Below are 72,089 nucleotides of genomic sequence, written 5' to 3' on the forward strand. Positions count from 1 at the left end.
ACCATGATGGTTGTCGAGGAGCCGTTCAAAGTTCCAAAAGACAAAAAAGAGAAGAAACTCTGACCACGGTATTGGACGGAGGAGCAAACCTCACGATAGAAGGCAAATGATAAGGTAATGTCAATCTTAATAGATATGTTGCCTTCTAATATGATGAATTGTGTAGGCGAATACGAGAACACTCATGAATTATGGAGAAAAGTGAAGAAGGTTCTAGGAAAAGAACTCATGCCTACGCAAGAAGAAGAAAAATCTGAAGAAACGGATGAAGAAGATCAAGTAGAGGAGGAGCAATCAAAAGTTGAGCAATGTTCAACATCCGAGGAGGAGAAGGATAAAGAAATGTCATCCACAAGTGTGGATGAGAAAACATCATCAATATCCTCAAAGGTTAAAGAAGAAGCCAAGATGGATGAAGAAGAGGTCTTGAAAGTGGTCGACCTAGTGAGCATGTCCACCGAAGACAAGTTAAAGGACCACATCATTTGCTTCGGGTGCAACGAGAAGGGACACTACAAGAGTAGGTGTCCATTGGGTAAGAAGAAGGTAACTCTTAAACTCAATCAAGTTATTTTAAATACTAACATAGGTTGTAGGAATGAAGAAGCCTAAAGGAGAAAAATGTGTATAGTATATATGCTTCATGTGTGGGGAGAAGGATCACTACCACACCAAATATTCTAAGAAGAGGGAGATTAAGAAGCTGGTACATTTAAAGAAATGGGAGAAAAAGAAGAAAAACTCAAGTCAAGGGGGAGCTTTAAGGGTAAGGGAGGTATACCCCAACTTGAAATGTAATTCAAATTCTTATGAGCCATTGAGAGGGAGAGCAAGAAGAAGTGAGGAGGAAGAAGATGATGCCTTGAATGAAAAATCAATTCATTCCATCACTAAAAGTGGTCGGCCACTTTAATGAGGTTTGTAACCTCCATAGAATCTCAAGAGTCAAGACTCTTGGTTTCCCTCATGAGGTGGCACTTGGTCAAGTCAATCTTGACCAAGTAAAGAAGCCTTGATGATGTGGAACACCATCATTGGCCGGCCCTATGCCAAGTCACAATGACATGGCATTTGGTTAAGTCAAGGTCAAGTCAAACTTGACTCTTCATCTTTCCTCTCAAGTCAAGTCAAACTTAACTAAAAATTCTCCCATGGTTGATCAAATCTAACCATTGATTTAAGCCAATTTGATTTAATGAATCACTATTCATTAAACTAAATTGATTTAATGAGTCATAATCTAAATTAAACTCATTGGACACCTGAATCAAATTGAGTCCAACTCAATTAGTTTAATTTAGATTACTCTCGATCCAATTTGGTTCATCACATGAACCTAATCCTCTTGGTTCATCATATGAACCTAATCTCCATCTAATTGCCCTTTGTGTGTGACCCTATAGGTTCTTGTAACATTGACAATGCTCCTAAACCCATTTAGAAGCATAAGTAATGAGCGGTATCTAGTAACACATCATTACTACCCAAGTTACAAGAATGTTGAGATCCAACATCACCTTGTGACTACTAATTGTGACCCTCACAATATATGATAATGTCCTTTTATCCTTGACATCTAGATTGATTAAATTGAGGCATAGATTGTGTCGTCCTCTAATCAATTTATATCTTGAACTCCAAGTAAACTCACTCTAAACAAATGAGCTCAATATCTCATATTGACTCATTTGGGCATGACCATGCACTTAGTGGTCTCACTCTATCAAGAATGATGATGTCACTCCCGTCATATAGGAGGGATAGATCTCATCTACATCACTCACATCCCTCCGCATAATTTATTACATACCCAGTAATCGCCTTTATAGTCCACCCAGTTATGGGTGACATTTGACGAAGCCAAAGTATGTAACTCCTTATGTAGAGAACCATGGTGACTTCAGGTCCAAGGACTGATAGCCATACTAATAGTCACATGAGAAAGTATATGACACTCATATAACGATCCATGATACTTTCTCATGGCGGGTCATTCAGTATACATTCTCCAATGCATACCTATGTGTCAACTTGATATCTCTATATCCATGACTTGTGAGATCAAGTCATCGAGTTGACCTACATGCTAGTCTCGTCGCATTAACATTGTCCCTGAATGTTAATACTTGACTAGGAATGATTAAGAACAGTGTTCTCTATATCATCTCACTATCGATTTAACCAATCGATTGATATAGATAAGAACCTTCTACTCAAGGACGATATTATACTTAGTTATTTTGCACCAATACAAGTAAGTATAATAACCATAAAGAAATGTCTTTATAAATATATAGAAATATGATACATCGAGTCCATATAGCAATCATCATATGATTGGCTCTAGGGCTCTACCTAACATGTTGGTCATCACTACGATAGTGTGAGCGAGAAAATAAGGACGAAGAAGCCTCCGAGTGGCGAGCACTAATGCAAATGCTAGCTTCTCAAGACCGGTGTAGCAAGATTCAGCATCCTTTAATATATGACTTAAGAAGTACACTGGCTGTTCTTCGCCGTTCTTTCGAACCAACGCAGAGCCGACAGCGTGTTTGGTTGAAGACAAATAAATCTGGAGTGGCTCACCGGCAGTAGGCTTAGATAGTACAAGTAGTGAGTTCAGATATACTTTGAGTTCCTCGAAAGCTCGGTCACACTCCTCGTCCCACTGAAACTTGGTGGCTCGGCGTAGAATTTTGAAGAAGGGAAGGCTCTGGTCGGACGATTTGGAGAAGAATCATGACAATGCTGTTATCTGCCCGGTAAGTCATTGCGCTTCCTTCAAGTTTCTTGGTGGTGGCATATCTTGAAGTGCTTTTACCTTGCTGGGGTTTACCTCAATGCCCTGTTCGGTGACGATATACCCTAGGAAGCGCCCGCTTTTAGCGCCGAACAGACACTTCTGAGGATTTAACTTTATCACGTACGTCCAAAGGGTCTGGCAGGTCTCCTTGATGTCTACACAGAGATCGGCAGCTCGGAGAGATTTAATTAATATGTCGTCGACATATACCTCCATATTGCGGCCGATCTGTCGCTGGAAGACTTTGTTCATTAGCCGCTAGTAGGTGGCTCCCGCATTCTTCAAGCCGAATGGCATTACATTGTAGCAGTACGTGTCGTCAGCAGTGATGAAGCTGACTTTATCTTGGTCTTCACGGGCGAGCGGTACTTGATGATACCCCTGATAGGCACCCAACATGCATATCAGCTCGCACCCGACCGTGGAGTCTACCATCTGATCGATCTTGGGCAAGGGATAGAAGTCCTTCTGGCATGCCTTGTTAAGATCCTGAAAGTCGATGCAGACCCTCCACTTGTTGCCCGGCTTAGAGACCAGCACCACATTGGCGAGCCAGCTCGGAAATTGGACCTCGCATATATGGCCAGCCTCCAACAGTTTCTCAATCTCCGCTCGGATGATCAGGTTTTGCTCGGCGCTGAAGTCCCTCTTCCTTTGCTTCACTGGCCGAGCGTCTGGTCGGATGTGGAGTTCATGTTATGCGACATTCGGGGAAATGTCAGGTAGCTCATGGGTAGACCAGGTGAACACGTCATGATTCTGCTGAAGGCATCTGATCAGCTCGGCCTTCTGTTCGACCTCCAAGTCAGATGCTATGAAAGTCGCCGTCTCCACTCGGCTCGGATGTATCTGTACTTCCTCTTTTTCTTCATAAATTAAAGCGGAGGGCTTCTCGGTTATGGTGTTTACCTCCATCCGGGGTGTCTTCCGAGCGGTCTTTGCCTCAGTCTTGACCATCTCGACATAGCATCTCCGAGCAACCAACTGATACCCCTTTACTTCTCCAACTCGATCTTCTATCGGGAACTTAATCTTTTGGCAGAAGGTTGAAACGACTACTCGGAATTCATTGAGGGTCGGGCGGCCCAAAATAATATTGTAGGCTGAGGGGCATCTACTATGATGAAGTTCGTGGCCCTTGTCCTCCAGAGTGGCTCCTCCCCGAGCGAGATGGCTATCTTGATCTGGCCGATCGGCAAGACTTCATTGCCAGTGAACCCGTATAGAGGGGTCCTCATTGGCAACAGTTCGCCTCTGTCAATTTGGAGCTAGTCAAACGCCTTCTTGAAAATGATGTTAACCGAGTTGCCTGTGTCAACGAATATACGATGAATAGTATAATTAGCGATTACCGCTCGAATAATGAGTGCATCGTCGTGTGGCACTTCGACTCCTTTAAGATCATGGGGACCGAAGCTGATCTCAGGTTCGCTGGTTTGCTCCCAACTGCAGTCCACCACATGGATTTCTAACCGCCGGGCGTGTGACTTCCGGGCCCGGTTGGAATCCTCGTCAGTCGGCCCGGCAGCTATGATGTTGATCTCGCCTCGAGCAGCATTGCTTCGGTTTTCTTCCTCCCGAGCGGACGGCCTGCCTCGCTCGTGCCCGGCTCTTGTCGGCTCCGCGCTTCTTTGATGAGGCCGCTTTGTTGATCACCTTGCTTCTTCACGTCGATCGACCTGAGGATGCTCGTGTCGCCGATCAGGCGAAGGGGATCGGCGCCGATAACTCCTAGGCACCGGTTGGGCGACAGGATCGAACCCACGACGGTCGCGGGTGTTGTGAGATGTGGACTGGTGGAATGAGCAGAACAAAGGGGTTCATACCTTCCCCTTGGGCTTCGGCAGTTCTGCGGTAACATGCTGGACGACATGTGGCCTTGCTTCCTGGTGTGGGCATACTCCCTTAGCTCGGGGCCCTCTTGGAGGTTGATAGTCGGACGGCGGACGTCGCTCGGTCGACGCCGATGGTTCGGATGGAGCCTCCTTCCTCCGAGCCGCCTGGGCTTCTTCCACGTTTATGTACTCATTGGCCTTCTTTAGCATGTGGTCGTAGTCATGGGGTGACTTCCTGACGAGCGATCGGAAGAAGTCCCCATCCACGAGCCCTTGCGTGAACGCGTTCATCATGGTCTCGGACGAGGCCGAGGGGATATCCATCTCCACCTAGTTGAAGGGCTGGATGTAGGCTCGTAGAGTTTCCCTCTGGCCCGACTTCATGGAAAACAGGCTGACACTTGTTTTCTGATAGCGCCTGCTACTCGTGAAGTGGTGAAGGAAGGTCGTTCGGAAGTCTTTGAAGCTTCGGACAGACCCGTCCGACAACCTCCAGAACCACCGTTGAGCCGAGCTAGAGAGAGTGCGAGGAACACTCAACACTTGACTCCATCTGTATATTGATGAAGAGTGACGGCGTTATCAAACTTACCGAGGTGGTCGTTTGGATCAGTCGACCCGTTATACTCCCTGATCGCCAAGGGAGTGTAGTGCCTCGGCAGCGGATCTTGTAAAATGATTTCGAAGAACTGTCGGTTGATCCGCTCGGGCGACAAATCAGCTCGGGGCGCTTTGCCTTTTCTTTCGTCCCGAGCGAGGGCCTCATCTAAGGAACCCTTATCCTGGTTGGCCTGAGCAATCTCTGAGGGCGTCTGAAATAACGCCTAATGAAATGGAATGGGCGCGGGCGGAACTTCTCTAGGAGTGCCGGTCGGCATCTTATTCTGTCCCCATATGGAGAGTTGCTCCGGCCGATCTTCGTGCGCCGCTCGACCTCCCGAGGCCGATGTTGCTTGCTGTGCCAGACGATCGGCCAATGCCTTTTGTTGCTGCTGCTCGACTAATTTCATCGCTCGTATTTGAATGAGCGCGTCAAGCTCTTCCGGGGTAAGCGTTACGGTGTGGAGACGTCCAACTTCCTCCATCTTCTCCGCTCGGATTCAGGTGTGTTCCCACAGATGGTGCAAAATTTGATCCTGTCCGAGAGCGAGTAGATGGACGCTGGGTAGACGACACTCACATTGACTGGCTGTCGATTAAAGATGATGTGATCCTCCGACGAGCTAAGCCTGCAACCACAAGTCGTTAGAACCGAGTCGGAGAGAGGTTCCCCGGCGATGGCCCTCCGACACTCAAGTCAATCACTAGCAGAAGAATGAAGAATGAAGTAGAAAGGAGCAGCGTAACTGTAGCTACAACGATCTAATCATACCTCTGATGAAGCTTTGGGGCTTCTTATATAGAGCTCCCAAGAGGCGCGCACACGCTTCTCGAGACGTGCACGCTTTCCAAAGTATACCTGGAAAGGTCGTGTTAGAAAAGCGTGTCTGATGCCATACCTGAATAGACCGAGCATATCCCTGGCATGACAGTGGAAGCTTCCACCGTATGATCCTCTGCCTGGCCATGCCGTTGATCATGCCAGTTGTCGATGACACTGGTTCCTAGGAAGATATTGTCAACTGCTCCCTTTGTCTGTAATTAGGCCGAGTGGGAGAGCCACTCGGCCAGTCAGCCTTTCAAGTGATGCGACGGCAGGGCTGAGCATCTGCTCGGCCCATGAGCTGCTGTCTGGCTCCACCCAGTCGAGCGAGGGAGCCCTAACTGTCGGGTCGAAGCCATGTCCCTTGCTTAGCCAAGCGGGATGTCTGCTCGGCCTTTGTCTCTTCCCGCTTTGCCTTATGAGCGGGCTACTCTTCATGCTGATCGGGAAGGTAGCTCGACCGATCGGACGCATTGTAACGACCACCCTTCTTACTACTACTACTCTCTAAGGATGACCGTTACTTAACTACTAACTCTACTTAACCGGTATGATTAAAATCCTTGAAGAAATCCTACCGAAAAATTTCGGCAGAATCTCCCCTGTACCGGTGACCATATTTAACAATACATGCAATATATACTCAGCCACAAGCGGCTGGAACACATATCAATCAACCACGCAGTTAAATAAGTATCAAACACACAAATATCTACTTACTAAACTAAACTCATCCTACATGCAATCTCAACAGGATAATCTCAAATGACATGAACTTAAAATACAACTCAAATGTTTATTAATTACTAAAATGCGGAAACTAAAATTAAAACTTCCTTCCTAGTCCCAAGGCTTCCATAGTCCTGCCATCACACATCCTTCGAACACCTCCTTGTCGCCTTCCTTTCTATATCTTTTCCTTTCCTGTATCTGCAGTAAGAGGAAGTGTAGTCTATAAGCAAAATGCTTAGTAAGCGCTATCTAACTCACAAAAACTCGATATGTATGTGAATATACTGAAATAAAAACATGCTAAAACTGAATGCTTACTAAAGACTGCTCATGCTTATCTAATAGTAAAAGAATCAAACAGGCTGAAATGCTAAACATGTAAGCTACTCATGCTCTTCTAACAGCGGGAGGAACAAAGCATACTGAAATGCTAAACATGTAAGCAAGTCTAACATAAACATAAACATAGGCATAAACATGAACATGACTTGAACATACTTGCATGCGTACTTATACACCTACTATTGTGGTGATCTAGTTGCACTTAGCAGTACCGTAACATAAGTTGTTGATCAGACAACTACCCTAGCGCTAGGTTGGTAGGGGTCTGAACATAGGAATGGAGTCCCCCTTTATTTTGGCGCGCTCACCGGGTTTAGGTCCCCAGATCATACCACCATCTCAGAACATATCTTGGTTGATTCTGACGCGCTCACCGGGCTTAGGTCCCGGATCATACCACCATCCTAGAACATATCTTATTTTGATTTTGGCGCGCTCACCGGGCTTAGGTCCCGGATCATACCACCATCCCAGAACATATCTTAGCTGATTCTGGCGCGCTCACCGGGCTTAGGTCCCCGGATCATACCACCATCCCAGAACCTATCTTGGTCTTTTCTTTCTTTTCTTATCTTTCTTATACTTTTCTTAAACCCAAAATACTATTAGGGTATCTTTCGTATGCACCTATGAATGAAACTAACTGCGTAACACATAATCATGCATAGAATACAAAAGAAATCTGCACATACAATACTTATCATGATCTGAACCATATCGGAATTTAATCAAACACCTGTGCAACATGAGTCTACACCATTCTAATCTAATCTATACTGTTACTACAGTTACAAGCATCCTCAATCAAAGCTTAAGAACTTCATAAGCCAGAACGGAACAACACAAATCAAACTCTGCTTAACTGTTCTAAAAAAACAAGTACTGATAGAAAGAACAAGTGCAGTAGCAATCAATCCTAAACCTCCAGATGCACAAAAGCAAGTCTAACAATGTTGTAACTAACCCAAGTTATCAAAGACTGGATCACCAAGAATCAAATCGACAAAACGAATCCAATTAAAACTCATACCAATCAAAACTCATCCCAATCAAACTCATAACAAAAACTTCGTGATAACCAAATTCGTATCAAGACTTCCACAAGATCTTCAAGCCGAAACATGAGTACCATAGGAAACCAATTTGCAACCCAACCCACCATTTGTATTCCTAACAGGCATATAAACAAATAGTTACCATACATCAAGTTCAAACCGCACACTTCACAGAGGTATTCGAATCCAAACTTATTCCCAGGTAAGTGAAATCCACGGGTTCCACACAAAGAGAACACCACCGAAAATCAACTCCTTCGATATCAGAAAACTGCGGCAAAGAAAACCCAGAAAACCTTGCGATACAAACACAGAAAACCTCGGCGAAACATCAATCCGAACGGAACTCTAGATCAAGGATTAAACCTCGGAGCTATCCTACTGCAGGTGAGGAAGCACTTACCTTCGTTTCCTTGATTCACGGCCGAAGGAGGAACCTTCTAGTGCTTCTAAGGTTCGGGTGAACTTGAAATCGGGGCCTCTTCCTCGCTCACGGCTTCCTTCTTGACGAGCGACCTCGGATCGACGAAGAACCCCCGGAGTTCACCCCTCGCCGGCCGCCGGAGGGATGCCCTAGCTGCGGCTTGTTTCCGCCCGGCTGCCCTTGTCGCGCGAGAGAGGGAAGGTCGAAGGAATTAGGTCACGGGAGAGAAAAGAGTATAACTTAACCCTCTCTTTAACTTGTCCTTTTATAACTACAACTTAAGACCAATTCGTTATGAATCTGTTTACGAAATACCCGCTGGCGCGCTTGGTCCGCTGGAAAGAGGATTCCCGAAGGTCTCGGGTTCGAGCCGCCTTCGACTCTTTCCTTTGTTTTTGAAACGGAATTTAAATTTCATTTCTTACAACTACTTAACTATATTTAATTCCCTTATATTATAACAAAACTTGCTTAGCTCAGTTGGTTGTCTGAGTTCGGTTAAGGCTCGGGTCAAGCCCGAGGTCTTGGGTTCAAAACCTAATTTCAACATTTTTCTTTCTTTTTTTTTTTAACTTCTTCCTCTTGGTAAAAATACCAAACGAATCTCAAAAATTACATAAAAATACTCTATAAATTCCTAAAAATCTCTAGAATATTTTAAAGGTATTTCTAAATATTTTTAAGAACTTTTAGAACTCCTAATGAGGAAAATTGGGTCGTTACACGCATACCCCGAATGTTGATCACTTTGACCTCCTGCCGGGCGGGCCCCACCTTACCACCGAATCATCTATAATCAATTCCTAGTCATTTTCTAAGCTTTTCAAAGAGTGTAAAAGACTTCTCCACTACTACAAAGGAGATTCTTTTAGTAATTTCCTTGTCTTGGATTAACAACCAACTATATTATAACTAAGTAAACTTTGTTCTTCTTACTTATTTTTTAAGTTGTTTCTTTTATGTTAATTACTTACTTTAATTAATTGTCTATCCTTGCTAAGCTTGAAAAACAAGAGAAAATTCTAACTTATTTGCAAGACTATTCACCCCCACCCCTCTAGCCAACCTAACGTGAACTAATAATTAAAAGTTTTTTAAAATCCAAGTCCCCTAGGTTCATCAATGGATTTAGATCAAAATTTATTGATGGACTTAGAGAGCTTCAATCAAGATCATTCCAACTCATGTATGTTTCTACAGTGCCCAAGAGTCCAAATGTACCCTCTGTTATCATTGTAAAGGATTCCTAATATTTCTCAAAAGGTTTAGAAAGCTTCAAACTTTGTGCCAATTAACACATGCATATAACTTCATAGGAGATCGGGACTAGGATTTTTCATCATATATCCCTTCTACATACTCCATGCTTCCATCTTATTACAAGTTTTAGAAATCTAAGTTTTCTAGGTCCATCAATGGGTTTTGGTGTCATTGATGGACTTAGAGAACTCCGATCAGGCTCATTCCAATTCATGTAGGTTTCTACCGTACCTAAGAGTCTAAATATGCCCTCTGTTATCATCTTAAATGTTTACCAATATTACTCAAAAGGTTTAAAAAGTTTTAGCACTAGCCTATATAATTTCGTGTAGGAGACTAAGAACTAGGATTTCTCATCATATATCCCTTCTAAATACTCTTTACTTCCATCTCATTGCAAGTTTTTGGAAATCCAAGTTCTCTAGGTTTATCAATGAATTTCAATCAAAATCTATTAGTGGACTTAGAGAGTTCCGATTAGGCTCATTCCAACTTATGTAGGTTTCTAAAGTGCCCAGGAGTCTAAATATACCCTCCATTATTATTTTAAAGGATTTCCAACATTACTCAAAAGGTTTAGAAAGTTTCAGACTTTGTGCTAATTGACACGGACTTATAACTTCTTGTAGGAGACTCAGGACTAGGATTTCTTACCATATATCACTTCTATATACTTCATACTTTCATCTCATTGTAAAATTATAAAAATCTGAGTCTCTTAGGTCCATCAATGGATTTCGGTCGAAACTCATTGATGTACCTTGAGAGCTCCGATCGAAATCATTCTAACTCCTATGAATTTATTACCATATATCACTTCTATATACTCCACACTTCCATCTCATTTTAAAATTACAAAAATCTTAATCTCTTAGATCCACCAATAAATTTCGGTCGAAACTCATTGATGTACTTTGAGAGTTCCGATCAAACTTATTCTTAACTCCTCTGAATTTATTAGATAAACTTGAGTCCAAATAAATCCTCATTTGCTCTTTTAAATTCCTCTGGTCTAAAATGATTTAAAACATCCAGAATATTATAGTGTTAGTTTTAAATATTAGTACTAGTGTAATGGTTGTCTTTAGAAATGATCACTATAGTATGTGATTAGAATAAAAGAGAGGAAAGAAAAGATATTATCAGTAGAGGAGAGAAGAAAGAAAAGAAAATAAATGTTGCGTGCAGGGAAGATTGTTGCATGTAAAGTCAGATGGGTAAAATTGAAATCAGGTGCGTCTTTTGACAATTTTAAAATTTGGATACGTCTTTTATTTTTGATAAAATCAAACTTGTAGTGCACCATTTGAAAAATTGCTTAAGATATTATGATGGGCATTTTTCCAATGAAGCACTTGAATTTATAAATTTCTCAAAAGCAGACTGCACTTTTAACTTTCCCAAATAGTGTTTCCTATCCCAGAATACTTTTTTATTAAAAAAATAATAAAATCTCTGGGATTAATCGGTCACCTTCATTCACGCGGCCAGGCCTAGCCGTGGACCTGTTTTTCCAGACGAAGATGGGATGTTAGTAATGAACGACGTCCATAGATGATATAGAATGAGTTCCATCAAATGTATTTAAGTTTTTGAGAGGATTTTGATTAAAATTTATTTATCAATTTAGAAAAGTCTGATTAAATTCATTTAAAATTCCATAGGTGGTTAAGATGGTAAGGAATCCATCATACTTTTATGTCCTGTTAGGATGAAATTGAGTTTGTAATAATACAAAGAGATATGGCAGAGCAATGTCACAGAGAGAGGTGGAAGACACGAGGCCGGATTTTTTGGACAGCAAAGTACGATCTAGAGGATGAATCATTTTACTTATAGGTGGAAATATATGAACCTTATTTGTTATAGATTCCACCTATCAATAACCCCTAATTCAAGAACAGACCCATGGTTGCGATCCAGAGGATAAAGTCGGGTATATTAAAAATCGACGTATAGAAAGCTACTGACGGAAGGAGGAGAAAGGGAACTCATCCAAATCAGGGTCCTTTTTAATCATTCTGCTGCGGAATTGCGGATGATTTGAGAATTTTACAAATCTGTCAATTCCCGTATTATATTGATCGGGAATAATAAAATAAATATTTTGTCGTTGTCGGCAAAGGGACCTCATTATTAAAATTATTTAATATTTTAATATTATTATAGCAACTAGGACCATAAATATTTTAGCTTGTAGCCCTTATCATTATTGCTATTAAAATAATAATAAAATAAAACTATTTTTAAAATAAAAAATATTTTATTATTTAATTAAGAATATAGATACTTTAATAATTAACACTCAATTAATTTAGTGAAACATAAAATTAAATTAAAAATTTTCTTTTAGTATAAAATAATTTTAAAATTTATTAATAATTTTTAACTTTCCAAATTACAGACCTAATTTTTACTATTTGCATCACTTTTTCTCGTCGTTTCAATTTTAATTGATTCTTCATCATTCTCTTCTCTTCACTTCCTCTCTAACTTTTATTATAGTTTTTTTTTCGCCCCAGAGCGTAGTACAGACGGTGACACATGATATCTCTGGTGTAATGGTCAGGGGTGGATTCTCAGAAATTGATGATCTGGAGTTTACCCCACCATACACCTGACGCCTATGTACCTGCATGTACCTCCCTCCATATTCGTGGGATTGACACTAGGGGACCATTAATGTAAGGGATCTACATTTTATTACAATTTTTTTCCTTCTTATCCTTTTTATATCACAATACATCAATCCATCTGTTTCAACTTTTTTATCTACCGATAAAATCATATCAATCCATCTGTATGTCATCGATTCTTTGAAAAAAATCATGGTCGCATTTATCCATCTCTGTATCTTATCAGTTATCTCATTAATTCTTTAAGTGATATAAGACATTCTCAATACTTAACTTGAGATATGATTAATAACCTAATTTATATTTTATTTTTGGATTAAAATTTTTATAGAATAAATCATACTAATATTGAATAATATTATTTAATTATGTTGGGCTTCAATCAAAATTTCATATTGGAAAGATTTAAGAAAGATCATAGATTTAAAAGGATGTATGATATTTCTATTGATATGAGATATTTTGGATAGAACCCAAGAGTAAAGTCATGAGAGTCTAGATCCAACATTATGGAAATATGTGAACATTCTTTGGGCACAACAAATGATATTAGAGATATAGTCCAGATCAGATGTCATATGGGGTGATCTTGAATGAAATTACCGGGAGGGCTGGAGCGGGTCAAGATAATCGGATACTTATGAAGAGGTCTTGAGTAAGTTAGGGTGATAAGATGTTCACAGGAAGGCATGGAGCAATGTGACTGAATTAGGGAAAGATAATAAGTTTAAAAGAATATATGATATCTTTATTGATATGAGACATCTTGAATAGAACATGAGAATAAGACCATAAAGGTCAAGGCCCAAAGTGACTCAATGATTACTATTTTTTTTTTTAAATGGAGAAGGATTTTTTTTTGCTCTATTTATAACTTAATAATAAAATTTTGTATTAAAAAAATGTAATTAAATTGTTAGTTTTAATTAATTTTAAATAGACCTTTACCTTTAGAGGTACAGCTTTATATTTCAAAATTAAAAATAAATTTACATGTTTCATAACAATTATTTTTAAATTTAATAATTTGTAACAAAATTGCAAAGTTGAAAGTGATGTAAAGCAAAATTCATGCCACACATCAATTTTTTATTTGAACAGAAAAGGACAGGAAACGAAACTTGAGAGGGAAATAAATCTATTTTATTGGCACATTTTCATTTTATTTTATTTTTTTTATATCTTTTTTAAAAAAAATGGAAAAATACAAATATTCATTAATAAGGCCAAAGAATTAAGGGGACATTTGATTTAAGGGAATAAGAATAGGGAATGAAAATATCAATCATTGATTGTTGATGTTTAGATTATAGGAATAGAAATACAAATAAGACAATGAATCCTTATAATTGAGTAATAATTCATTTCCATGTCTCCCCCCTTCAATGAGTCATTACTCTATTTTTAGCAATCAAAATATTTCCTTATTCCAAAAATACCTTTGATCCAAAACTATAATTTTCCCCTTAATATCAAATATCAAAATATATTTATTTAATTTTTCTTTCATATCATTTTCTCTCTATCATATTTTCTTTCATATCAAAATATATTTTCTCTTTTCCATCCCATCTCTCCCTCTATTTTTCTCATCACACTTTTTCTCTCATCACACTTTCTCTCTCCTCAATCTCTCACATCACACTCTCTTTTTCCTCATCACACTTTCTCTCTCATCATGTTTTCTATCTCATCACACTTTCTCTATCCTCAATCTCTCCCATCACACTCTCCCTTTTTCTCAATACATTTTCTCTCTTATCACACTTTCTCTCTCCTCAATCTCTCCCATCACATTCGCTCTCCTATTTTTTTCTCATCACACTTTCTCTCTTATTACACTTTCTCTCTCCTCAATCTCTCCCATCACTCTGTCTCTCTCCTCATTTTTTCTCATTACACTTTCTCTCTCGTCATCCTCTCTCATCCTATTTTATCATTCATCATATTTTCTCTTTCATCTTCTATCATCATATTCTCTCCCATCACACTCTCTTTCCTCATTTTCTCTCATCGCACTTTCTCTCTTTTCATTCTTTCTCATCACACTTTCTCTCTCGTCATTCTCTCTCATCATATTTTTCTCTCATATTCAACTTTCTCTTCCATGTAATTTTTTCTCTTATTTTCCTTTAAGGATAAAAAAAGAAATTTTGATTTATTCTGATAGAAAATATTCAACTAATCAAATATTACTTTTAAGAGTGATATTCATGCTCATACCCATTTCTATTCCACAATACTATGATTCCCATTCCGATTCCTATTCCTAGGAAAGAACCAAACGCCCCCTAAGTTTTGATCATTTTCATTTGACCTTTGCTGAGAGCTCTACAAGTGGGGCATGTGCCATGGGTAGAGACGTCAATTTAGGTTGGACCCATCAAGTTGGTCCACCCCGCCAAATAATTTAAGTGGATTAAGTTGAAATTTTATCAACCCAAGCCTGTCGCGGGCCGACTCGCCTAGGCCCACGACCCACGTGGGTTGGCTCGCGACGAGATTAGGTAGGAATGTAAACGAGCCGAACCGAGCCGAACAGTATTAGGCTCCAGCTCGACTCGTTTAAGTTATATTCGGGCTCGAGCTCAGCTCAAGCTCGAGTCGAGCTTTTATCACAAGGCTCAAGCTCGGCTCGTTTTAGAATTATCAAGCTCGCGAACAATTCGAGCTCGGCTCGTTATTAGCTCGATTATCAAAGTTAACGAGCCTAACTCGTTAAGCGAGCTTGGGCTCGTTTAGAGCTCGTTTTTGGCTCGTTTTAGAGCTTTTTTTTTGGCTCATTTTAAAGCTCATTTTAAGGCTCGTCTTAGAGGTCGTTTTTTTTATTCATTTTAGAGTTCATTTTTTGGCTTGGTTTAAGGCTTGTTTTAAGGCTCGTTTTTTTTTGCCCGTTTTAGCGCTCATTTTTTGGCTCGATTTAAGGCTCATTTTTTTGGCTCGCGGACCTATAAACGAACATGTTCGCGAGCTCACAAGTCGAATATCCTTAAGCTCGAGCTCGGCTCGATAAACTATCCAGCTCGAAATCGAGCTCGAGCTCGGCTCGATAAGATAAACGAACGAACTCGAACGAGTTTTTTACCGTATTGAGCTCCGAATAGCTCGCGAACCGTTTGGTTCATTTACATCCCTAGGATTAGGTTGGCCCGCAGATTGAGAAATATATATAAGCTAAGTTTTATAACAATTTATTATTTTTTTTTTGTTATAATTTTGAAATAAAAATAATACTTTTCATCCAATATAAATACTCGTTTATGTTTATTTATATTTAAAATATATATTTATGAATACATTTGATTTGATTGATGAAACCTTTCCGAATTAAAATGTTAAAGATATGAACTATTTTTTTAATATTTTTTTGAAAAAAATGATGAGTCCGCGGGTTGCTCCGCTAAATCTCCAACTCGTCTTGAATTGGGTTAGGTTAGAATTTCTCAATCCTTCGAGTTGACGAATCGACCGGTCTCATATCACTAAATGATTAATCTGTCATAGACGACTGATCCACTCCGCTACTGATTAGTTCGTCTAATAGCCCTAGCCATGGGGTAGAGAGGCGAAATATCATGTGACCATGTAAAAGATTTAGACGAAGTCCCATTATTTAATTTTCTTTAAAAAAATAATAATATTATTAAATTTAAGATAAATTGATTTGATTTCATACAAATTCTTTTCGACCGTCAAAATAAATGGAAAGTATATAATCATCCTGACACTCTGCCAGTAAAAATCCCAATAATTCATTTTCCTTTCAAATCACATGCGATAAACATGGAAGCATCGCGGTGAAGATTATCATCTTTCCTGCAACAAGTGAGCGCCAGACATGGATAATATAATAAATTAATATTCTATTTGATTGGCCACGTGACGATGAGACCCACCAAAACGATGGAATTGAGCAATAAATATATTTTTTTAAAAAAAATAAAAGAGATATTTTTTTGAATAATTCAGATGAGAATTTCACCCGATTAATCTGGTATTTAAACGATCTCTACCGTATAAATCTCTAAAGATAATCAATAAAATTAACTAAAATTATTATTATTTTTTTCTACCGAGGAAATCTAAAATACAATGCATACAAAAGATTCGAATCTATAAATATTATATCACTGCGTCACATTCTAATTAAATTCTATTTTTTAAAAAAATATTTATATTATTAAATTAAAAAATAGAGTCTAATATTATAGCATAATTAATATAACGAATTAATTCCAACTGAGATAAGACTTATTATTATTATTATTATTATAAAAAAATACTTCTATTAAAAGATTAAAAACTCATTTTTTTTAGAAATTATTCTTTTTATTTGATAATAAAATTTTTAAATTGCTTCAACATTAATGATCCGGTGATAAGAATAAGGGACCCACATTGATAGAGGTCAACGACATGTGGGCCGGGAAGTCAAAGTCCAGGGGGCCCGCCAATGGTTCCTGTCGATAGGAGATAAGACTTGGCCTAGCAGCCGAACCAGTACACAGCCAAACCGAACCGCAGGTCGGGTTGTCGATGCTCAAAAGAGGTGTTGGTCTGCCGAGCAGTCTGTCCGCCTGGCTGAACGCCAAGCCGAACAGTGTTGCTCGTCCGAGTGTGCGACCGAGCGGCCTTCCCGCTCGGCCCGGCACACTCCCTTGACCAGATGCTGGGAGGCCTAAGCGGTCGTCCCGTTCGGCCCGGTGACAGACAAACAATGCAGAAGAGGACAAAAGGGGCAGTGGGTGACATCGACCCCGAGACAGCTGCTGCCGACGGGCAGCATGGTCGGCGCCCGGGTCGTACAGAGAATCGTACGGTGGAAGTTTCCACTGTCCTGTCAGGGATATGCTCGGACAGTTGTGGTATGGCGTCAGACACGCTTTTCTGACACGACCACTTCAGGTATGCTTTAAGGAGCGTGCACGCTTTGGGATGCGTGCACACATCCCCCCGGGAGCCCTATATAAGGACCTCCAGGGTTCGACGGAGGTATGCATTCTACATCACTGTAGCTACAGTTCTCATTCTCGTCATTCTTTCTTTCCGTCGGAGTTGACTTGAGCGTCGGAGGGTCGTTGCCGGGAACCCCTTCCTGGCTCGGTTTTGTGCTTGCAGGTTCTTGTCGGAGGTTCACAGCAGTCGAAGGTCTATACGTCATCACCGGGAGCGCCACGTACCCAGCGTTGGTCGACTCAGCACTCGGACAGGATCAAATTAGCGTCGTCTGTGGGAACGTACCTGAATCCGAGCCGAGAAGATGGAAGAAGCTGGACGCCAACTCATGGTGACACTCTCTCCCGAGGAGCTCGACGCACTCATCCAAGCACGAGCTGCGAAAATGGTCGAGCAACAGCAGAAGGTCCAGGCCGAGCGGATAGCGCAGTAGGCCACCTCAGTTTCAGGTGGTCGAGCGGCGATGGAAGACCGACCGGAGCAGTACTCTACTTGGGCACAGAACAAGGGGCAGACCGGCACACCAGGAGATGCGCCGCCCGCCCCCATTCCGTTTCATCGGGCACTGTTCCAGACTTCGTCGGAGCTGGCCCTAGCCAACCAGGGATCATCCGATGAAGCACCCGCGCGGGACGCCAGGAAGGAGAAGACGTCGCGGGCTGAGTTATCCCCCGAGCGGGTCAATCGCCAGTTCTCCGAGGCGATCTTACAAGACTCTCTCCCAAAGCATTACACTCCTATATCGATCGGAGAGTATAACGGTACAACCGACCCGGACGACTACCTCGGTAAGTTCGATAATGCCGCTACTCTTCATCAATACACTGACGAGTCAAATGCAGAGTCTTCCTCACTACATTGTCCGATTCGGCACAACGCTGGTTCCGGAGGTTGCCCGACGGATCCTTTCAGAGCTTTAGAAACTTCCGAACGGCATTCCTTCATCACTTTGCCAGTAGCCGACGTTACCAGAAGACCAGCGTCAGTCTCTTTTCCATGAAGCAAGGGCCAAGAGAAACTCTCCGATCCTACATCCAACGCTTCAACCAAGCAGCTATGGACATCCCCGCGGTCTCGTCCGAGACAATGATGCATGCTTTCACATAAGGCTTAGTCGACGGGGACTTCTTTCGCTCGCTCATCAGGAAGCCGCCCCGCGATTACGACCACATGCTGAAAAAAGCAAATGAGTATATTAATGTGGAAGAAGTGCAGGCGGCCCGAAAGAAGGAAGCACCAGCCGAGCCTTCGGTCCCGACCGAGCGGAGACCACAGACCAGCCAGCAACCGCCAAGAGGACCGCGCGCCGAGGGGATGAGACCACATTAAGACTCCAGGTCACCAACCGTTCAGCACATTGCAGCCGAACGACCTAGACAAAAAGGTAAGGTATGGACGCCCATGTTTTGCAGAATCTATCAATCAGCCACTCACAACACTCGAGACTGTCGGAGTCTCCCCCCGGTCAGCCAACCTGAGCCAAGAAACTATCACCGCCGATCACCTTCACTGGGCCGGCGAGCTCATCAGAACACCGAACGACGAATGACTAGGCGTTCACCCAAGCAGCATCACCATCAGCAGCATCATCACCAGCCAAGGGCCAATAGCCGAGCCTCACAGGAGCTAGCGAGACCATCCACTCGGGAGGAGGAAAATAGAAGCAATGCAGCTCGGGGCGAGATTAACATCATCGCCAGTGGACCGACGGGCGGTGACTCGAATCGGGCCAGAAAGTCGCACGCCCGGCAACTCAGGATCCACGCGGTTGGTTGCAGCCAAGAACGGACATCGGGACCCGAGATCAGCTTTGGTCCCGGGGACCTTGTGGGAGTTGAAGTACCCCACGATGGCGTCTTCATCATCCGAGCGGTAATAGCTAACTATACTATTCACCGCATATTTATCGATACAGGCAGCTCGGTCAACATTATCTTCAAGAAGGCGTTTGACTAGCTTCAAATTGACCGAGTCGAGTTATTGCCAATGACGACCCCGTTATATGGGTTTACTGGAAATAAAGTCCTTCTGATTGGGCAGACCAGGTTGACTATCTTGCTAGGAGAAGAGCCGCTACGGAGGACGCGGACCACTAACTTCATTGTGGTCGATGCCCCCTCTACCTACAATGTAATATTGGGACGACCGGCCCTCAATGAGTTCTGGGCGGTTGTCTCAACCTTTTGCCAAAAAATCAAATTCCCCGTAGAATATCGAGTGGGAGAAGTTTGGGGAGATCAGCTGGCGGCGCGCCGATGCTATGTGGAGATGGTCCGAGCTGAAGCAAAGTCCGCTCGGAAAGCACCGCGCCTTAAGGTAAACGCTATAACTGAAAAGCCCCCTACTTTGGTTTATGAAGAAAAGGAGGAAGTACAGATTCGGGAAGGCCGACCGGAGGCCACCACATTCATTGCGTCCGATCTGGAAGAAGAACAGAAGGAAGAGTTGGTCAGATGCCTCCAGCAGAATCACGACGTCTTCGCGTGGTCAACGCACGAGCTGCTAGGGATCTCGCCAAGCATCGCACAGCACGAGCTCCACGTCCTGCCGGGCGCTCGTCCCGTTAAGCAAAGGAAGCGGGATTATTAGTGCCGAGCAGAACGTCATCATACGGGCGGAAGTCGAGAAGCTCTTGGAGGCCGACCACATACGCGAGGTACAGTTCCCGAGTTGGTTAGCGAATGTGGTACTGGTCTCCAAGCCTGGCAACAAATGGAGGGTCTGTATCGATTTTCGTGATCTAACAAGGCATGCCCAAAGGACTTCTACACTCTGCCCCGAATTGACCAAATGGTGGACTCGACCGCTGGATGTGAGCTGATATGCATGCTGGATGCTTATCAGGGGTACCACCAAGTGTCGCTCGCCCGGGAAGACCAAGAGAAAGTGAGCTTCATTACGGCGGACGACACCTATTGCTACAATGTAATGTCGTTCGGACTGAAGAACGTCGGGGCTATGTACCAGCGACTCATGAACAAGGTGTTCCGAAAGCAAATTGGGTGAAACCTAGAGGTATATGTTGATGATATACTCATTAAATCACTCCGAACGGTTGACCTCTATGCAGATATAGAAGAAACCTTCCGGACATTGCGGACATACGGGGTCAAGTTGAACCTGCAAAAGTGTCTGTTCGAAGCAAAAAGTGGTCGTTTCATAGGCTACATAGTCACCGAGCGAGGCATTGAAGCCAACCCTAGCAAGGTCAAAGCTCTACAGGATATGCCGCAGCCCAGAAACTTGAAGGAAGTCCAACGCCTTACGGGTCGCATAACAGCACTATCCCGGTTCATCTCCAGGATGGCCGATCGGAGCATGCCCTTCTTCAGGATCCTGCGCCGAGCAACCAAATTCCAATGGGATAAGGAATGTGACCGAGCATTCGAAGAATTGAAGGCCTACCTAAACTCATTACCTGTATTAGCTAAGCCATCTGTCGGCGAGCCTCTCCGCATTTATTTGTCTTCAACCAAGCACGCGGTCGGTTCGGCGCTAGTCCGGCAGAACGGCGAAGAACAGTCAGTGTATTTCCTTAGTCACATTCTAAAGGATGCTGAGTCTCGCTACACTAGTCTTGAGAAGCTTGCCTTCGCCCTTGTTCTCGCCGCTCGGAGGCTCCGGCCCTATTTCCTAGGGCATACGATCATTGTCATGACAAATAGTCCCTTAGGTCGAGTTCTGCTAAACCCCTAGGTGTCTGGGCGACTGATCAAATGGACCACGGAGTTTGACATACAGTATCAACCCTGGACGGCTATCAAGGCGCAGTTGTTGGCAGACTTCGTCACTGAGGTACAAAATCCTGAGCCCGAAGCCACTTGGAAGGTGTACGTAGATGGATCGTCCACTCGGTAGGGAAGTGGGGTTGGCGTGCTGCTGGTTTCCCCCCACGGAGAACGGATGCACCTATCCGTATGGCTGGCCTATCAAGCAACCAACAATGAAGTAGAGTATGAGGCGCTAATAGTAGGTTTGCAGGCCGCTCGGCATGTGGGAGCTAGCAATGTTTTGATTCATTCAGATTCACAGTTGGCTGCTCAGCAACTTTCGGGAGCATTTGAGATAAGCAACGTCAGGCTCAAGCTTTATGCGGATACCTTTGCAAAACTGAAAGTCGGTTTCCTAGAGGTGCTGATACAGAAGATCTCCCGAGCTGAGAATCAGGCCGCAGATGAGTTGGCTAAGCTAGCCAGCTCGATATCACCGATCGTCATCGAGCAGCCAGTCGAGCAGGTGTCTCTGGTCGCCCACATCGACCTGATGGAGGGACTCACATTTCCAAATGACTGGCGGACGACTATAATAGAGTTTCTGAAGTCAGGAGCAACGTCGTCTGATCGGTTGGAAGTGCATCTACTCAGAAGGAGAGTCGGTCGGTTCGCCCTCATTGGCGACCAGCTCTACAAAAAAACATTCTCCAGGCCTCTACTTAAATGCGTTGGCCCGGAGGATGTGGACTATATTCTGCAAGAGGTACACCAAGGCTCATGCGGCGGGCATCTGGGCGGTCGCTCGTTGGCGAGGAAGATTCTTTTGGCCGGCTACTTTTGGCCAACTTTACAGGAGGACACCGCCCGGACAGTCACCATGTGCTTATCCTGCCAAAGGTACCACAATTTCTCACATCGTCCCGTGGAAAAATTAAAGACCTCCACAGTGTCCTGCCCGTTCGATCAATGGGGCATGGACATTGTGGGACCATTTCCAATGGCGACCGGACAGTGGAAGTTCTTACTAGTAGCAGTCGACTATTTCTCTAAGTGGATCGAGGCCAAACCAATGGCTGAAATAACCGAGCAGATGGTAAAAAAATTCATCTGGCAGCACATCATTTGTTGGCTCGGCATTCCGCGACGACTCATCTCAGACAACGGAAGACAGTTCTCAGGCCAACAACTCAAGGAGTAGTGTGAGGGTACGACATCCAGCAGGCTTTTACCTCCGTTGCGTATCCCCAAAGTAATGGGCAAGCTGAAGTCGCCAATCGGGAGATCTTGTGAGTTCTGCGGGCTCATCTCGACCATGAAGGTGGGAGTTGGGTAGACGTGTTGCCCGGGGTATTATGGGCACTCCGAACGACACCCAAGGAAGGAACAAGAGCGACCCCCTTCCACCTGGTGTATGGGGGAGAGGCCATCGTCCTAGTAGAAGTCGGGGTAGAATCCGATCGAATCCGAGTCTACGACGAGAACAATGTTGAGCGGAGGCATTTGGAGTTGGACCTGGTGGATGAGGCACAAGCCAAGGCCGCCGTCCGATTGATGGCGTACCGGCAGAGGATGAAGCAAAACTACAACAGACGGATAATGCCCAGATCTTTTTTCAGGTCGGCGACCTCGTCTGGAAGAAAGTCAAGCCGGTTGACGATATGACCAAGCTGGGAGCTCCTTGGGCTGGACCGTTCAAGATTGTAGAAAAGCTCTGTTCAGGCGCCTATTACCTCGAGGATGAAAACGGACGGAAGCTAGAGCGACCCTGGAGTGCGAGCCACCTCCAGTCGTACCGAGCTGGCTAAAAGGTGCGCCAATGTAATACACGAGCGGCTAGTCTTCCCAAACCGTCGAGCAGCGATGTTAAATCCCAGAGTCGGATCGGCGACTATAAACCCCCAACCCGAAGACCGTCGAGTGGCGACGTTAAATCCCAGAGTCGGACCGACAACTATAAACCCCCCGGCCCGAATACCGTCGAGCGGCGATGTTAAATCCCAGAGTAGGACCGGCGACTATAAATCCCCCGGTCCGAAGACCGTCGAGCGGTGACGTTAAATCCCAGAGTCGGACCGGCGCCTATAAACGCCCCGGCCCGAAGACCGTCGAGCGGCGACATTAAATCCCAGAGTCGGACCGACAACTATAAACCTCCCGACCCGAAGGCCGTCGAGCGGCAACGTTAAATCCCAGAGTCGGACCGGCGACTATAAACCCCCCGACCCGAAGACCGTCGAGCGGCGACGTTAAATCCCAGAGTCGGACCGGCGATTATAAACCCCCCGGCCCGAAGACCGTCGAGCGGCGACGTTAAATCCCAGAATCGGACCGGCGACTATAAACCCCCCGGCTCGAACACCGCCGAGTTTCGCTCGGAAAGAATGTGTTTTGAGAAGTAAACAAGAACAAAATTGAAAGGTTATGTTGACTCGTTGCATGTCCAATACGCAGACAAAAGTCGGATAAAATTCGGATAATACTAACTCACCGAACGATGAGTATACAGATGAAACTTCAAAATTTAAAGGCACTCCTCACTCCAGAACATCGAAGATTGGCTCGGAGATGATTTCCAACAGTCCGGTCAGGTCTCTGGGGGGACGGACGCCATCTCCGGAAGATGGCCCTTGGCCTTCAGATAGGCAGTCGTAGCATGGATTAGGGGTGAGCATTCGGTCAAAACCGAACCGACCGAACCGAATAGACCGAAAATCGAATAAACCGAATTTTTTTTCAACCAACCCAACCGACCGAATTTCCCTATGAAACCGAACCGACCGAACCGATAAGATATCGGTTAATTCGGTTTTCGACCGAATTGACCGAATTAACCGAATTTTAAAACCCTATTCGGTTTTACCTTGAAAAAAAGATTTTATTTAATTAATTATATTTTAAAATAAAAATTATTTAAAATAATATTCTTATTCGGTTTATTCGGTTTAACTGAATTACAAAATTCAAAACCAAAACCGAACCGAATTAATCGAAAACTGAACCAAATTTTTAAAAAAAACCGAAAATCGAATTAACCGAACCGAATTTCTAAATTCGGTTAGTTCGGTTCGGTTAATTCGATTTTTCCGAATTTTTGCTCACCCCTAGCATGGATGGCTTCCTCAAAAGCCAGGACAAGCCGATCATTGAGCTTATTGCCAAATTCTTCCGAACGGACATAGTTTTGCCTCATCATCGCGAAGCGACTTGATTCGCCATCTTGGTACTCCTTGAGAGTGGCTCGGGCAGCTTCGAGGGCATCCTGGAGATCCTTCTTATCTCCTTGAAATTTAACTTGGTCTACCGATCGACTTTCCCGCTCGGCGGATAGCAGGCCAGTCAATTCTTGGACGCGTTGCTCCAGCGCTCGGGCCTGCACATTCTTTGCCTCTAGATCAGAAACGACTCTATTCTTCCTGTTAGTTGCTAGCTTGATCTCCTAGTCGTGAGACTTAACCTGGGCTTCGAGCCCAGCTACCCTGGTTTCCAGGCCAGAAGATTTGTGTCGCTCGGCCTCCAGCAGTTTTTTTGTTTTATTCAGCTCTGTCCGAAGCATGGCGTACGAGGGCCCTTGAGCTGGCGCCCCTCCAGAAATCTGAAGTTTCTTCAACTCTTCCTCCAGCGCCGCCAGGCGGTTGGTGACCGCGATGTTCTCCACCCAATTCTGTGCTCAGATGAAATAGTATCAAGAACCAAGCAAAATAATCATATAGGAGTTTGAGGGGCATACCCCAGTAGTCTGCTGCAAGTGGCTATCACTGAGCTGACCAGGAGTCATTAGGACAACATGGGCCCTCGCATCCTCCCATATTTTGGCAAGTGGTCCGCGGATGGTGATATGATGTTCAGGGGCAGTTGGTCGATCAGCCGCTAGAAGGAATTCTTCTGTTGGGAGATGTAGGACAGCCTTAATCACTTGACGACCGCTCGGATCAGACTAGGCTGAAGTTAAGCGATCGGACGACTCGCCGAGTGGAGCGGAGATTATGCCCGAGCGCCTAAGCCGACGATGGGCTCGGGGCAGAGAACTGACGGGCTGCGCTTCGAGGGAAGCCATTGGCAGATCGAGTTGTGAGAGAGTTCGATCCGAGGAAATTGCCTCGACCGAAACGGGGGATGGGTCGACTGCTGCAGAAGGAGCACCGACCTGCTCTGAAACTGGTTCCATAGATGTAGCCGAATGGGCAAAAGGATCCGTTCGGAGCCGCTTGCGTGTCACCAGCGTAGCGTCGTCGGCCGAGTGCCCAACGTCCTCCAGCATAGGATGTCCAACAGACGAGGTAGCATCGCCGACCGCTTCGGTTGTAAGTTCTCGAACGGTCGACTCTCCGACGGCGGGTGGATCTTCTTCGCTCTCACTCTCGTGTGAGACGACCGACGCAATGCCTCGGTCGGCCATCTCCTTAGCTGTCGCCGCCTCTATCTCGGTGGCCCTCAACTTCATCCGTTCAGTGACATTGGCGCACCACATGATGTCGGCTGCATAAAAGAAGAATAAATCAGTTAGATCAAAAGGAAAGGGGGCGAGGAAAACGCTTACCCATGTTGCTCGGAAGCTTCGTTCGGATCGGACTCAATCCGAATATGTACAACACACCCTCACAAAGCAGCTTATGGATGTTGAATTTCTGCCCGGCCAGTTGGTTGACTGCATGGAGGTAGGTCGGCTGGCTCTTGTATTTACCAAGGTCCGGCGGGGTCGGCACGACGGTCTGCCATTTTGTTCGGAAAGCTGGCAGCTCGGGAAGACGAAGGTAAAAGTAGTACTCTTTCCAATGTTTATTCGAGGTCGACATTTTGTCGAAGAAAACAAGACCAATCCGCGACTGGAAGAGGAAGGTGCCCCACTCAGACTGCTTGGGATAGTAGAAATAATGGAAAATCTTAGGGACTAAGGGAATGTTGTGTAGCCTAAAGAGGATAACTACTCCACACAACAACTTGAATGAGTTTGGGACGAGTTGGCCGAGCGGGAGGAGGAAATAGTTACACACTTCAAGGATAAACGGATGTAGAGGAAAATGCAGACCAGCTACAAACTGGTCTCGGAAGAAACAAGTAGTGCCGGGCGACGGGGTCGTGTGGCCGATCGGATGAGGTAGCTAATATTAATCTATGGGCAGAAGGGAGTTCAAAGTCGCTGACGAAGTTCGTCGCGTCACCCTCATCAAACCGGCTCTCCATGGTTGTATACTAGAGGTCGGGAGAGGGATTAGACGGTTGTGAGGTGCTCGCCATCGCCGGAACAGTAGAGAAAGCAAGAACCAGAGAAAAACAAAAAGATTGATGAAAGAGAGGGTTGAAACAGTACCGAACGAACACAGATATTGCTAGAATACTAAAGAAAGCACAAAGAAGAAGATAAAGGGCAGGGAGTCCTTACAGGAAAGGATGGTTGAGAGAGGAGGCGAGAGATTGCCGGGACGCTGAGAAACTGGTTCGCCGGAGCACGAAGCGCAAACGAAAGCCTCTGAACGCACGAACGTAAAAGTGCGGGGGGGGGATAGCAATGAAGGCTTTACAAGGATGGGCCCGATGCTGCCTAGCCGTCGGATTCAGGTCACGGGACCCGAGGCCTGCATCTAACCGTTCATTTCAAACAGCCGAGGGACCCATCGGAAGTGACGCCACCGCTGCATGATGATGGCGACAGCGCCACGTGGCACCCGGTCATAGGATCACATTTAATGAGCGTCATTACGTGTTTAGGGACGCATGCTCAGCCTTAATGGCGAGGATTTGCACGAATTCCGAGGGGATTCTAAAAATGTCAACATGGACCGACTTACAACCGACCCGGCAGCTAGCGGAAAGAAATGAAATAAGTTCTATCAGGTAATCTGCCGAACGGTCGTAGGTCGTAGGGCGCTTTCATTAGGCCTGTGCAGAAAAACATTTACATCAATGGTCGAGAGGCCATCATACCACTGAGCTAATAGTCCAGTCAGTCGGACATACAACCTCCTTCGACTAGACTTGAGGGGAAGGCAAGTGATCCGGTGATAAGGATAGGGGGCCCACATTGGTAGAGGTCAACGACACGTGGGCCGGGAAGTCGAAGTCCAAGGGGCCCACCAATGGTTCCTGCCGATAGGAGAAAAGACTTGGCCTAGCAGCCGAGATAGCAGCTGAACCAGTACGCAGCCGAACCGAACCGCAGGTCGGGTTGCTGACGCTCAGAAGAGGTGTTGGTCTGCCAAGCGGTCTGTCCGCCCGGCTGAACACCAAGCTGAACAGTGTTGCTCGTCCGAGTGTGCGACCGAGCGGCCTTCCCGCTCGGCCCAGCACGCTCCCTTGACCGGATGCTGGGAGGCCTAAGCGGCCGTCCCGTTCGGCCCGGTGACAGACAAACAACGTAGAAGAGGACAAAAGGGGTAGTGGGTGACATCGACCTCGAGACAGCTGCCGCGGACGGGCAGCATGGTCGGCGGCCGGGTCGTACAGAGAATCGTACGGTGGAAGTTTCCGCTGTCCTGTCAGGGATATGCTCGGACAGTTGCGGTATGGCGTCAGACACGCTTTTCTGACACGACCACTTCAGGTATGTTTTGAGGAGCATGCACGCTTTGGGATGCGTGCACGCATCCCCCTGGGAGCCCTATATAAGGACCCCCAGGCTTCGACGGAGGTATGCATTCTACATCACTGTAGCTACAATTCTCATTCTCGTCATTCTTTCTTTCCGTCGGAGTTGACTTGAGTGTCGGAGGGCCGTTGCCGGGAACCCCTTCTCGGCTCGGTTTTGTGCTTGCAGGTTCTCGCCGGAGGTTCACAGCAGTCGAAGGTCTATACGTCATCACCGGGAGCGCAACGTACCTAGAGTTCGTCGACTCAACACTCGGACAGGATCAATTAAATATTAAAATTATTATTAAAATAAAATGTTTTAGAACTTTTATCACTACTCAGTGGCAGACATAAGGGGGCGCGAGGGTATCTGGAAGCACCCTTTGTTCCTAAATATACACTCCACCTGCAAGTTGCAGTCTAAGGGGTGAGGTCGTAAGGAGGAGGACAAGCTCGAGCAGCACCATCCACTGTCTGGCGTCGTAGACTCGCAGTTACTGTTGCTTGTCGGTGCGCACATTTTCACCACTGTAAAAAAAAAACAAAAGAGTCATAGACGAAGATGACTCTTATGTTACTTTTTTTTTTCTTTTTTCTTTTTAAATAACACGTGTTTAAGTTAGGAAGGAAATAAAAAAATGTTAATAACCTAATTCAAACATTTGCTCAATTGCTCGCCTCGATTGTTGCCTATCGTAGTGTCGCCCACCTCCACCAATTCGCCTGCCTACCTGCTCAGTGCCAGCTTGCCCACTCACCTGTGGTGCGCTTGGAAGCGGCCCACATACCTTCCCAGTGCCCTCTCACCAATGGCCTGCCTTGCTGCAGGCTACAATGCTCACCTTGACTACTACTACCTACTGTAGCCTGTGTTGGTGTTGCTGTGGTGTCACCCAGCTGGCTTGCTACCACAGCACGTCAATGCACAACCATTGCCTGCTGAGCCTCAAGCCTTGACCCTTGCCCCTTCGTTAGAGTTGAAAGGTATTGATTTGTCTCTAATTTTATTTTATTGTGAGTTTGTGACTTTTTTGGCCCATAATACATATTATGTTTATTTATTTTATGTATTATTTTTATTTAATAACTCAATAATTTTGATGAATTGGCATAGGTTATAGAGAATTTTTTAAGACGAAATGTTGAGTCTTCTAAAGAAGAAAATAGTAAGAAAAAATATTCTCATGTTGAATTTAACTCGGATGATGTTGTTAGTGACCCGGGACTATACAAACCAATTAATGAATTTGATGTTTTAATTAGAGATTAAATTTGAAGAGAATATTTGATTATAGGACCTTGTCAGCCATTTGGTCATAGTTACCCCTAAAGACAATTTGGTAAAAAAACATAGAAGTTTTAAAGTTACTTGATTTTCATCATTAGAGTGCAACATATCAAATGATGCAGCTTTTTGTTTTTGGTGTTATCTCTTTAAAAATTCTCATAGAGGATGCCCAGTTAGAGATGAGGCATCTACTAATTTAGGGATGAATAATTAGAGAAAAGTAATGGAAGTATTTATTACACATGTTGGTGGTGTAGCTAGTGCTCACAATGATGCAAGAACACAACTTGAGGTTTTTCAAAATTAATGACAAAGTGTGTCACATTTGCTACAACCACAGGGGTGTGGAATGGAGGTTGCATATCAAACTCGATTAACGATAATTTTGGATGTTACACGCTCTCTTTTGAAACAAGGTTTGCTTTTTCGTGGACATGATGAGTCATCAAGTTCCTCAAATAAAAATATATTTTTTTAAATTGATTGAGTGGTATACCCAAAGAAATGATGAGGTTGCCAAGACAATAAATGAGAATACCTCTGGAAACAATCAAATGAAGTCTCCAACAGTTCAGAAGGATTTAACACGAACTTGTGCTATTTAAGTCACAAATGTCATTCTTAATGATATAAAAGATAATATATTTTCTCTTATGGTTGATGAGTGTCGAGACATTTCAGTCAAAGAGCAAATGAGAGTTGTTTTAAGATACGTAAACAAACATGAATGTATTATTGAAAGATTTCTTACTATTGTGCATGTATCTGACACTTCTGCTATTTCTTTGAAGAAGGCTATTGATGAATTGTTTACAAAACATAAGTTGTCATTATCAAAATTGAGAGGTCAAGAATATGATGGAGTTTCAAATATGCAAGGTGAGTATAATGGATTGAAGGCTCTCATATTGAAGGAAAATTCATCTACAATGTATGTCCATTGTTTTGCTCACCAACTTCAACTAGTTGTTGTTGCAGTTGCTAAAAGCAATCGAATTACGAGTGATTTCATCCAATATGTTACTATGATTGTGAATATTACTGGTGCTTCATGTAAAAGAAAAGATAAGTTTAGACAACTTGAACATGAGAGACTTGTAGAATGTTTGGAGAAAGGAGATATTATTAGTGGTAAAGAAAAAAAATTAGGAAATCAATTTAAAATAACTAGGGGATACTCGTAGGAGCTTATATTATATGACTATTGTTCGTTTGATGTGTATGTGTACTTCTATTTTACAAGTACTTGAAAATGTGTATGATGATGATACCAATGATGATAATAGTGGTATTGCCACCCGTTTGATTGATAAGATGGAGAGTTATGAATTTGTGTTTGTGATGCATATGATAAAATCTTTATTGGGAATCACAAATGAATTATCGTTTGCCTTACAATAAAAGGATCAAAATATTGTACTAGCTGTTAGTTTGATTAAGACGATGAAAGTTTGATTTCAAAAAATGAGAGAGGAAGGATGGGAGAATTTTTTTGAATGTCATCAATAAATTTTGTAGTAACCATATGATCCTAGTATCGAATATGGAAGAAAATATGAAAATTAGTGGTCGTAACAGATGTAATAGGCAAATGATTACTAATTTTCATTACTATTGTGTCAAAAATTTTTATGAGGTGTTATTTCTAAATATTTTATTGAATTTAATTTTCTAATACTGTTTTTTTATTCACTTTTTTATTGTTACAATATTAGGTTCTTGATATGACAGTTCAAGAGATGAATAATCGTTTTTCAGAATCAAGTACAGAGGTAATTGCATTACTTGCTTAGATCCAAAAGACTCTTCTTCTTAATTTGACATTGGTAAGCTATTCCACCTTGTTAAATTTTATCCGGAGGATTTTTCATTGACTGATCGTGTAATACTTGAGGGTTAACTTGAGACTTACATTCAAAATGTATTAGGTGAATTTTTTATGATTGAAGATAAAGGAAGTCTTGCTAAAAAGATGGTTGAAATAGGCAAGAATATAGTTTTTTCATTAGTATATTGTTTGATCGAGTTAGTATTAGTTTTACCAGTTGCAACTGCTTCTATTGAAAAGATTTTTTTTTTCGATAAAAGTTATCAAGACTAATTTGTGTAATAGGATGAGGGATGGGTGAATAAATGACAGTTTGATAGTATACATTGAGAAAGATATTTTTGCTAGAATTGAAAATAAATAAATTTTATAACATTTTTAATAGATGAACACTCACATGATACTGTTATCTCCTCTTGTTTATTTGTCCAAATTTAGTACTAATAGTTTAAGTGTTAAGAAATAATTATTTTATTGATATGGACCTATTTTTATACCTGTATTATTATGTGTATTAATTCAATATTTTTATTTTTGATATATCTATTTGATAGTAAGAAATATTTTTTAATTCATTTTTTTAAAGCTTATTTTATCATCCACTTTATACTCATTCTAAAATTTATTTTAACAAATATTATTGGTTTACAGTAATTAATATATCTTCTTTTAATTTGTTTGAACATAACAAAATTGTATATATATATATATATATATATATATATATATATATATATATATATATATATATATATATATATATATATATATATATATATATATATATATATATAAATTAATTATAGATTTTTTAAAAAATTAAATTGTAAATTTATATTTGATTGATACGTTAAAATTATGTTTTAATCTTAGGGCCTAATTTAGTAATTTTGAATAAAATATTTAAAATGGAAGACAAGGGATATATATATATATATATATATATAAATTAATTATAGATTTTTAAAAAAATTAATTTGTAAATTTATATTCGGCAATTTACCAAAAGGCGTACTTAAAAATCTGAATTTATCAAAAGACGTACACTACTTTGATATTTATCAAAGAGCGCACTTTTTTAAAAGCATTTCCTATTTTACCCTCCTGATAATTTGACATTTCCTATTGTTTTTCTTTTTTTCATTATATTTCTCTTACTTCTCTCTCCTCTGTCGGCAGAATATAGGAATAGCATTAGTCAATCTTTAATCACATTTTAATACATTTGAAGAAGCCAAAAAAAATAATGGACACCATATTTGGACTCCTTGCAATTTTAGAAATCCACAGGAACTGAAATGGGTGCAATCGGAGCTTTCTATGGATTGACCGAAACCCACTGATCGACCTAGAAAGCTCCGATTGCACCCATTTCAGTTCCTGTGGATTTCTAAGGAGTCCAAATATGTTGTCCATTATTTTTTTTGGCTTTTTATAGATGTTAACAAGTAAAATCAAAGAATCGGCATAAAAGCCCACGTTGGGCCTGATATGGAATCATATCAGGCCCAACGTGGGCCTGATATGGAGATATGATTCCATATCAGGCCCAACGTGGGCCTGATATGGAGATATGATTCCATATCAGGCCCAATGTGGGTTTTTTTGCCGATTCTTTGATTTTACTTGTTAACATCTATAAAAAGCCAAAAAAAATAATGGACACCATATTTGGACTCCTTGCAATTTTAGAAATCCACAGGAACTGAAATGAGTGCAATCGGAGCTCTCTAGGTCCATCAGTGGGCGGACCGAAACCCACTGATCATTTCAGTTTCTATGGATTTCTAAAATTGCAAGGAGTCCAAATATGGTGTCCATTATTTTTTTTGGCTTTTTATAGATGTTAACAAGCAAAATCAAAGAATCGGCATAAAAGCCCACGTTGGGCCTGATATGGAATCATATCATGCCCAACGTGGGCCTGATATGGAGATATGATTCCATATCAGGCCCAATGTGGGTTTTTTTGCCGATTCTTTGATTTTACTTGTTAACATCTATAAAAAGTCAAAAAAAAATAATGGACACCATATTTGGACTCCTTGCAATTTTAGAAATCCACAGGAACTGAAATGGGTGCAATCGGAGCTCTCTAGGTCCATCAGTGGGTTTTGACCGAAACCCACTGATCGACCTAGAAAGCTCCGATTGCACCCATTTCAGTTCCTGTGGATTTCTAAAATTGCAAGGAGTCCAAATATGGTGTCCATTATTTTTTTTGGCACTCTAGTGGTGGACCAGAGGTTTTGAAAAACCCTAAATCTCTCTTTCTTTTTTTTTTTCCTTTTTTTTTGTTTAGGCTTGATATGAAGAGATATCATGCCCACGTTGGGCCTGATATCTCTTCATATCAGGCCCAATGTGGGACTGATATCTCCCCATATCAGGCCCAATGTGGGCCTGATATGGGAGATATCAGGCCTAGATACAACAAAAAATAAAAAAATAAAAAAAAAGAAATAAAGAGAGATTTAGGATTTTCAAAACCTCTGGTCCATCACTAAGAATGCCAAAAATAATAATGGACACCATATTTCCACTCCTTGTAATTTTAGAAATTCATAGAAACTGAAATGGGTGCAATCGGAGCTCTCTAGGTCGATCAGTGGGTTTTGGTCAAAACCCACTGATGGACCTAGAGAGCTCCGATTGCACCCATTTCAGTTCCTATGGATTTATGATGTTGCAAGGAGTTCAAATACGATTCTTTGATTTTATGTATAAACATCTATAAAAAGCCAAAATAAATAATGAACATCATATTTGAACTCCTTGCAACATCAGAAATCCAAAGGAACTGAAATGAGTGCAATCGGAGCTCTCTAGGTCCATCAGTGAGTTTTGACCAAAACCCACTGATGGACCTAGAGAGCTCCGATTGCACCCATTTCAGTTCCTATGGATTTCTGATGTTGCAAGGAGTTTAAATATGATGTTTATTATTTATTTTGACTTTTTATAGATGTTTATACATAAAATCAAAGAATCGGCAAAAATAGCCCATGTTGGGCCTGATATGATTCCATATCAGGCCTAACTTGGACCTGATATGAAAGCATATCAGGTCCAACAGGACTCTCAGTGATTCTCTAATACATTCTTTGCCTGAATCTATGCCTAGATCAATAAATTATTCCTCTATATTTCGGTTGCACAATTCCATTTCTCGTGTGTTTCCTTGCAAAAAGTATTAATTCGGAATGTTAAGTTGCAACAAATGGATCAGTAGGTGATGAATGGGAATGCTCCTTCGTAGTGAAAACTGCATGATGAATGGAATTTTGCATGACTAAATCAAGCTCGGTTGGACTCTGAGGTTGTGAATAACTTGTTCAATTGGTCAGGGTTGGAGCTGTGTCCCTATCCCAATTGATCTCCCTTCAGTCCAGCACAACATTCATTATCACTATCTCAAATGGAGTTACTATAAGTTTATGTATTCAGTATTATGAATGTAACTATTACTGATTCAAGGATACATACAAATCAAAGAAATGCAACATATGTATTAAAATAATTCCATATCAGGCCCAACATGGGTTGTTTTTGCCGATTCTTTGATTTTATGTATAAACATCTATAAAAAGCCAAAATAAATAATGAACACCATATTTGAACTCCTTGCAACATCAGAAATCCAAAGGAACTGAAATGGGTGCAATCGGAGCTCTCTAGGTCCATCAGTGGGTTTTGACCAAAACCCACTGATGGACCTAGAGAGCTCCGATTGCACCTATTTCAGTTTCTATGAATTTCTAAAATTACAAGGAGTGAAAATATGGTGTCCATTATTATTTTTGGCACTCTTAGTGGTGGACCAGAGGTTTTGAAAATCCTAAATCTCTCTTTATTTCTTTTTTTTTTATTTTTTTATTTTTTGTTGTATCTAGGCCTGATATCTCCCATATCAGGCCCACATTGGGCCTAATATGGGGAGATATCAGTCCCACATTGGGCCTGATATGAAGAGATATCAGGCCCAACGTGGGCATGATATCTCTTCATATCAAGCCTAAACAAAAAAAAAGGAAAAAAAAAAAGAAAGAGAGATTTAGGGTTTTTCAAAACCTCTGGTCCACATTAGCGTAATGGACATATTTGGACTTTGCAATTTTAGAAATCACGAGGCGAAATGGGTGCATCGAGCTTTATAGATGTTAACAAGTAAAATCAAAGAATCGGCAAAAAAACCCACATTGAGCCTGATATGGACTCAAATCAGGCCCAACGTGGGCTCAGGAATGATATCAAACCCACGTTGGGCCCGATATGGAATGATATCAGGCCCACGTTGGGCCTGATATGATTCCATATCAGGCCCAACGTGGGCTTTTATGCCGATTCTTTGATTTTGCTTGTTAACATCTATAAAAAGCCAAAAAAAATAATGGACACCATATTTGGACTCCTTGCAATTTTAGAAATCCACAGGAACTGAAATGAGTGCAATCGGAGCTCTCTAGGTCCATCAGTGGGTTTTGACCGAAACCCACTGATCGACCTAGAAAGCTCCGATTGCACCCATTTCAGTTCCTGTGGATTTCTAAAATTGCAAGGAGTCCAAATATGGTGTCCATTATTTTTTTTGGCTTCTTCAAATGTATTAAAATGTGATTAAAGATTGACTAATGATATTCCTGTATTCTGCCGACAGAGGAGAGAGAGAAGTGAGAGAAATATAATGAAGAAAAGAAAAACAATAGGAAATGTCAAATTATCATGAGGGTAAAATAGGAAATGTTTTAAAAAAAGTGCGCTCTTTGGTAAATATCAAAGTAGTGTACGTCTTTTGGTAAATTCAGATTTTTAAGTGCGCCTTTTGATAAATTGCCGATTTATATTTGATTGATACGTTAAAATTATGTTTTAATCCTCGGGCCTAATTTAGTAATTTTGAATAAAAAATTTAAAATGGAAGACAAGGGTGTATTGGTAATTTCCGGTACCGGGATTCGCTTTTCCCAGCGTAAGGTTGTATAAGTAGCACTATCCTGTCTTCCTCTTCTCGTCACCGATCCTTCGCAATGGCGTCCTACTTCAGGGAGGCCACTGGCATCCCCGGCCCCAGCGGCTTCGGATCCGCCACCACCGCCGAGCAGGTCACCGAAGGCATCGACGCCTCCGGACTCACCGTCATCATCACCGGTACCGTCTCCTTTCTTCTCACTTTACATGTGTTCTTCAAGCGTCTGCAAGCTTAAATCTGCCCTAATCTGGACCAAGGAATAGAAAGACAACTTATATTGGCGTGTTCTTCTGCGAAGATCTGATTTGTTTCTTAGTTCATCTTGGTATGGAACTCGTGGAGATGAATTTCTTTCCTTCTCACTTGGATTGATGCGTGTTTCTGCATTTTTTTAGCTCTTAACATGGTTTTCTGCGAAGATATGAATTGTTTCGCACTTCATCGTGGTGTCGAGCTCATGGCGATGAACTGGGAGTTGGGTAGTTTCTGCTACCTTTTCACTTGTCTTCTTCACTTGTCCGCGCAAATTAACCCTGCCCTAAATCTGGTGAAATCGCAAAAACGACTAGGATCAGTGGTTGTTTCTACAATTTTTACCCTGTAACTTTGTTTTCTGCGAAGATCTGTGTTGTTTCCTACTTAATCATGGTGTGGAACTCATGGTGATGACTAGATAGCCTCCGGAATCGAACTGCAACTGAAATTTATCCAAAAGAAAAACTAAATTTCAACATGAACTTCAACATGGTAAAGGAGAACAAGAAACATTTTTTTCTTTCAAATTTCCCCTCTTTTTTGTTTCTAGTTTCTCTTTCTTTGGAGGATCTGAAAAAAAAGGGACCTTTAGTGTTTGCTTATTCACTGCTTATTTAATAACAAGTGACTTAAGTAGCTGGATCTATTAGAAGAATGAGTTTCTTCTTCTTTTAGATCACCCAACAGTTTTGCTATGTTTAACATGTTGAAAAGATCTTTGTCTGCTCATTTGACGAAGGATTAATCAGATGATACCATGCAAAAACAAAGATTTTTATAAGCATAGTTTTGAATAATTTAATCTTGTCATAGAAGTGAGAATCTGTTTGCCATCCAGGGGGAAATAGTGGGATTGGAGCAGAGGCTGCAAGGGTGCTGGCCCTGAGAGGAGCCCATGTCATCATCGGCGCTAGGAACATAGAGTCAGCTAATGGTGTCAAACAGAGTATTCTGGAAAGCATCCCATCTGCTAGAGTTGAGATCATACCAATCGAGCTTAGCTCACACAAATCTGTTCGAGCCTTTGCTGACAAATTCCTTGAAATGGATCTACCTCTTAACATCTTGATGTAATTGGTCTTTGGTGCTCAATTGCTGCATTCTTTGTCAATATGTTAGGGGCAAAAACTTACATCTTCAATTTGATTTCAGAAACAATGCTGGTATCATGTACTGTCCTTTCCAACTTTCGGAGGACGGAATAGAGATGCAGTTCGCTACAAACCATGTCGGTATGCATCTTTGCCTTCTCAAAACAATTTCCTGTTCTAATCCAAGAGAGAATTTTACTTCAGTCTCTCATGTTTCAATCATGTACCATGTAGTATGACTTCCTTTTTGATTTTAGGTCACTTTTACCTGACAAAGCTTCTACTTGATAAGCTGAAAACCACAGCAGAGAAGACAGGAATTGAGGGTCGTATCGTGAATCTATCGTCTGAGGCTCACATGACACCCTATAGGGGTGGAATACGGTTCGACAAAATCAACGACAAGGATTTGTAAGTCACTAATAACATAGATAAGGAAAATTACCATCACAAAAGAGAATGTTTGATCAACAAAAGCAATTATTTCTTCTATTTAACTGATTGAGAGATCTGTTTCTGTTTTGCCTTTCAGTTACAATGACAAATTGGCTTATGGTCAGTCCAAGTTGGCCAACATATTGCACGCCAACGAACTTGCTAGGCGCTTAAAGGTACTGCAATACCATCCAAAGAAGATAACAAACTAAACCAAGAGTGAATCTCGAGAATCATCTTGTTTGTCCTCAATTTGCAACATGTAACAGGAAGAAGGCGTGAACGTTACAGCAAATTCACTTCATCCCGGTCTGATTAAGACAAACTTAGGGAGGCACGCAACCGTTGCTGTCGGTAGGATCTATAAACCTAACTCTGCAGTGAAAAGCTTTAAAGGTTAAACTTAACACTAGGAAGTTCTTTTGCTTGCAGCTGCACTGAGAGCTGCAACATGTGTCTTGTGGAAGAGTATTCCTCAGGTAATCTTGCTATATAAATGATACTCTATTTATGTTAAATAGAGCACTATGTCTACTCATCGAGTGAACTTTATATTGTACCGCATGTCAAACGAATCATTTGAATACAAGGTTTGAGCATCGACATTATGTATTTTAATTTTAGGGAGCAGCGACTACATGCTATGTTGCACTCCATCCGAATGTGAAGGGAGTCAGTGGAAAGTACTTTGCTGATTGCAATGAGTCAAAGACAACATCAAATGGCACAGATGAACTGTTAGGAACAAAGCTTTGGGACTTCACTGAAAATCTAGTCAGTGCCATATGATTTCTATATCTCAAGTTGAATCTTGTTACTCTCGGTGCTATCGTGTAGTGTGGATCTTGTTGTCGTGCGATATGTATGTCTTCTTTTAGACTTGCAACTCTCGGTTTGTGTTTGTTGTGTATTATTAATAACGACTGTGAGTTATGTATTACCAAACTTATTCTAATAAATTATCTTTATTATCTAAATAAAGCCTCAATTTTAGGAATTGTTAACCCTTGTGTGATCCAACTATATATTGGATTAACTAAGTACCATATTTAGTTTGTCGATTTCCAAATAATCTATCATTGTCAAGGCATAATATTATCACGGAGCTTGTTTTCCTCTTTTGACAAGTCATGCTATTTGTCAAGTGAGCCATAGCTCTCCTACTATCATTGGCAAAAGACGAAGCTTTTACTCCAGGACGATTTCATACACTCTCGAAGGAGTAAATCACGAAGGCTTATTTGGTTTTAGATGAGCGGCCTTCTTAGACAGGGAGCACAAGATAATCCAAAATCATATTTGCACTTATTGGGAATCAAATCATGTCTCACTGGTGGGATACCCTGTCCGAGTACGAACTCGGTTACACCCGTAGAGGCCATAGCTCTCCTACGACAAAACCTATGAATAGTTGGCATGATATTATCATGAAGCTCATTTTTCCTCTTTTGACAAGTCATGCTATTTGTAGAGCGAGCCATAGCTCTCCTACTACAAACCTACGGAGGGTTGGCATGATACTATCATGGAGCTTGTTTTCGTCTTTTGACAAGCCATGCTATTTGTCGATATCGTGGAGCTCATTTTCCTCTTTCGACAAACCATGCTATTAGTAGAGCGAGTCATAGCTCTCCTACTACAAACCTATGAACGGTCGACGACAAAAGTGATAAAAGTGTAGTCCAATGAAAAATGAATTATGTATTCTTCACTTGATATTACTCGTAGAATGGAAGAACTAAGGAGAGAAAAAAAAGGACTTACATAATTATATGTGGCCATCTCATTACATAAATGTTTTAAAAAATAAAAACATTGCAAACTTCACTCCAAACAAAGAAAAAAAAATATAGAAAGAGTAAGACATACAACATAACATCACCAACATATAACCCTTAGAACTCATACAAGCCTCTTCCGTTACTTAGAGTTAACTAGTTCTTCACTAAATTCCCAGAGCTTCTTTGCTAACGCTTCATCTCTGGCCATCTTGGTCGGCTTCTCCAAGTTATTGTCCGCGAAATACTTCCCGCTCACTCCCTTCAAACTCGGATGCAGTGCCACATAACATGTTGTCGATGCTCCTTGAGGAATGGTCTTCCACAAGACGAAAGTGAGAGCCCTCAAAATAACTGCAAGCAAAAGAAAAGTATTTCACAATTATGAGTTCAAAAGTTATCGTCGCTTTTGGCGTAGATTAACCATTAGTTTCAAGAAGTGGCATACCTATGAAGCACGCGGCATGTCTCCCCAAGTTTGTCTTGATCAAACCAGGATGAACTGAATTCGCAGTCACATTCACGCCTTCTTCCTGTTAACAATGAGAATTTTTCATGAGATATGTTTCTCTCTTCTATTTTTTTTTCATGTAGAAGTACCTTCAAACGACGCGCGAGCTCATTGGAGTGCAAGATGTTGGCCAATTTCGACTGCCCGTAAGCCGACATATCATTGTATCTGAAAAACAAGATCAACCCCATAAAGAATTGCCTTTGAGAATTTCCTTTTTGCTAAACTGATAATGGTTGACTTACGCCTTCTTGTCGTTGAGTTTGTCGAATATGATTCCTTCTTTATAAGGCCCGATGTGAGCTACCGAGGATAGATTCACTATGCGGCCCTCGATCCCTGTCTTCTCAGCTGTGGTTTTTATCTTCTCAAGCAGAAGATTTGTCAGCAGAAAGTGGCCTGAGATTAGAAGCAACATGTTAAAATTCACAATCCTGATGAACATCTGAGTCAAGAATGTTAACATAAGATGAACAAAAATACCGAGATGGTTCGTGGCGAATTGCATCTCAACTCCATCCTCCGAGAGCTGGAAAGGGCAGTACATCACACCAGCGTTGTTGCTGAAGATTTGAGAAGCATGAGAACACTCAATCCACGAGAAGCGTGTAGTTTGTTGGTCAGTTACTTACATCAAGATGTTGAGAGGAAGATTCATGGCGAGGAATTTGTCGGCGAAGGCCCGGACAGACTTGAGTGAGCTCAGCTCGATCTGGATGATGTCGATTCTGGCAGAGGGAATGCTCGAGAGGATGTTCTGCTTCACGGTGTTAGCAGCTTCCAAGTTCCTCGCGCCGATGATGACATGGGCTCCTCTGAGGGCCAAAACCCTCGCCGTCTCTGCTCCGATCCCACTGCTTCCGCCTGCTCCGCATAAAGATCAAATTTTTAGGGTTAATCGACTTCCTCAAGAAGAGGGGAAAGCGGGGAAAGGGGGGAAAGGTACCGGTGATGATGACGGTGAGGCGAGAGGCGTCGACGCCCTCGGTGACCTGCTCGGCGGTGTTGCCGGATCCGAATCCGCTAGGGCCCTTGATGCCGGTGGCTTCCCTCCAGTATCCCATGGCGGCGGAGTAGACTTTCAGCAAAGGAGTAGAAGAGAGAGGAGGAGAGGAGGAATCCGGCGACGGAGGTAGAGGAGGAAGAAGGAGACGATGGTCTTTATAGCGGCTGTCGCGTCCTCGGCAATGGATCGATCGACGTGGCTGGGTCCGCCGTTGCTTCCGTGCCAAGCATTCGCGATTCGCGCGAAGATTGACGTGAAGCAGCGAGGAACAACGCCGGGGTCAACACGACGACAGGGTGGCAGCTTTGGTGGAAGGCAAGTCAACAGCGGCGGCTAAATATCTTATTCCAACGAAAGGAGGAGGAAACTAACCAAACACCGTAACGGCGGCCATGCGACCTTCTAGAATATGGATGCTTCGAACATTGGATCTTTCTAGAAATTTACATTAATACAAAATTAATATTAAAATTAAATTTATATTTATAAAAAAAATTCCCAACAACTTCTTTAAAATACAAATTAAACATATATGGCTAAAAATTAAAGACAGAACGAAAAGACAAAAAAAAAAAAAAAAACCATGTTTAACAATTTTCAAATGAGTGCTCGTTTTATAAAAATCATCTAATGAATGTTTTGCTATAAAGTTTTCCTTAATAATAGTTACAACTACAAAATAATTGGTATATAATGTAATAGTTACTATATAATTGTTAGCTTACTTGTCATTAGTATAGTTACAACTATAGAAAAAATTGCTATAATATACAATACTTATTCTATAACCATTACAATATTGGGTATCATGCAAACGGTAAAATCCCATGTAATTTAAAAGGAGTAAAATTAGATAAGGGTCAGCTCTTAAATTTTTCGAGTCAATTCAAAAAAATGTTCGATTCATATTTAAAATTATCGAATTCGAATCAAACTCAAGCATGTTCAACATTTTTTCGAATTTAAATCTATACTATTTTTTTAAAAAAATATATTTTGATATAAATTATATGATAGAATATCCTTTTGATTTTGTTTGAAAGAAGTTGGACGATTTGTTAAATATTGAATTACCTTTTAATTTTTATTAGTCATGAAAAAAATAATGTATGCTTTATATTTCATTCAGAAAATATTCTTTTATTTTAATACTATTATATATTATCTTAAATTAGAATAAAATTATAATAATTTAAGAATATATCAAAATATTTTTAAAATAATTTTAATTTAAGTGAAATTACTCTAACATCATTATAATTATGGATTAAAGTGTGGCGGCTGGGGGTGGGGAAGTCAACAGAGACGGTGAAATTGATTATTCCAACGAAAGGGGGAAGAAGCTTAACCTAACGCCGTAACGGCGGCCATGCGACCTTCTAGAAGGATGGATGCATATTGAATCTTTCTATATGTTTACTTTAATAAAAATTAAAATTAATTAAATTAAATTTTAAGAATAAAAAATCTCGTAAAAATTAAAATAATTCGTGGAATCTCAATAATTGCTTCGTGTACCAAGTGGTGTTTGTTTTTTATTTTTATTATTCTAATAGCCATGGCTAGCTGTTAAAGATAAAAATTATATTAATTTGTAATTATTACCATTTGTAACGGGAATATACTTATTAATTTTTATAACTATTTTAAAGTGATTTTAATAAAATTTAAATTATTTTGATAAAAATATTTTGATATAATAATAATTAGAATTTAAAATTTATAATTCAAGGTTTTAGAATTTAATATTTAATAAAGTATATATATCCTAACCTGCTATATCAACTACATAATAAAATAAGGAGTATTTTAAGAATAAAACATCTGCCCTCTTATAATTGGACTTCTTTAAAATAAAAAATAAAAAATATCTATGGCTAAAAATTATCCCATATTGAAAAAATTACAATAATTTAACAAAAAATTATGTAACATTTTTTAGTTAAAATTATTTTAATTTAATGGAAATAACTCAAATAGTATTGTAATAATTTTAATCAAAATTATTGTAGTAATTTTTTCTAAAACTACTATAAAATATTCAAATAAGGATATATTTTTAAGAAAAAATAATTTAAAAATATTTTTCAAAAAAAATTACCATATTAATTACATATAAGTTGAGAGGCATTTTAGAGAAAAAAATATGCGTCAAAATTAAAATTAAAATTATTATAATAAAAATTGAAGAGAAAAAACAGAGGAAGCAATTGGATATTAGATAAGTCGATTCGCTTAATGGGAAATGGATAAAAGAACATTGACTAAAACATCTTCTTTTTTTTTTACAAAAAAAACAATAGATAAATTAATTGCTTTGTCTATTTCGAGGAAAATTTGTCCTTATTCATCGAAATTCAATATCGTTGAAAGAAAAAAACAAACAATTGGTGTTCGGTGGAAGTTTCTTTATCATCATCATATCCTCTTCTTCTCACTCTATTAAAAAAATATCCTCATTTATAATTAATTGTCATAATAAATATATATGTTTTTTGTTTTTTTATGGAAGAATTGTCTGGAAATAGTTGGCATTGAATGCTATCCATCAATATTCAAATGCTCATTAAGACCATCAAGTAAACTATTTTGAATTTTCAAAATGGCCCATTGAATTCCCATGCTTTTTTTACAATTCTTGATTATTATTTATTTGTTATATTCTTTACAGTCATTGTTTATGTACCAAAGTCATTAGTCAATGCCCACAATTAACGACGTATGACATAAAGTTGAATATTTTGTAGGAGAAGATAATTTTTTTAAAAAAAGAACAAATGGTATAAACTTTTATAGATGCTTAATTATTCCTTTTATCTTTTTCTTTTGGGCTCCATTCTTTTATAAGATTCAAGAAAAGAATATTTCATAAAATATAGTAGTATCTCTTTTTTTATTTTTTATGTTTTTATTAGTATGTAATGAACTTCGGAGTTAATAGGATGGGATCCCATATATTAATGTTGATATATGATCACACCCTAAACAACTTTGTCCCTATAGGTACAAGAGGGTGGTAAAACAAACAAATAAGAAAATTAAACTTCGAATCAATGGATAAGTATACATAAATTATATTTTATTTAGCATTTAGGATATAATATTTAAGTTAAAAAATAATAATACTGAATGCTCATAGATGAATGTACAACATATCATCCACCATATATGAAAATGTTGTGCTAAGCTCATATATGTGAGCACATAATATTAATTTATTTTAGCAATTAGGGTATAATATTTAAGTTAAAAGGAAGTGAAAATTAACTAGATGGTCACAAATGAATGTGCAACACATCATCCCCTCTCTCTCTATATATGAGGTTGATACGGTACACCTGCACACATCATCCCCCTCTCTCTATATATATGAGGTTGATACGGTACACCCCTATATCAATGGTGTTGTCCGTGATCCTTATAGATAGGACGTCCGAAAATGATCCAGGAGCCCCCGCCTCCTCAATCATGGACGACGCCACTATATATATAATAATTTCATACTTATCTTAAAAATTTGAACCAATGAATTAATAAATAAAAGAATTCTAATTAATTAATCTAATATAATTTAATAAAGTGCTTATTATTCCAATTTTGACTAAGTTAGTCAACTTCCAAATCGCTAGTTAATTCAACACGAGAGATTTGACTAGCTAACATTATTTGATTCCTATGAAAATGATACTTAATTTGGGGGTTAAAAAACATTAGAAAGTTAAATGATATTTAACTTCTCTGTGCACATGTAGAAAGATGGACATCTAAAATTCATTTTTTTTACTTGTGTAAAGAAAATTTTGATTTAAGATAGTATGAGCTCATACTTAACATTTAATAAATATGTCAGATGAATAATAATAAAAATAAAATTTATTTAAATATAAATGATAAAATAAAAAAAACTTGATAATGCACTTAAAATCATATTTAACATTAACTAAAATAAATCATGCTGTCAACATTTAAAAGATCTAATCACACATTTATGTGACAATAATGTTAAGAAAATCTATAATTAAATATGATGGAGAAAGGGAGAAAAGTCTCCTATTATATAATAAGAGGTTACAATGAAGAGCGAGAGAGATCACACATAGTAACCTATAACAATAACTATGATTCTAAGATTAAAAAGGACAAAAGAAAAAAGTTGTGTAGCAATTTGCATAAAAAATGATTGAAGTGTCGATCAAAATAATTAACGTGTTACATGATGCAGTGATAAAATACTTAAAAAAAACAAATGAGAAAAATCAAAGTTGGAATCCTAATGTGCATAAATTATATGCTATTGAGCTTGGGAGAATCAGGAAAGGTCATCTTCTTCCCAAATTAATCGGATGAAGCTTAAACATGTATCAATAATGTAAACTTCTCGCCTTCCGAACCTCCATAATGTAAGTTCTAATTGCCCATAATAGATGTAAGAGGAAGAGAAATGGACAAGGGAGACAATCAATTAATACTCATTCTTTCATCAACATGTACAGTCAATGGACACGTCCAACATCTTCCACTCGTCTAAGGTAATCCATAAAGATCATTTTGTAGACTATATTATATTCAAATCCTAAAGATCAGAGTAAAATACAAAGATTACGCTTGGTAGGATGCAATCTGTCTTTTAATATAATCAGGATTGTATTACAAAATAGATTATTTTGTTTGATTTAATTTTAAACTTGTAATGTAATGTAATCTGGATTACAAAAGATAATGAAGTTTTGTAATCTGAATTACAAAGTAAATACTATGTAATCTGATTATATTATGCAGTCATCGTTTAATCAAAATTTAAATATCAAATATACCCCTAGTTCGTCATCGGCTGTGTAACGACTACCCTTCTTACTCCTATTATACTCTAAAGATGATCGTTACTTACTACTAACTCTACTTAACCGGTGTGATTAAAAACCACATGGAAACCCTATCGAAAAATTTCGACAGAATCTCTCCTGTACCGGTGACCTTAAACTGACATACATAACATAATATACACAGCCACATACGGCTGGAACACATATCAAACACACAAAAGGAATAACATCACCACGCAGTTTAATGAAATCAAATCATGCAAGTAATGAATAGCGGAAACAAAATAAACATACAATTAACTAACAGCGGAAGACTAAATGACTCATCTAATACATTCTTAATAAATGACAATCTTAATAAATTCTTAAACTAAGTCCCAAGGCTTCCATAGTCCTGGCATCACACACCATCCGCGCCACCTTGTCGCCTTCATTTCTATATCTTTTCCTTTCCTGTATCTGCAGTAAGAGGAAGTGTAGTCTATAAGCAAAATTTGCTTAGTAAGCGCTATCTAACTCACAAAAACTCGATATGCATGTATATAAATGAAAACATGCTAAAACTGAATGCTAACATGTAAAGCTACTCATGCTCATAAATAACGGTAAGCTAACTCATGCTCTTCTAATAGTAAAGAAACATACTGAAAGGCTGAACATGTAAGACAAGTCTATACTATCATGCTAGCATAAAGAATTTAACTTACTGAATTCTAAACACTTTCTAATTCTTATTAAACTTACTTAAAAACTTATTCTTTTATTTCACTTATTTAAAACTTATTCTTTAATACTTGTAAACTTTTGTAAACACATTATTTTATTAGTTCAAAAGCTTATACTTATAATACTTCAAAATAGTAATCAACTTCTTCTTGGGCCCAGGCGTAGTACCATCTTATGTGCGTTCCCTAATAGGTTGGGGTAGCGAGCCACCAATCCTAAAAGAGCAGACCTCGGTCTACCAGGGCCAAGACCTCGGAATTGGACACCTGGATTTGTTTAACGACAAGCTCTTGGATGTCGGGTACTAGCCTCTTCTTAAAAGTAAAATATTTATAATCTTATTTACTTCTTCTTTAAATGCTTTGGCATTTTAATAGGCACCTTGTGTGCCAAAAATCCCTAAAGTCTCGACTTTGGGATCTACTTAAGGCCTCGGCCTTTTCTTTTCTTTTCTTTATCTCTTTTTACTCTTATCTTTTGGTACTTTAGTAGGAAACCACAACTAAAGCCGAAATAAATCTGTCCATGCTAAATGAGGTAGTAATGAAACAACAAGATCTACTAACTGGAATTTAAACTTGCTGAAATTGAAGTGTAACACAAAACTAGACTTGCTGAACTTAACATAAACTGTTCATGCTCGTAATTTGAGTTCACATGCTTCAATTAAGGAATTAACAAGGAGAAACCAACCTTAAACTGAACATGTGCATAGAATTAGCAAGGAAAAACTAACCTACAATGACAAATTCTGCATACATAACCAATACAAAAGAAACCAGAAACTGATTGCTTTAAAGGAATGTCACTCATGCACATTTAATTACATAAGGAACTAGAACTCTAAATCTACTCATGCTCAAACCTATAGCCACGAAATAGAAAATGAAATCTAATCATGCATATTCAATAGCAAATGGGAAAGCCCAAACAGCATGCTAGAATAAACCAAAAAACTCTGCAATGCTAATCTACAATGCTAACCATTTAAAATCTGCTATGCTAGACAATCAAATATCTGCAATGCAAGCTCTAAAGCTAGGATAGGTTTAATGGGCTGTTCTTGTTCAACTTATAGCACAAAAGGAATGGGTTGTTCTTCACAATTTCATAAAGATAGGACTGCAATTCAAGTAATGCAGGGTTAACTTAACAAAGCATACTATTCTGCCGTGAGCTACAAAACAAACCTACCTTCCCAGCAAACCCCAAACAATCCGAATTGAATTCACAATAGTTAGCCTCAAGAACATACTTCTTACAGTATGCTTCGGAAGGACCTCATGAAGGAAACAAAATCCAAAACCTCATAGGAACACGAAACGAATCAAGATCATCACAGAATCCCTCAATCGAAAACAAGAACCTCACGGCACATTCACAAAACAAGAAAACTCTAATCAAAAGGCTCGAAGCTATCTTACCGCAGGTGAGTGAGCAACTTACCTATCCTTGGACTCAAACCGAGAAGAAAGGAAGGTTCTAGGGTTCGGGCAGCTCAAATTCCTGCTCTTCTTCGTGCTTACAGCTTCTCCTCGACGAGAAGTGGAGAAAACCCCTCGGAGAACTTTGGCCGGCCGCCGGAAAACAAAGCCTGGCTCGGCTGCGATTTCGCCCAAGCAGGAATCGCCCGCACAGCGCCGTCGCGAGAGGAGAAGGAGAGAAAGGTTTCGGTCACGGGATAATTAATCCCTAACTCATCCCTCTTTTATAACCTAAAGTTTATGGCTTAAGACTATTTCGCTATTAATTTGTTCACGAAATAATCGTGGGACAGTTGGTTAGCCCGCTCCGCTTAAAGCTTCGGTTTGGCCGAAGTTGTGGGTTCGAAACTCGGCCGACTCCTATTTCTTCCTTCGTTTCTACTTATAACTTAAATAAATTTTTCATAAATTTAATTATGAAAACTTGTCTGGTCTGTTGGTTAAGCGAATCTCTACTTAACCCGAGGTTCACAATTCGAATCTCGGCTTAATTTCTTATTCTTTTGCAACTTGTTCCTTTTGGTAAAAATACCAAACGAAATCCAAAAATTACATAAAAATACTCTATAAATTCCTAAAAATTTCTAGAATTTTTCTAAAACATTTCTAGATTTTAATAAGATCTTTTAGGACTCCAAATCATGAAATTTGGGGTGTTACAGGCTGCCACCGCCCACCACCGCCGACCGCCCCCCACCGCTGGGCGTCAGTTGTCGACGACGACGGCGGCATGCAATGGCGACCGGTGGCGACAGCCGACTGTTGCCGGCGGTGGCGATTGGCAGTTGCCGGTGGCGATGGCGGCTGGTTGCTGGTGGTTGCCGCAAGATCTGACAAAGGTGCAGCGACCACCGGTAGAGGTCATAGGATATTTTTATTATTTTATAATAATACAAATTACATTCCTTATAAAAAATAATGGACACTAGATAAAAGAATGTAATCATCATTGTAATCAAATATTACATACATTACATTATCAAACATAGTAATGTAATCAAGATTACATTACATTATAAATTTGATTACATTACAAGATATATTATATTACACCTAACCAAACATAGCCTAATTAGTCACAAAGACCAAATAATAACATCTAATCCATACTTTAGAGAGAATGGTTTGTGCGACAGCAAGCACACTGAGCAGTTATTGCTAAGAAGATTATTACACTTTACATAGATGCTCTATAGAACGAATCAGAGACATTAATAACTTGCTTTTACCCCAGATTAATCATTTACATCAATATAAACATTTCTAATCTCTCATGATGACTATTATGTCAAAAGCATATTCCACATCTCCAATCAATACAATTATTCACTCACATTTTAAGTACTGAACAAAAATGTAATTGGTCGAACAGTAAATAAATGTCAAAAATGTAAATCTATCTTAATCTTTCTTTTTAGCTCGAATATATTTATTTTAATAAGTCATTTTCTAATTATGCTTCATAGACCAAATCACATATAACTAACAGGAAACATGATAAAGTAGTAGACATTGATAAGAACTTTAAGTAGACAACTAAATAGTCACTTAGGGTAATATTGAGATTAACTTATAATTTTAAGGGTCTCATATAGTAAAGAAACAGAGATCCATTCTCTTACTACCCTTATTGTCGCACATATGGTAAGAATCACATGCTACAATGTTATTATCTGTACTAAAAAGAGCACATATTTTTCTCTAAATTTAATATCGTACAAATTTTGATCTAGACATACCTAATGTCTAATCCTGAATTCAACATATGAATTCTAATCCGACATTAAGTAAATTTAGTAAATGTTAGGTTCATTTACTTTGATCATTCCAAAAATGATCTTATCTTGACATAATTATCAAGACGACTTTAACTTATATGTATGTCTCTATTCACAACTACATAAGTTGTCCCATAAGTAACGATCTTACCTCTATTTATACTTAACAAATAAAGATAATTGTCCATGTGAGAGAACCAATCTCAATCTGCCAACATACTCATCGAGACTTTTATCGGGATGTATACTATAATCCTGACTTTTATATGAACATCTGTTTTGAAATATTTTGAAATGAGAATCACCTTGATCAAATGTTTGCATTTTATATTTATATATATGTCAATGCAGTTGTCCATTTAATTTATATTGTAGATAACATGGTGTGTGGTGTCACACAGAAGACCATGTTATCAGCTCCTTATAAATTATAAATAGTAACTCACAACCAAGATGGATTGGGATAAACCATTGGAACGGTTGTAGTGTAATTTGATATTAGTCTGTCTTGACTATAAAATTACACTAGTACACTATGCGTGTATTGAGCAGGACCATTTTGAGGTTGTTCGACTTGTACTTACTACATAAAAGAATAAAACCTCTGTTATTATGGATGTGCGTCCTCTTAATCCATATATAATAACAAGCATGTATACTTAGTATTTATTTCTTTAACATATCAATGAGTGAGATTTATTCGTTAAATCAATAGGCCCGATGAGTTAGGAAATAGTACTGTTTATATGGTGTGTTGTTGATTATAGAAGGAATCTGTGTCCTAATTATTTAGGTTGATGATGTCCCCTTGAGGAGCTCATAAGGATTATCATATAAACCCTGCAGGTGAACTTAGTCTGTCATGATAATAAAGTTGAGTGATACTACTCTTAGAATTAGATGTTAATTAATTGAGTCGTCAGTAACTCATTTAATTAACGAACATATGATATTTTAAACACGGGGAGATTAAAACACTCATGATAAGAAGGAGCCCATATTGTAATATGAGATTGGTGCGGTAGTTCAATAATAACCCTTTAGTGGTATGGGTTATTATTGATGGACTTGGGTTGGGTGTTTGGGTCGAACACAGTAAGCCCAAGCCCATCAGGAGGCTAAACCAATTCCTCCTTTAGGTCCCTGTTGTAGCCTCTATATAAAACCTCGCATCCATCCATCCATCCATCCATCCATCCACAACTTGATTTAGTTTAAACTTGATTTAGTTTAACAAGGTTATAGAAAGGGAGAATTTTTCTTAACATAATTATGTTATTTTTCTTTTTTTTTTTGTAACAGACAGCAAAGGTTATAAAAGGAGTAGGTGTTGGAGTGTATACTGAAAGCCTAAGCTTTTGTAAACATTTGTTTTGAATAAAGAATCACATTTGGTCAAATTATCTACATTTGTTTGTAGTTGTTCATATAATTTATATTATAGATAACATAGTATGTGGTGTCACATGCAGAAGATGATGTTATCAGTACCTTATAAATTATAAACAGTAGCTCACGACTAAAATGGAAAGGAACAAACCATTAGAAGGTCGTAGTGTAATTAGGTATTAGTTTATCTTGACTATATAATTACACTAGTACACTCAGAGTGTATTGAGTAGGACCATTTGAGGTCGTTTCTTTTATACTGACTTTATAAAGGAACAAAGACCTTAGTTATTATGAAAGTGTGTGCTCTTAATCCTAATATAATAACAAGCACATATATTTGATATTTATTTCTTTAATTTATCAATGGGTGAGATTTAGTTCGATGAATCAATAAACCCGATAAGTTGGGAAATGGTATCACTTATAGTGTGTGCTGTTGATTATAGAAGGAAACTGTGTCCTAGAGAAACTAGGTTGATAATGTCCCCAAGAGGAGCTCATAAGGATTGTCATGTTAAACCCTGCAGGTGGACTTAGTCCAACATGACGATAAGGTTGAGTGGTACTACTCTTGGACTTAGATATTAATTAAATGAGTTGTCAGTAACTCACTTAATTAGTGGACATTCGATATCTTAAATACAGGGAGACTAACACGCTCATAATAAGAAGGAGCCCAAAAATGTAATTTGGGATTGGTGCGGTAGTTCAATAATAGTTCTCTAGTGGAATGAATTATTATTGATAAAATTAAGTTGTGTGTTCGGGGCGAACACGGGATGCTTAATTTTATCGGGAGACCAAAATCAATTCCTCCTCTCGGTCCCTATCATAGCCTCTTATTTATAGAGTTCTATACCCACCTATACCCACCAATAGGGGGCCGGCCAAGCTAGCTTGGGAACCAAGCTAGGGCCGTTAGGTGGCCGGCCCTAGCTTGAACCCAAGCTAGTGGGGGCCGGCCAAATTAAATTAAAAAGGGATTTTAATTTTAATTTTTATTATGTGGAAGAAATAATTTATTAAAGAGAATTAAAATTAAAATATCTCTCTTGTAAAAGATCTACAAAAGATTAAAGAAAGAGAATAGATCTCTTTCCTAATTTGTAGATTGATGAGATATTTTATTTTCTCTTTAAAATTATTCACATGTTGATAAAATTAAAATTATAGAAATTTCCTTTTATCAACCATGAAGAGATTTTTAAAGAGAAATTTTATTTTTAAAATTTCCGGAAACAAATTAGAAAGTTTTAATTGTTGATTAAAACTTGTCTAATTTTTTCCTTCATTGATGTGGCCGGCCATTGGTTTTGATTTGGGAAATTTTATTTTATTTTTCTCAATTAAACCATGTCAAGGAAATTAAGGAAATTTTATTGTAATTAAATTTCCTAATTTACCTAGGCCAAGGAATATAAAAGAAGGGGTGAGGGTGCCTTCATGAGACAACCTTTATTATTTTCTCTCCCTCTTTTGTTCCTTGGTGTGGCCGGCCATCCTTTCCCTCTCTTCCTCTTGTGGTGGCCGAACCCCTCTATTCCCTTGGAGCTCTTGTGGTGGCCGGATACTACTTGGATAAGAAGAAGAAGAAGAAGAGGAAGCTAGCATCTCTTGGAGCTTGGTTGATGTTTTGATTTTCTTCCTTGGTGAAGCTTCTTTCTTTGTGGCCGAACCTAGCTAGGAGGAGAAGAAGGTGGTTGGTGGTTTCTTATCACGGAAGATCGTTGCCCACACAACGTCCGAGGTTAGAAGAGGAATACGGTAGAAGATCAAGAGGTTTTTCTACAAGGTATAACTAGTAATTTTTCTTTCCGCATCATGCTAGTTATTTATGGAAATAATACCAAATACAAGAGGCTTACGTTCTAGAATTTCGAATATGTTTTTCGATTTTGTGTTCTTTTGTTTTTTCTTTTCCTTGTGATTTGATTGTTTCTTTTGGTTAACCTAAAGTTATTTTAGGAAATTAAATATTAGATTTCTATAAAAGGTTTTGTCTAGTCGGTGGTGGTTGCTCCCATATCCAAGAAGGCCATGTGCCTCGCCACGTCAGTACTGGGAACCAATTATGGGAATTAATATTTAATGGAATTAATAACTTAAGGAGACTTGGGTCGAACGTGTTAAGTTCCGCAGGAGATCCAAGTCAAAACCTAAAAGAACAAATAGATTAAGTTTTGGATCAAACGTGTTAAGTTCCGCAGGCGATCCAAAATTTAATTTAAAAGAACGCATGGTAGCTAGGAAAGGTTTCAGACCTTTGTACAAATTTTTTGTACAGTGGAACCTATAGGTTTTCCGAGTAGCAACCAACAATTGGTATCAGAGCTAGAGTTTTGCCTCTGTGTATTTGGTATTAGGTTAATTATGCACATGTCATACATAGTTTAGGCAGGTTAATAGTAGGATGTGCTAACTTTGTGGATGCAGGATCCAACTATTATGGCTTTTAGTTATTATGTGTGTGATTGGACCCTTGGACATGTCAAGGGCATTTATATGTGTGTGCATGATTGTATTAAAATACAGCAGGAGCTGTATTTAGTTTTATTAGGATTTTATTTTTTGATCTAGATACATGTACATTCCTTTTATGGAATATAGGATCAAAAATGTAAAATTCTATTTATGTCGCGGATCGAATCTTGCAAAGCGTGGAACCTTCTAAGGACCAGAGGCGCAGCGGAACAAGGAGCAAGATGGATGCGACAGCTAGACCCGGTAGCGGTGGCCAAATATGGCAGCAGCTTGGGATGACAACACACGGAGGACAACTAGAGATAAAAGCCATAATAGTTGAAAATTAGATTTTTTATTTATTGCTTTTATATTGTGCTATGTGTGCATGATAGTTTACAAGTTTAGTAGGCTAGCATAGTTAAAATTCCTCATTTATAAATAACTAAGTGGGAGAGGGATTTTTAAGTAAATCCCATGGTCTCCATTACTGGTTTGTAAGTGATGCAAACAAGCTTGCGCGTTGGCTCTGAGTGCCTTCCTCCATAACGGATGAGCTTGTTTGCGGATCGCTAGAACATACTTACATTTTTGGATGACTATAGGAAGTTAATTAAGAGCGTGTGATCTTCCCCAACGGAAGGGGCATAATCTTATTAATGGACTTAGTGTCAAGTAATGGTATACACTTAGACACATTTAATAGTATCCTCCCTATCGGAGTCACTGCTATTATTTGTCTGACCAAATAATACCAACTATTAATTTTATTTGTCAAAAGTTAGGTTGACAAGATAATAAAATTAATGGGTTAAAACCCTCCTTTTACAAATGTTGAATTTGTATATGTCCACACTAACGTGGCATACAAAATTCACGGTGTTATGAGGTGTTGGTTAATTTAAAATAGTATTGTTTGAGGAATCAATATTATTCTAAATTTAGAGTTCTGACCAAAAGTTATTTGTGATTCTTAGGATGACTTTCAACCCACTATCCATCATACTTCAACAAAATAGACTTACTGGACCTAATTACATAGATTGGAAAAGGAACCTGGACATTGTTCTGACTGCTGAAAGCTATAAATTTGTACTGACTGAACCTTGTCCTAATGCACCCACTGGTGAATCTACCCAAGAGGAGATTGAATATCATAAGAGATGGGTAAAGGCAGATGAGATGGCGCGGTGTTACATTTTGGCTTCAATGTCAAATGTATTGCAACATCAGCATCAAGATTTACCAACAGCTTATGATATTATGAACAATCTCAAGGAATTCTTTGATCATCAGGATAGGACTTCTAGACAAGAAGCTATGAGAAAGATAATGACAGCCACCATGCAAGAGGGTACTCCTGTAAGGAATCATATCCTAAAGATGATGACTTATCTGAACAAGATACAGATCCTTGGAGGAGAAATTGATGGGGAAACCCAGATCGATATGATCCTCCAAATGCTACCTAGAAGTGTTGAGCAGTTCCGCCTGAACTATAATATGAATAAAAGGATTTATTCATTAGGGGAACTACTGACAGAACTTCAAGCAGCAGAAGGATTATTTCGTCACAATTCTCAAATTCACTATGCTGAAAATGGTTCTACTTCTAAACCGAAAGGAAAGAAGAAGAAGAAACAAGCCGGCTCAGCAAAGAAAGTGAATAAATCTCAGAGTACGGGATTTAAAGCTGGAGTGAAGAAGCCCAGGGGCAAGTGCTTCATCTGCAAGCAGGCAGGACATTGGAAGGCGGACTGTCCTCGTAGGAACCAAAACAAAGGTATATCTCATGCTCTAGTTGTTGAAACATGTTTAGCGGTGTTATCTACCAGCACCTGGTGTGTAGATACGGGAGCCACTGATCATGTCTGCAATTCCCTGCAGGGGTTCCAGGAAACCCGACGACTATCTGAAGGAGAGATTACCGTCTACATGGACAATGCTACTAAAGTGGCAGCTGTTGCAGTGGGAGACGTCTACTTATCTTTTAGTAGAAATAGAAATTTGATTTTAAGAAATTGTCTTTATGTACCCAGTTTTAGAAAGAATTTAATTTCAGTTTCTAAACTGTTTTTAGATGGATATTCAGTTTCCTTTAGTAACGATGTAGTTATTAAAAGAAATAAAGTGATTATCTGTTCTGGTGCATTAGTTGGCAATTTGTATACTTTAAATCCAATTTCTTCCACAAAGCATAACATGGAAATTTATAACTCATCTTCTAATTCTAATAAGAGAAAAGAACCTTCGGAAATGAACCAAGCATATCTTTGGCATCTAAGGCTTGGTCATATTAACTTAAGTAGGATTCAGAGGCTTATAGCCGATGGACTTTTGAGTTCATTAGAGTTGGAAAATTTTCCAACTTGTGAATCCTGCTTAGAAGGAAAAATGAGAGCGCTCAAGGCCAAGGGGTATAGAGCCAAAGAAGTGTTAGAATTGGTTCACTCGATTTGTGTGGTCCTATGTCCGCCCAAGCAAGAGGAGGTTTTGAATATTTTGTCTCTTCATGACGATTATTCAAGATACGGATACATTTACCTAATGCGCAGAAGTCCGAGTGCTTTGATAAGTTCAAAGAATACAAGGCGATGTGGAGAAACGATTAGGTAAAAGTATCAAGACACTACGATCTGATCGTGGTGGCGAATACCTCTTAGAGAGTTTAGGAATTACTTATCGAGGCCGGATTCAATCCCAATTGTTCCACCGAATACCCCAATGTAATGGTGTAGCGTAAGCGAAGGAACAGGACTCTTATGGAGATGGTTAGATCGATGATGAGTTATTCAGAATTACCAAATTGCTTTTGCGGATATGCTCGAAACAGAGTGTATGCTCTGAACTTAGTACCTTCTAAATCAGTTTCTTCTACTCCCATAGAATTGTGGAATGGGCAAAAACCCAGTTTAAGACATATTCGGATTTGAGGTAGTCCAGCACATGTGCTGAAACCAGATGCTGATAAGTTAGAATCCCGTACAGAAGTTCGCGTGTTTGTAGGATATCCCAAAGGAACGAAAGGTGGTTTATTTTATAGTCCTAAAGACCAGAAGGTCATTGTTAGCACCAATGCCCAGTTTTTAGAAGAAGACTATATAATGGATCACAAGCCTAGTAGCAAAGTTGTTTTAGAAGAACTTAGAGAGGACACGTCTACTTCAGTACCAACAGTACAAGATGAAGTACCACAAGAGACTGTAACACGTGTCACACATGATACACAACCACAGACAGTGCCTCGTCGGGGTTGTAAGGCAACCCGAAAGATTCATGTTTTGGGAGAGTCTTCGACTTGATCCGGGTAAACATGAACCTGATCTACGAACATATGACGAAGCACTCCAAGATATAGATGATCTTGGCAAAAGACAATGAATTCAAATAGAGTCTATGTACTCTAATAAGGTCCGGAGCTTGTAGAACCACCGATGGTGTAAAAGCCGTTGGATGCAAGTGGATCTACAAAAGGAAAAGAGGGATGACGGAAGGTAGAAACCTTCAAAGCTAGGCTTGTTGAAAAAGGGTACACTCGTAAAGAGGGAATCGATTATGAGGAGATCTTTTCACGGCCATGCTTAAGTCTATCCGGATACTCTTATCCATTCACGCTCATATGGATTATGAGATTTGGCAAATGGATGTCAAGACTTTCCTTAATGGAAGTCTTGAAGAGAACATCCATATGAAGCAACCAAGGGTTCATTGAAAAGGCAAAGAGCATCTAGTGTGCAAGCTCAATCGGTCCATTTATGGACTAAAGCAAGCTTCAGGATCTTGGAACATCCGGTTTAATGAAGTAATCCAATCATATGGATTTATTCAAAGTCCGGATGAGTCTTGTGTATATAAGAAGTGTAACGGAAACGTGGTGGTATTTCTTGTACTATACGTAGATGATATTTTGTTAATTGGCAACAATGTCAAGGTATTATCAGACGTAAGGGTATGGTTGTCCAAACAATTTGATATGAAGGACTTAGAAGAATGTGCACACATTCTTGGGATCAAAGTTATAAGGGATCGTAAGAAAAGAATGTTGTGTCTATCCCAAGCTTCATATATAGATACAATCCTTGCTCGTTTTAGCATGCAGGATTCCAAGAAAGGTTTCTTACCTTTTAGACATGGAGTAGCTCTATCTAAAGAGATGTCTCCAAAGACGTCGAAAGAGATAGAGGACATGAAAGCGCTTCTTATTCAGCTGTAGGAAGCCTAATGTATGCAATGCTATGTACGAGACCCGATATCTGCTTTGCCGTGGAATGGTCAGCAGATATCGGAGTAACTCTGGACAAGGACATTGGACTGCGTGAAAGCATATATTAAAGTACCGAGAAGGACTAGAGATTATATGCTAGTTTACCAAGCACGATCCGCCTCCCCTGGGTTACACGGATTGATTTCCAATCGATAGGGATAACAAGAAGTCTACATCGTGCTATGTGTTTACTTTAGGAGGTGGAGCCATTTCATGGAGGAGTGTTAATGCTTTCGGACTCAACCATGGAAGTCGAGTATGTGGCAGCCTAAAGAAGCAGATGACTCAGAATTTTCTAATGGACTTAGATGTAATTCTGGTTTGCCCAAAATCATCACAATTTATTGTGATAATAGTGGCTTGCAAACTCGAAGGAACCACGAGCCCATAAGGCAAGTAAACATAGAGCGCAAGTATCACCTGATACGATATCGTGAAGCGAGGAGAAGTTGTCATCGCCAAGATTGCATCAGCGGATAACCTGACAGATCCTTTCACTAAGGCCCTTCCGGCGAAAGCTTTCGATCGGCATGTGGAAGGAATGAGAATCAGATGTATGGTAGAAGATATGGCAACTTAGTCATTAGTATAAGTGAGAGTATATACTGAAAGCCTAAGCTTTTGTAAACATTTGTTTTGAATAAAGAATCACATTTGGTCAAATTATCTACATTTGTTTGTAGTTGTTCATATAATTTATATTGTAGATAACATAGTATGTGGTGTCACATGCAGAAGATGATGTTATCAGTACCTTATAAATTATAAACAGTAGCTCACGACTAAAATGGAAAGGAACAAACCATTAGAAGGTCGTAGTGTAATTAGGTATTAGTTTATCTTGACTATATAATTACACTAGTACACTCAGAGTGTATTGAGTAGGACCATTTGAGGTCGTTTCTTTTATACTGACTTTATAAAGGAACAAAGACCTCAATTATTATGGAAGTGTGTGCTCTTAATCCTAATATAATAACAAGCACATATATTTGATATTTATTTCTTTAATTTATCAATGGGTGAGATTTAGTTCGATGAATCAATAAACCCGATAAGTTGGAAAATGGTATCACTTATAGTGTGTGTTGTTGATTATAGAAGGAAACTGTGTCCTAGAGATACTAGGTAGATAATGTCCCCAAGAGGAGCTCATAAGGATTGTCATGTTAAACCCTGCAGGTGGACTTAGTCCAACATGACGATAAGGTTGAGTGGTACTACTCTTGGACTTAGATATTAATTAAATGAGTTGTCAGTAACTCACTTAATTAGTGGACATTCGATATCTTAAACACAGGGAGACTAACACGCTCATAATAAGAATGAGCCCAAAAATGTAATTTGGGATTGGTGCGGTAGTTCAATAATAATTCTCTAGTGGAATGAATTATTATTGATAAAATTAAGTTGTGTGTTCGGGGCGAACACGGGATGCTTAATTTTATCGGGAGACCAAAACCAATTCCTCCTCTCGGTCCCTATCGTAGCCTCTTATTTATAGAGTTCTATACCCACCTATACCTACCAATAGGGGGCCGGCCAAGCTAGCTTGGGAACCAAGCTAGGGCCGGCCTAGGTATAAAATTGGGTGGCCGACCCTAGCTTGAACCCAAGCTAGTGGGGGCCGACCAAATTAAATTAAAAAGGGATTTTAATTTTAATTTTTATTATGTGGAAGAAATAATTTATTAAAGAGAATTAAAATTAAAATATCTCTCTTATAAAAGATCTACAAAAGATTAAAGAAAGAGATTAGATCTCTTTCCTAATTTGTAGATTGATGAGATATTTTATTTTCTCTTTAAAATTATTCACATGTTGATAAAATTAAAATTATAGAAATTTCCTTTTATCAACCATGAAGAGATTTTTAAAGAGAAATTTTATTTTTAAAATTTCCGGAAACAAATTAGGAAGTTTTAATTGTTGATTAAAACTTGTCTAATTTTTTCCTTCATTGATGTGGCCGGCCATTGGTTTTGATTTGGGAAATTTTATTTTATTTTTCTCAATTAAACCATGTCAAGGAAATTAAGGAAATTTTATTGTAATTAAATTTCCTAATTTGCCTAGGCCAAGGAATATAAAAGAAGGGGTGAGGGTGCCTTCATGAGACAACCTTTATTATTTTCTTTCCCTCTTTTGTTCCTTGGTGTGGCCGACCATCCTTTCCCTCTCTTCCTCTTGTGGTGGCCGAACCCCTCTATTCCCTTGGAGCTCTTGTGGTGGCCGGATACTACTTGGATAAGAAGAAGAAGGAGAGGAAGCTAGCATCTCTTGGAGCTTGGTTGATGTTTTGATTTTCTTCCTTGGTGAAGCTTCTTTCTTTGTGGCCGAACCTAGCTAGGAGGAGAAGAAGGTGGTTGGTGGTTTCTCATCTCGGAAGATCGTTGCCCACACAACGTCCGAGGTTAAAAGAGGAATACGGTAGAAGATCAAGAGGTTTTCTACAAGGTATAACTAGTAATTTTTCTTTCCGCATCATGCTAGTTATTTATGGAAATAATACCAAATACAAGAGGCTTACGTTCTAGAATTTCGAATATGTTTTTCGATGTTGTGTTCTTTTGTTTTTTCTTTTCCTTGTGATTTGATTGTTCCTTTTGGTTAACCTAAAGTTATTTTAGGAAATTAAATATTAGATTTCTATAAAAGGTTTTGTCTAGTCGGTGGTGGTTGCTCCCATATCCAAGAAGGTCATGTGCCTCGCCACGTCAGTACTGGGAACCAGTTATGGAAATTAATATTTAATGGAATTAATAACTTAAGGAGACTTGGGTCGAACGTGTTAAGTTCCGCAGGAGATCCAAGTCAAAACCTAAAAGAACAAATAGATTAAGTTTTGGATCAAACGTGTTAAGTTCCGCAGGCGATCCAAAATTTAATTTAAAAGAACACATGGTAGCTAGGAAAAGGTTCAGACCTTTGTACAAAATTTTTGTACAGTGGAACCTATAGGTTTTCCGAGTAGCAACCAACAGTAGGTGGTGCCCCATAAAACCTAATTTTCCTATTTTTCTCTCTTCTCCTCCTTGTGGTCGACGCCCCTCCCTTTCCTCCTCACCTAGGGCTGGCGCCGCTCCCCTCCTCTTGCTAAGAGCCGGCGGCCCCGCTCCTTGCTAGGGTCGGCGGCCCCCGCCTTGCTAAGGTCGGCGTCCCCCTCTTCTACTCCTTGGTGGGCGGTGGCTTGGAGAAGAGGAAGAAGACGAAGAAGAAGAGAAGGTGCCCCATCCTAGAGTCTCCTTTTGTAGTCGGCGGTTTGGAAACCGAGAAGAGAAGGAGGGTGGTGCTGTCTTAGTAGATCGTCACACACACGACGTCCAAGAAGAGGAGAGGAATACGGTAGAAGATCAAGAGGTCTTTAGCTACAAAGAAAAGGTACAACTAGTATTTTAATTCCGCTGCGTAATTAGTTAGTTTTCTTTGTATCGTTTTTGGAATACCAACACAAGAGGCCAACAATCTTGTACTTCGATCAAGGTGTGCTTTGATCCGTCAAGAACTTGTTTGATTGATCAAACACATGTCTGATCGAACATGTGGGTTGTTAGGAAAAGTTCTGTACTTAACAATTTTTGTACAGGGAAATTTAAACAGAATGGAATTCCAGCGCCTTCAAGTGGTATCAGAGTATGGTTTCTGTTCTGTGTGATTGGTTTCGGTTAAATTATGCACTGCCTGTATATAAATTTAGACCGGATAATAGTAGGATGTGCTAGATAGATTAGCTCTGTGGTTGCAGGCATCCTAAGTCCAACTATTATGACTTTGTGTGTTTGTGTATGATTTGAACCCTCGGGCATGTCGAGGTTGTTTTGTGTGCATGATTGTAATAATTAAATACGGTCGGTTACTGTATTATTTTTTTTACATTCTATTCGATTTAGATTACATATAAATTCCTTTGTAGAATATATAATCGATAAATGTAAAATTTTATCTTTATGTTGCAACTTGTATCTTTGCTATGCGTGGTGCTATTTTGAGGATCGGAGGCGCGACGGAGAAGGAAGCGAGATAAACGTGACGACTTGATCCATTGGCGACACATTGGAGAACAGCGATCCATTGGCGGCATATTGGAGGACAGCGTTGGATGATGCCATAATAGTTGAAAATTTTATTTTTATATTTATTGCCTTTATATGCTATTTGTGTGTGATGTGATGCTATGTGCTGTGATGCTGTGTACTATGATGTTGTGCGCTGTGATGTGTGTGCATGTTAAAATTCTTCAATTTAAATAACTAAGTAGGAGAGAGATTATTTAAATAAATTTTACGGTCTCCATTATTGGTTTGTAAGTGATGCATTCGAACTTGCGCGTTGACTTTAAGTGCCTTCCTCAATATCGGATGAGTTTGTTTGCGAATCACTAGATCAAACTTCCTCTATGGATGATTATAGGAAATTATTTAGGTATGTATGATTTTCTCCATCTAAAGGGGCACAATCCTAATTAATGGACTAAGTATTAAGTAATGGTATACACTTAGGCGCATTTAATAGTATCCTCCCCATCGGAATCACTGCTATTATTTGTGTGACCAAAGATGAACCAACTATTAATTTTATTTGTCATAAAGTTAGGTTGACAAGATAATAAAATTAATGGGTAAAACCTCTTCTTACAAATATTTGAATTAGTATACGTCCATACTATCGTGACATACGAAATTCACGATGTTTTGAGGTGTTGGTGAATTTAAATTATATTATTTGAGGAATCAATATTATTTTAAATTCTAAAGTTTTGACCAAATATTTTATTTTGTGATTCTCAGAATTTCAAAATGGCTTTCAATTCTCTTGCTGTTATTTTAAAAGAAAATAAACTTACTAGTCCAAATTATATTGATTGAAAACGAAACTTGGACATTGTCTTAACTGTTGAAGAATACAAGTTCATACTTTTCGAGGTCTGTCCTAGCGTGCCTGATAAGGATTCTAATGAAGAGGAGATAGAGAGATATAGAAAATGAGTCAAGACAGATGAGATGACGCGGTGTTACATTTTGACTTCTATGTCAAATGTGCTGCAACATCAACATTAGACCCTACCGACTGCCTATGACATGATGTTCAATCTCAACGAGCTCTTTGGACAGCAGAATCGGACTGCCAGGCAGGAGGCCATGAGAAAGGTAGACTGTCCTCGCAGAAAGGAGAACAATATAGGTATATCTTATTCATTAGTAGTTGAAACATGTTTAGCGGTGTTATCTACCGGTACCTGGTGTGTAGATACGAGAGCCACTAATCATGTCTGCAATTCATTGCAGGGGTTCCAGGAAACCCGACGACCACATGAAGGGGAGGTCACCGTCTACTTGGGCAATGCTACGAGAGTGGCGACTGTTGTAGTGGGAGATGTTTATTTATCTTTTGATAGGAATAAAACTTTGATTTTAAAAAATTGTCTTTACGTACCATGTGTTAAAAAGAATTTGATTTCAGTTTCTAAATTATTTATGGACGGATATTCTGTTTCTTTTGATGACAAAATGGTTGTCAAGAAAAATATGGTGGTTATCTGTTCTGGTGCGTTGGTTGGTAATTTGTATACTCTTAATCTAATAACTTCCATGATGCAACAAATAGAAATTAATAACACGTCTTCTAATTCTAATAAGAGAAAGCAACCTCCAGAAATGAACCAAACATATCTTTGGCATCTAAGGTTGAGTCATATTAACTTGAGTAGGATTCAAAGGTTAATAGCCGATTTACCTTTGGGTTCATTGGTAGTGGAAAACTTTCCGACCTACAAGTCTTGCTTGGAAGGAAAAATGACCAAGAGGTCTTTTAAGACAAAGGGGTATAGAGCCAAAGAAGTATTGAAATTGGTTCATTCTGATTTGTGTGGGACTATGACTATCCAGACAAGAGGTGGTTTCGAATATTTTATCTCTTTTATAGACGACTATTCGAGATATGGGTACTGATCCGGCGGTAAGAATAGGGGACCCACTTCCTGAAGGGTCTCAGCTTGAGGACCGATGAAGGGCTGACTAAGTGGTTAATGGCCGCGCCGAGAGGCTTAGTAGGTCCGAGCGGAGCTAGAGATAACCCGTCCATGGGCTTGGGTTTCTGACGCCAAGGCAGGAGGATCGAAGGGCCGAGCGGGAGTCCGCTCGGCTGGGACCAAAGGGCCGAGCGGGTTGTCCGTTTGGCCCAGATAAGGGCGAGGGTACAAAGGTGGCCGAGCGGCCTATGCGCTCGGCTCGGGATATGGGATATCAGCAGAAGCATGTCTGATGATTAGGTCGTACACAAGATCGCACGATGGAGGATCTTGCCGTCACATCATGGAAAGGTTGATACAGTAGCAGTATGGCCTCATGGACGTCTTTCTGACGGATCCTGATCCGGCGGTAAGAATGGGGGACCCACTTCCTGAAGGGTCTCAGCTTGAGGACCGATGAAGGGCTGACTAAGTGGTTAATGGCCGCGCCGAGAGGCTTAGTAGGTCCGAGCGGAGCTAGAGATAACCCGTCCATGGGCTTGGGTCACGCCAAGGCGGAGGATCGGGGCCGAGCGGAGTCCGCTGGTTGGGACCAAAGGCCGAGCGGGTTGTCCGCTTGGCCCGAGATAAGGGCGAGGGTAAGCGTGGCCGAGCCCCGCGGATACGGGATATCGCCAGGCATGCTCGATGATTAGGTCGCATACAAGATCGCACGATGGAGGATCTTGCCACATCATGGAAAGGTTGATACAGAGAGGAAGATGGCCTCATGGACGCCTTTCTCCGACGGATCCATATCTCGGCATGGCCTTCCGACGCACTCCATACTTGGGCATGGTCAAACGCAGTGGTTACTTTGATCGGCGCCCAGTGCTTCTTCGAGGGTCTATAAGGTCTCCATTTCTTCACCGGAGGTATGCAAATCTTCATCTTGAGGCCACCTATTCGTTATTCCTCGCCGACTAGCGCCGGAGGCGCCGTCACGGACACCCTCCCACGGCTTGGCGCAGTTCACGGAGCGCCGAGGATCCAGCAGGAGCGCCACGCCCAAAGGTCCGCTGACCTGGTTCTGGACAGATCAAATTGGCGCCGTCTGTGGGAACGCCCCGCATTCGAACAAGAACAATGGATGAGGCTGGACGACAACACACGGTGGCGCTTTCAAGAACCTCTGGTCGAGATGAGGGCCGCCAAACTTGTGGAGCAAAATCGAAAGCCGCACGACGAGGCGGCGAGCAACAAGCAACATCTGACGGTGGCCGAGCTAAGCACCTCAGCCACCGCCGCATTCCACCGGCCTTATTTCGCACTGCCGCATACTTGGAGAGATAGAGGCTCTTCTTCAGACGAAATGCCAAGGATGACAGAAAAGGGAAAGCTCCCCGGCGGACACATCTCCGAGCGGATCAATCGCCAATTTCTGAGGCTATTCTACGAGACCCCTACCCAAGCATTACGCATCTCGACGATCGGCGAGTATAATGGAATAATGCACCTGATGATCATCCGGTAAGTTTGATAACACGCCACACTCCATCAATATACGTATGGAGTAAAGTGTCCGCCTTCCTTACAACCCTCTCGGATCGGCCAACGGTGGTTTCGAGGTTGCCGGACGGATCCATCACTAGCTTCAAGGACTCAACGGCCTTCCTCCACCATTTCGCTAGCAGGCAAGATCGAAGACAAGTGTCGCCTTGTTCGCCATCAAGCAAGAGCCGAGAGAATCGCCCTTACATTCAGCGGTTCAACTAAGTGGCGATGGATATCCCAACGACATCGTAGACGATGATGAATGCCTTCACGCAAGGCCTTGTAGATGGGGACTTCTTCCGGTCGCTCATCCGAAAGCCGCCCGAGATTATGATCACATGCCGCATCGGGCCAACGAATACATAAATGTGGAAGAGGCGCAAGCCCGGAAAAAGGAAACTCCAACCGAGCGGGCACCTGTTCAGGAGCAGAAAAAGATGCCGCCAGCCACCAAGAGGGCCGAGGGCAAGCAATCCGATCCCAGTCCCACGTGCAAGAAGTAGTGCCGCCCCGCCCAAGCCAAAGAAGAGGTGGACCCCTATGTTCTGCTCTTCCATCGGACGGACACGCACAACACGAGGGATTGTCAAGTCTTCCCTTCGTGGCAATCCTGCTCCCAGGAAAGCGAATGACCGTCTCCTCCCATCGACTGGAGACAAAGGACCCATGAAGCCGACCGGACACCCGAAAGGCGACATCAACAGACACCCGACGGCACCGATCTCCAAGACAGAGAATCGCCGGCCCAGAGAACGTCACGATCATCCGCCGAAGAGGAAAACAGAGCAATACTTCCTGTATGGCGAGATCAACGCTCATTCAAGCGCCAACCGAGGAGACTCCAACCGCCGAAAGGCGGGCGTTGGCCAGCCTGCTGCATCCACGCAATGTCATCAGAGTCAAGAGGGCAAGTGGACCGGAAATCACTTTCGGCCCCGGAGACTTGGAAGGAGTAGAAGTGCCCCACGACGATGCTCTGCTCATTAAAGCGATAATAGCAAATTATACTATTCATCGCCTATTTGTTGACACAGGGAGCTCGGCCAACATTATATTCAAGAAGGCGTTCGATCACCAGAATTGATCGTGTCGAGCTGCACGCCATGGCGACCCGCTATACGGGTTTATCGGCAACGGTTCACCGGTCGGACAAATTCGGCTAGCTACCCACCGGGAGAGGAGCCAGAGGACCAGACAATAAACTGTGGTGGTCGACTCTCCTTCGCCCCACAACGTCATTTTGGGACGACCGCGCTTAGCGAATTCCGAGTAGTCGTCTCAACCTTCCACCGAAGATGAAGTTCCCGTCAAGACAAAGTGGGAGAAATGCACGGGGATCGCTAGCCGATGCTATATCGAGATGGTCCGAGCAGAATCCAACTCGGAAGGCGCCTCGAATCGAGGTAAATGCCATCACCGAAACCTCCCTTTAATTTATGATGAAAAGGAGGAGGTTCAGATCCATCCGAACCGATCGGAGGCCACAACTTTTATCGCCTCTAATCTGGAGAAGGAGCAGAAGGAGGAGCTGATCCAGTGCCTCCAACGAAATCATGATGTCTTCGTCTGGTCGACACATGAGTTGCCCGGGGTTTCGCCAAACCTGGCGCAGCATGAATTACATGTCCGACCGGACGCTCGGGAAGTACAATTTCCAAGTTGGTTGGCTAACGTGGTATTGGTCTCCAAGCCGGCGGCAAGTGGAGAGTCTGTATCGACTTTCGGGACTTAAACAAAGCATGCCCCAAATATTTTTATCCCTGCCCCGGATAGATCAGTGGTGGACTCTACGGCTGGTTGTGATTGATTTGCATGCTCGACGCTACCAAGGCTATCATCAAGTGCCGCTCGCTAAGGAAGATCAAGAAAGGTTAGCTTTATCACTGCCGAAGGCACGTATTGTTACAATGTGATGCCGTTCGGTCTAAAGAATGCAGGGGCCACCTATCAACGCTTGATGAACAAAGTGTTCTAGGAGCAGATCGGAAGAAATATGGAAGTCTATGTGGACGACATACTTATTAAATCTATACGGGCTTCTAGTTTATGTCCTGACATAGAAGAAACTTGTAGAACCCTGAGGAGATATGGACTCAAGTTCAATCCCAGTAAGTGCTTGTTCGGAGCAAAGAGTGAGGAATTCTTGGGGTACATAGTGACCGAACGGGGAATCGAAGCAAATCCTAGCAAGGTGAGAGCTCTCAAGACATGCCTCCCCCAAGAAATCTAAGTCGATTCATCTCAAACCGCCGACGAGCCTTCCATTCTTCAAGATCCTGCGCAAGGCTACTAAGTTCCATGGGACGAAGAATGTGACCGAGCGTTCGGAGAATTGAAGACGTATCTTAATTCTCTGCCAATGTTAGCCAAGCCGATCGGGGTGAGTCACTTTATATTTATTTGTCATCGATCGAGTATGCAGAGGCTCAAGACTTGTGAGGGCAAGCTGCGAAGAGCAACTGGTGTATTTTAAAGGATGTTGAATCTCGCTACACCGGGCTCGAGAAGTTGGCCTTTGCTTGGTTCTAGCCGCTCGGCGCCTTCGACCGTATTTCTTGGCTCACACCATCATTGTCCTGACGAACATCCACTCGGAAGAGTAATGTTGAATCCAGAAGCGTCCGGACGGCTCATCAAGTGGACGACAAAATTAAGTGAATTTGACATCCAATATCAACCCCGCCGGCGATCAAAGCCCAATCATTGGATTTTGTGACCGAAGTGCAAAGGCGAGCCGGAAGCTATGTGGAGAATATATGGACGGGTCCTCCACTCGGCTCGGAAGTGGGTGAATATTGTCGCTCTCACCTCAAGAAGAGAAGATGCACCTATCCGTCCTGGATTACAAAGCTACCAACAACGAGTAGAATATGAGGCCCTCATAGCTGGATTGCAGGCGGCCCGGCATGTGGGTGCCGATCGGGTGACTCTATTCGGATTCACAGTTGGCGCTCAACAACTTTCTGGCACCTTTGAAATCAATAGTGTTCGGCTTAAACTCTACGTTGAGGCCTTTGAAAAGCTCAAAGCTACTTTCCCGAGAGGTTCTTATACGTAAGATCCCGAACGGAGAACTGCATGCCAGGCAGACGTTAGCCAAACTCGAAGTTCAATAACATCATTGTCATTCAAGAACCAATTGAAAAGCATCACTGGTGGCGCGCCGATCGGATGCAAGGCCTCACGCTTCCATGACCGGAGGACACCTATTATAGAATTTCTCCGTCGGGCACCACACCCTCCGATGAATATGCAGCCCGACTCGTAAGAAGAGCTTTGGTTTACACTCATCGAGATCGACTTTACAAGAAAGCTTTCCTCGCACTGTGAAATGTGTAAGCTTGAGGACTCACATTCTCCAAGAAGTATATCAAGGATCATGCGGGGGTCATCCGGCGGACGCTCATTGGCCAAGAAGATCCTCTTGGCCGGATACTTTTGGCCAACTTTACAAACAGATGCCGCTCGGACAAGATTCACCGGCCTTTCATGCCAACTTCTCCCACCGACCGGCCAAGAAATGAAGGTGTCAGCGTTTCATGCCTTCGACCAATGGGGAATGGATATTGTCGGTCCATTTCCGATGACGGGCAGAGGAAATTTTACTAGTGGCGGTAGACTATTTCTCCAAGTGGGTAGGCCGAGCCGCTAGCAAAGATCACTGAACAAATGGTTAAAAATTCATCCGCAACACATCATTTGTCGGTTCGGCATCCTCGCCGACTAGTGTCCGACAACAGGCGGCAGTTCACGTGGAAGATGTTAGAGGATTGGTGCAAGAGCTACGGCATTGAGCAACATTTCACATCCGTGGCCAACGGTCAAGCCGAAGTGGCCAACCGGAAATTCTCCGATTCTGCGCGCTCGGCTCGACCATTTGGGAGGAAGTTGGCCGGATGAAGTGCCGAACGCCTTGTGGGCCATCCGAACAACGCCAAAAGAAGGGACAGGAGTCACATCGCTCCATTTGGTATATGGTGGCGAGGCCGTCATTCCGGTTGAACGTGGAGTCCGCCCGGATCCAGAGCTACGATGAGGACAACGCCGAACGGAGAAACATGGAGTGGATTTGGTAGAAGAGGAGAGGGCAAAGGCGTCTGTTCGGCTGATGGCCGACAACGAATGAAGCAAAACTATAACGGCTCATTCCACGACAACACACGGTGGCGCTTTCGACGGAAGAACTCGAAGCTCTGGTCGAGATAAGGGCCGCCAAACTTGTGGAACAAATACAGAAAGCAGCAGCCGAGCGGCCTGAGCAACAAGCAACATCTGCGTCAGATAGGCCGTGGAGCGCGAACCACCTCCAGCCTTACCGGGCAGGGTGAAAGGTGTGCCTCTGTAAATCATCTTGTGTACTTTTTTCGACTGAATACTTGAAATGCAGAAACGAAAAATCAAGAGAACAAATAAGACATCGCCAACAAAAGAACGAAGGCCCCGAGCCGCTCGGCCGGAGGTAAATGGGTCGGGCCAAGCGCTCTAAAATTGAAGGCCCCGTACCATTCGGACGGAGGTATATTATCCTAGCCCAGATGCTCGACGAAGCAGACCCTGAGCCATTCGGCCAAGAGTACGTTATCCGAGCTGGGTGAAAGGAACCAAAAGTGATAAAAAGGAGGGCAAAAAGCTTCGCCGAACGGAAGCGTCAAAATTAGCCAGAGTCGTCTAGCCCAGACGTTAAACCGTAGAGCCGCACCGACCGGCTATAAAAACCGAGCGGCAAACCGACGAGCACCGTCGTTAAAAATCGAGAGCCGCGCCGATCGGCTATAAACATCCGCGCCGACGAGCACCGTCGTTAAAAATCGAGAGCCGCGCCGATCGGCTATAAACATCCGCGCCGACGAGCACCGTCGTTAAAAATCGAGAGCCGCGCCGATCGGCTATAAACATCCGCGCCGACGAGCACCGTCGTTACAAATCGAGAGCCGCGCCGATCGGCTATAAATATACCAAGCGGAAGAACGAATATCAGAGTAAGAAACCGCGGAAACTACAAATATTAAAATATTCAGGCCCGATTGGGGGTTGGTCCTTCGATACTCGGCGTTTGTTGACTTCACGCAAGCAGGATACGCTTCTCGCTCGGACTTTATGCAATGAGCCAAGCCGATCGGACGCGTGAGGGAGAAAGCTTAAGAGCATGACTCGCAAAAATTTTACAAGCATCAATGTTAAGCAAACAGAAGAATATTATGGACAATGAGTAGGAAGACAGGAAAAGGGGCATCGTTTCATTAGAAGAAAAATTATGCCGAACGGCACGTACAAAAATTTTTACATCCGCCGAGCGGATAAAGTACAGAAAGTGCTTGAAATAACCCGCATCACTCCGGATCCTCAAAATTAAAAAAGGTGTCCGGGATGTCGTCAATCATGGCCGCCAGGTCGGAAGCTGGATGAGCCAATCTTCTACAATGATGGAGACCTTGACCAGGAAGGTTGAGGAGACGTTGCCACCAAACTTTCGCCAAATCGCTCGAGCGGATGTATTCTGGTCATGCTAGCCACTTGGCTCGCCTCCTTATATTTTTTGAGGCCGCTCGGAAGCGGTTCTTGGACCGCCTTCAAGTCCATCTCAGCCTTTTGTGCGTCTACCGAACGGATCTCCCGCCTAGATCCAACTCCCCTAGCTTTAGATCTGATCTAGGGCCCGACACTTTCATTTTATCTAGATCAGTTGCCCGCCTCTTGACCATTGGCGCCTTCACGTCCCCCGCCCCGCTTCACCAAGTCGAGTCGGGCCACCTCTGCAAAGATCGACATCCTTCTTCCGTTCGGCCTCAAGAGCTTGTTTCTCCCGCTCGGCCGTGGCCCGACACTTGGAGTTTTCTAGGAGATCCTCCAACTCGGCCAGCCGATGGCTCGTGGCGATTTGCTCAGCCCAAGGGAAATAATAATGTCGGGAATCAAACAATAGCATGACACGGGAATGAAGATGGGTTTACCCGAGTGGCCTGCTGCTTAGGCGTCATAAGGGCCACTGAATCTGGGCGCCCTCAAGAGCTTGGCGAGCGGACCCGTCAGGGTTATTTCGTGAACGGGGCCGATCGGCAGACAGTAAATATTCCTCCGACGGGAATCGGAGGGTAGTCTTGATGGTAGGGTGGCCGGACGACGCTTCTTCAATCGCGGCCGCTGATGCGAGGACTCCCTATGGTGGAAGTTTCGCCCAACCGACGTAAGCGGCGACGAGTTTGGGAGGAGAGCCGAGGGCAGTGCGATAGGCGAGGCCACGGGGTCCCGATCTGCGGGGGCGAAGTTACGCCGATCGGCGCTTGTGGTTCCCCTCTTGGGTCGGCGGAAGGGTCCCTTCGACGCTTCCGAACCTCAATGGTGGATCTCCAACCTGAACGCCCACGGGGCCGAGGAATACGATCCGCCTCAACCTCCGCTGCGGATGGGGCGGTTCTTTGGATGACGCGCCTCTTCTCTGCATCCGCCGGCGGCTGGGATGAGTCCCCGCTCGCGAGCTCTTTTCGTAGCAGCAATCTCCACGGACTTGATTTGTGAGCGGTAGCCACATGACTTCATGAACGAAATTAAAATCAATTAGACAAAAAGACTAAGAGAGTAAAGAACTTACTCATGCGGAGGAGATTTGCCCGAACGGAGACAATCCAAAATATACAACACCTTGAGCGAATGTCGATCTTGTATCGGACACAACCGCCGCATTTAAGATAGCCGATTGTCAACTTGCCGAGCTCCCCGAGTCGACCGGGTCCGCCATTTGGTTGGAATCTGGCGTCTC

The 72,089-nt window shown here is 41.1% G+C and overlaps 2 protein-coding genes across 2 annotated transcripts; one reads left to right on the forward strand and one right to left on the reverse strand.

Annotated features, from left to right (window-relative positions):
* The first annotated feature begins 35,862 nt into the window (after window positions 1-35,862).
* On the forward strand, window positions 35,863-38,590 carry LOC122056665 (short-chain dehydrogenase TIC 32 B, chloroplastic-like). The gene is made up of 8 exons (XM_042618721.1): window positions 35,863-36,007; window positions 36,922-37,153; window positions 37,236-37,315; window positions 37,432-37,585; window positions 37,707-37,785; window positions 37,879-37,963; window positions 38,042-38,088; window positions 38,234-38,590. Exons 1-8 carry the CDS (start codon window positions 35,887-35,889, stop codon window positions 38,396-38,398), a joined length of 963 nt encoding a protein of 320 aa, XP_042474655.1. The 5' UTR covers window positions 35,863-35,886; the 3' UTR covers window positions 38,399-38,590.
* Window positions 38,591-39,348: 758 nt separating this feature from the next.
* LOC122056666 (short-chain dehydrogenase TIC 32 B, chloroplastic-like) lies at window positions 39,349-41,196 on the reverse strand. Its single transcript, XM_042618722.1, has 7 exons — window positions 40,845-41,196; window positions 40,531-40,762; window positions 40,382-40,461; window positions 40,144-40,297; window positions 39,988-40,066; window positions 39,836-39,920; window positions 39,349-39,741 (listed from the first exon to the last, which is right to left on the reverse strand). Exons 1-7 carry the CDS (start codon window positions 40,960-40,962, stop codon window positions 39,530-39,532), a joined length of 960 nt encoding a protein of 319 aa, XP_042474656.1. The 5' UTR covers window positions 40,963-41,196; the 3' UTR covers window positions 39,349-39,529.
* Window positions 41,197-72,089: the final 30,893 nt, after the last annotated feature.

Source organism: Zingiber officinale, chromosome 3B (assembly GCF_018446385.1).
Source record: "Zingiber officinale cultivar Zhangliang chromosome 3B, Zo_v1.1, whole genome shotgun sequence".
In the NCBI taxonomy this organism is placed as follows: Eukaryota; Viridiplantae; Streptophyta; class Magnoliopsida; order Zingiberales; family Zingiberaceae; genus Zingiber; species Zingiber officinale.

Excerpts from the sequence above, each read along its gene's own strand:
- LOC122056665 (XM_042618721.1), top strand. The coding sequence starts at position 35,887 with ATGGCGTCCTACTTCAGGGAGGCCACTGGCATCCCCGGCCCCAGCGGC. Across the intron at positions 36,008-36,921 it reads ACTCACCGTCATCATCACCG|GGGGAAATAGTGGGATTGGA; the intron begins GTACCGTCTCCT and ends TTTGCCATCCAG. Across the intron at positions 37,316-37,431 it reads GTTCGCTACAAACCATGTCG|GTCACTTTTACCTGACAAAG; the intron begins GTATGCATCTTT and ends TTTTGATTTTAG.
- LOC122056666 (XM_042618722.1), bottom strand. The coding sequence starts at position 40,962 with ATGGGATACTGGAGGGAAGCCACCGGCATCAAGGGCCCTAGCGGATTC. Across the intron at positions 40,298-40,381 it reads ATTCGCCACGAACCATCTCG|GCCACTTTCTGCTGACAAAT; the intron begins GTATTTTTGTTC and ends TTCTAATCTCAG. Across the intron at positions 39,921-39,987 it reads AGCTCGCGCGTCGTTTGAAG|GAAGAAGGCGTGAATGTGAC; the intron begins GTACTTCTACAT and ends CATTGTTAACAG.